Here is a 61,427-nt window from a genome sequence, read left to right on the forward strand (position 1 = left end):
ATACACATATTTATGTTAGACTTATCGTTTAACTTAAATACACATACAGTGTAAAGCCAAATAATGAATTTGAAGACGATTCTTACCTTTTGTGTGTCTGTTTATTGTTTTGATCACTCGCAAGAGGAAGAGGGGAAATACAGTCGTTTATAGGGTGTGATTATAGGTTTCCCTTAATAACTAAAATAATGATGAATTCCATTTTTTGTGAATGTATCGGTGGAACAAAAACCTTTCCTTTAAGCATTCAGGCATTTTCAGGTTGTAAAAATGAGTAAATTGTGTCAGTATGAAAATGCTTTGTTTAAAAATTAAACAGCAAACTAATTAAGGTAGCTAATAGTTATTCAACAATTAATTGTAATGGACAGTTTAATGATAAAAAACAAAACAATTAACAAATTAAAAGGTCAGTTAATTATGAGATAATTAACAGTTTTTTTTCACAATTAATTTAATCTTAATTGTGTTTGGTCCTCTTTTTATACGCCCGTTTGAAAAACGGGACGTATTATGGGAACGCCCCTGGCGGGCGGGCGGCGTCCACAGACTTTGTCCGGAGCATATCTTCTACATGCATGAAAGGATTTTGATGAAACTTGGCACAGTTGTTCACCATCATGAGACGGAGTGTTATGTTTAAAAACCAGGTCCCTAGGTCTAAGGTCAAGGTCACACTTAGAGGTCAAAGGTCAAATTCAAGAATGACCTTGTCCGGAGCATATCTTCTTCATGCATGGAGGAATTTTAATGAAAGTTGGCACAATTGTTCATCATCATGAGACGGAGTGTCATGCGCAAGAACCAGGTCCCTAGGTCTAAGGTCAAGGTCACACTTAGAGGTCAAAGGATACAAGAAAGAAAACTTTGTCCGGAGCATATCTTCTTCATGCATAGAGGGATTTTGATATAACTTGGCACAAATGTTCACCACCACGAGGCGGAGTGTCATGCGCAAGAACCAGGTCCCTAGGTCTAAGGTCAAGGTCACACTTAGAGGTCAAAGGATACAAGAATGAAAACCTTGTCCGGAGCATTTCTTCTTCATGCATAGAGGGATTTTGATATAACTTTGCACAAATGTTCACCACCACGAGGCGGAGTGTCATGCGCAAGAACCAGGTCCCTAGGTCAAAGGTCAAGGTCACACTTAGAGGCCAAAGGTCAGATACAAGAATGACTTTGTCCGAAGCATTTCTTCTTCATGCATGGAGGGATTTTGATGTAACTTGGCACAACTATACACCATCATGAGATGAAGTGTCATGCGCAAGAACCAGGTCCCTAGGTCAAAGGTCAAGGTCACACTTAGAGGCCAAAGGTCAGATACAAGAATGACTTTGTCCGAAGCATTTCTTCTTCATGCATGGAGGGATTTTGATGTAACTTGGCACAATTATACACCATCATGAGACGAAGTGTCATGCGCAGTTCCCTTCTTTATAATTACTTCCCTTTGTTGTTACTATAAATAGCTTTTATTGTAACTTTTTCATTACTAGTCGTAGGGAAAAATCGAGACCACTTTTCTGTAGTACAACATGCCTGCTACATCCAATTATGAGGTGTATTTTGACCAATCTCTACCTGGTAAAGATTTTCGTGTGGACTTACAATTTATTTTTGGATTTTTTTTTTTTTTTTTTTTTTTTTTTAAGATTATCTTCCCTTAGTTATTACTATAAATAACTTATATTGTAACTTTTTTATAACTGACTGTAGGGAAAAAACAAGACCACTTTTCTGTGGTACAACATAGATGTTACTTTCAAATTTTAGGTGTATTGTAAGGTATCTCTACCTGGTAAGGAGTTTTTTTTTGTGGACTTAGAAAAACAAATGACTTACAATGATTACTAAACAACCACAAAATTAAAATTCCATTTGCAAATACAGGTGCTAGAGTAAAAAAAATTGCTGTGACGGTCGTATATTGTGACATTCTGGCACTCTTGTTACACTTTAAAATATCTTAAAATAAGCATTTGATTTAAAGTTTATGACTTTATATATCTTTTAATATATAGAAAAAATCATTATCTGTTTTTAAGGATATTTTGAATGTCCTTCTAATACTAAGATGAAGGGTTTTTTCTTTTATAATATTATGCTGAAGTGTTTTTTATTTGTACATGTTATCATTTAAGATAACTGAATTACGGAAGGGGCCTCCGTGGCCGAGTGGTTAAGGTCGCTGACTTCAAATCACTTGCCCCTCATCGATGTCGGTTCGAGCCTCACTCGGGGCGCTGAATTCTTCATGTGAGGAAGCCATCCAGCTGGTTTACGGAAGGTCGGTGGTTCTACCCAGGTGCCCGCTCGTGATGAAATAATGCACGGAGGGGCACCTGGGGTCTTCCTCCACCATTAAAGCTGGAAAGTCGCCATATGACCTTTCATGTGTCGGTGCGACGTTAAATCCAAAAAAAAAAAAAAAAAAAAAAAAGAATTACGGAAATAATAAAAAATATATATTATACTTTGACACCAGGATGAAGGGGATTTTGTCCTCCTTGTAAAAATGTATAGTGGGGATTTGTCCGCCTATGCAAAAATGATCGAAGGGGGTTTTGTCCTACACTCAATATTGATCTTCATGTGTCTCTCATTAGGGAGAGCGTCGGTCTACGGATCGTGGGGTCGAGAGTTCGATCCTCGGGCGGGGCGTATGTTCTCCGTGACGATTTGATAAAAGACATTGTGTCTGCGATCATTCGTCCTCCACCTCTGATAATTCATGTGGGGAAGTTGGCAGTTACTTGCGGAGAACAGGTTTGTACTGGTACAGAATCCAGGAACACTGGTTAGGTTAACTGCCCGCCGTTACATGACTGAAATACTGTTGAAAAAACTGCGTTAAACACAAAACAAACAAACAAACAAACTGTCAAAGACAACTGATTTATATTGTAATGTTTTAGAATATTGGCTGTTCATAACATTTAAGCTTTTGATGTAACGCACTTAAGATGAAAGAACTAGATAAAATCTACCAGAAAACAGCAAGAAATGTGTCCGTTGACCGTCATTTTTGTGAACAAACTCCCATGTGACGTTTGTATGGACGCCGCCATCTTGGAATGGACGACACGTCATTTTACAACGCAAGTCTATGGGAAAAAACATAAAATCTTTTTTTTTTTATAAATTTTATTTCCACAAATACATACATATATACATGCAATAACACAAAATTTAACAAACTTGCAGTTCAATATGTCATTTCAGTAGTACAATATATCAATTAAGCAGTTTGTCAGCAATATAGTTCTAAAATGTAAATCTATGTACACCTGTCTGCATAAGGGTTTTTTTTTAACAAAAGGGAGAGAATAGAGTAAGGAAGTTGAAAAGATAGGAAATGGAGGGTGATAAGAGTTATGTCCTGTTGGAAAAAAGGTTAAGCTAATTTTTTTCTCATTTATTCTGTAATGTTCCTTAGATTAATGAAAAAAGTAGAGAAGAAAACTAAACAGAAAAAAAAGAAAAATAAAGAAAATTTGTTGTTCTTTCCCATACTGTGATAGGAGTAAGGTTTCTTGATAAATTGATAAATACATTACGGTATAGGATTGGTATGCTCTATAAATCTAGCCCATTTTATAGTATGTTTTGTAAGCTTGTTATTCATCAAAGCTATTTCTTTTTCAACATTAATTTGCGTCTTAAGGTACTGTTTGAATATTTCGATTTGTGGAGTGACATTTCGCAGTTCATTCTGAAAATGAAGTATTTACCTAGAATGATTATAATATTAATTACTTGTATATCATAATTAGGTGTTTTGTTTAATATGCCAAAACATAATTCAATGAAGTTAAATGTATAGGTAATATTCTTTGCATGTAGGAAATTGTTTAAATTTTTCCAAAACTTCTGTACATACTGACATTCCCAAAAGAGGTGTTCATTGGTTTCTACATTCATATTACAAAAATCACAAAGGTTTGATGTTGAAAGATTGTAAGTAAGGAGGTATTTGTTTGTCTGTATAAGTCGCATCAGGGAACGGTATTGGAAGTTTCTCAGTGTGTGTATCTATCATGGTTAGGTGGATTGTATTATATATTTTTTTCCATCCTAGACTGTTAGTTTTAAATTGGTTATTCCATTTAGTTTCTGCTGTAACAGGCTCAGTTTTTATGTTATTAAGCATTATTATAGAGGAATTTATTTACACTTGTGATTTTAATGATCTTTTCTAAAAGTGTCTAAGTTCGAATATTTGTTAACAGATTTTGATCAACCTTCAATTTATATTCCCTTGGGATAGCACTTATTAAAGAGTTATATTTCAAGAAATCTTTATCGTTTAGACCATATATGTTTTTAGATTCATTGAATTTGTAATATTTACCAGTTCTGAAATCAAATAGGTGTTCACTGTATTTTATTTCATGTTCAACCCAGTTTCTCCAAAAAAGTGTCTTGCCTGATATTTTTATGTCAAAGTTATTCCATATAAGATGTGTGCTATCGATATTCTTTTCTTTATTATAGTATTTATTTATTGTGAACCATGAAATCAATATGTCTTTAAAGAAGACATTATTATTACATATATGTTCAATATCATTTTTACTTGTTTGTTTGTTTGTTTAGGTTTAACGCCGTTTTTCGACAGTATTTCAGTTATGTAACGGCGGGCAGTTAACCTAATCAGTGTTCCTGGATTCTGTACCAGTACAAACCTGTTCTCCGCAAGTAACTGTCAATCTCCCCATATGAATGATCAGAGGTTGAGGACGAATGATTTCAGACACAATGTCTTTTATCAAATCGTCACGGAGAACATACACCCCGCCCGAGGATCCAACTTGCGACCCCGCGATCCGTAGACCAACGCTCTCCCTACTGAGCTAAGCGGGCGGGTTTCATTTTTACTAAGATTGCATTCAAATAAAATTGAATTGCCTAACTTATCTAAAATATTATTATAGAACAATTTCCACTGTCCTTTGTTTTTCATTGATGTTAGTCTTTTTACCCAACTTGCTTTTATGGTATAAATGAAACTTCCTATATCAGTTAATTTTAAACCTCCTTTTTCATAACCTTGTATTAGTACATTTCTTTTGATTTTATCAGGTTTATTATCCCATATAAAGTTGAATATTGTTTATATCGTTGATAACAGATTCAGAAGGATTTGGTAAAACAGAGAAAGGATATTCAAGTTTTGGTAATGCAAAGGTTTTAATAACAGTGATTTTTCCCACCAAAGTTAGTTTGCGATGCTGCCATTGTTTTAAACAATTTTTGGAGTCTATTAATTTTGGTTGCAGGTTCAATTCATAGGTTAGTTTAATGTCTGTATGAAAAGTGATTCCTAAGGGTTTTGCTTGTTTTGAGGTCCATATGAAGTTATGGTGCTCGGCATATCTAAATTGTTTATCTTTTAAAGAGCCTACTTTTAAAACTGTTGATTTTGATTTGTTTAATTTCAATCCGGAGGTGTAACTAAACTGACTTAATACTTCTATTAGCCGGTCGAAAGATTTTTTTTTTGCCATTAGTAATATATGTAGCGTCGTCAGCAAATAAACTTTGTTTTACTTCAGTATTTCCAAACAAGATTCCTTCAATATTGCTATCACTATTTATTTTTCTTGAGAGTATTTCCATACAAATTATAAAAATTGACAAAGATAAGGGACAGCCCTGTCGGACTCCGCGTTTAATAGGAAAACTTTCAGACAAGTGTTCGTTATTAATGATTATACTGTTTACATCAAAATAAAATAGTTTTATCCAATTGATTAAAGATTCTCCAAAGTTTAAGTGTTGGAAACATTGAAAAATAAAGTCGTGATTAAGGCTATCGAACGCCTTTTCATAGTCGGCAAAAAAGAGAATACCAGGTAGTTCATTTTGTTCTAAGTGTTCAATTATTTCATAAATAAGTCTAATATTTTCCCCTATGTATCTTCCTTTCATGAATCCAGTTTGTTCAGGGTTAATAATAGATGGAAGTATTTTCTTGATTCTATTTGATATAGCTTTAGTTGCAATTTTGTAGTCAACATTAAGTAAACTTATTGGACGCCAATTTGATAATGAAGTTAAATCTTTTTTTCAGATTTCGGTAAAATGAAATAATTCCTTGTTTTTGTAGTTGTGTAAGCGATCCGCTGTCAAAAGAAAAATTAATTGAGTTCATATAATACATTTTTAAATCTTGCCAGATTTTTTTTTTTTATAAAACTCTGTTGTCAAGCCATCAGATCCCGGGCTTTTATTATTCTTCATTTCTAAAAGTGTTCTTGAACATTCGTACTCAGAGAGTAGTCCATCACATAAACTTGATTCATTGTTTGATAATTTAATTCCTTGATCATCAAAACAATTAATTTCAGTGGACTGTTGATCCTGCTTAGTATATAAACGTTTATAAAAATTAACTTCTTCATTTAAAATTTCATTTTGATTTGTTATTTCAGCTCCATTGCTAATGAGTTTCGATGTGTTCTTTTTTTCTGCGTTTTTTTTTTTCTAGTTTGAAAAAATTTTCGAATTCTTTTCATTTCCTTAAATTTCTATGGCTTTTGCTCTTAATAAAATTCCCCGTTTATTTGTTTCGAAAATTTTGGTTATTTTTTTTTTTATAAAATTTCTTGTGGGTGTATTTCAGTTTTTTTTATTCTATTTTTCATACTATTTCTTAATTTTCGATATTTTTTTAAAAAAAAAATTTCTCTTCTATTTTTTTTTTCTTTTTTTTATATGATGAATTTTATGTTTCATTTTTATGTTTCCTTTGTTTAAAACCCCATAATATTTGGGTTTTGGCTTATTGTTTTCGCTTTTTTCTATTTTTGAGTTTTAATTTTCTTAATTCATTTTTTAAAATAAACTGTTATTCGTTTTAAAAGTACAAGTCCTCTTTCAAGTTTAAAAATTTTATTTTAAAATTAAAATTAAATATTGTTTTAAAGCGGGCTTGATTCCTTTTGGGAAAAAATTTTTTGAAGTTTTAATATTAAAAAAGTCTCCCCTTGTTGGAGGATTATTTTTGGGAAACGCCAGTAATTCAAATTTTTTTTTCTTTTTTGGCGAATGTAAATTTAAAATTAGTTTTGACTTTCATTTCATTAACTTTTGTCATTTTTTGTGAGTATATTGTCGCCCATTTTGTTTTCTTTTTCTATCAAAAACTGTTAAAGTCCCGGAAATTTAGGAATTTTTTATATTGTTTTCTTGATGAATTGCTAAATTTTTGGTAAAAAACTGTGGAATCTCATTATTCGGACCATATACATTAATTATTTAAATTTCATTATTTTTATTTCAAACAACGCAATGTTTTCTTGGGTAATTTTGTGACTTTTATTTTAAATTCTTTATATTAAAAGAATAGTACACCTTTTTTCTTTTTTAAATTTCTCACTAAATTATTGCTTTGTTCCCCCACCATTTGACCTTTTTCATTAGTTTTGATAAGCGAGTCTCGAAAAAGATATTTCATTTTCTTATTTTTAACCTTTGAAAAATTTGGTTCCTTTTTTGTTTACCTTAGACCTCTAAATTTAGGAGCATACTACTATCCATTGAAAGGGGGTGTTTGGGGAGTTTGGGAAAACGATCTCAATTTTTAAAAAAGACAAGATTGTCATTATAAATTGATATTTGTGAGTTATGAAAAGGTATGGGTTGCGTAGTTTTTTCTTTCCAAAAAAGCTTTAAACTTGGGAAGTATGAAAAGTGTACCTCAAAAAAGTATTGTTGCGAAAATGACGAATTGTTTTTTATGTTTTGTTTTAGAAAAATACCCTTTTACATTATTTGAAAAATTATACATATACTCTTTGCATTTTGCTTAAATTTTTAAATTTAATATGAAAAGGGAGATTTTAGTGCTAAAAAGTAGTATTGTGAAGGTTTTTTTATCCAGTGTTTTGCAAAAAAACTTGCAAAAAAAAAAAATTTTTAAAGTTTAATACATTATATAAAATTCGAAAACCAAAAAGAAAAAAAAAAAGAAGATTTCATTTATAAAAGCATTAGCTGGAAAAAAACGATTATCTTCATGAAATTTGTGTAAAAAATTTTCAAAATGACTTTTCGAAAAAAGAAACATTTTATAAATTTTTTTTCATTTTAAAAACCCTTCCCTCTTACGTGTGAATTTATTAGTAAAAAGTACTTAGAAACCCCCTATATTGTTTTATTCGTCAAAGACATTTGAACATCCTACCCAGATATACACAAAAAAGTATTTTTTTATTTTACTTAAAAAAGGGGGTGATAATATTTTTCCCTCTTTTATTGTAGATTAAATAACATTATATGTGCATAACATGCCTTTTTTGGGAAACTTTTATTTGTACTATTAGTGTCATGATACACAATTCAAGAGTAAAAAACACATTTTTGCATAATAAGCTACAAGCTTGACAAGGGGGGAGACAATAAAGGCCACAAGACGTATAACCCAGTTATAAATAAACATTTCATGTCGTTTCATAGTGGCCCCCAAAAATTCAAAAATTCACATCTACCTTCTAAATTAAACCCGTGTAACCTTCAAAGGGTTTCTGATTAAAGATGCTTGAGCAAGTTTGTCCGCTGTTTTCATTTGCCTCATAAAAGGATTGTAAGGATAACAATATTATCTATATAATATATGAGTTAGTACTCAACGCTTTTAACTTATTTAGTGATTTTGTTGAATAGGTTTGCATATACAAAAACAGGGTTTTAAAAGTTTTATTTTTTAGCAGTCAGCATAAATACAAACTATTTTCACTTGATTTCAAAAAATATGTTCAAGACTTACCATAGTTAAACCCTCCAGTTGGGGTTTAATTTTGTTATATGTTTCAAAAATTAGAAAAAGAATAATATTTAAAAGTGGTAGACAAAAAATGGGTTAAAAACCTTTAAAATTGTGAGGGGGGAAGGGGTTAAAATTCCATTGTATGTTTTTTAAAAAATACTGAAATTTAAAACTGTACAGCTTTACTGGTTAGAATTCAATCAGGGGTTTACAGTTTTGAATAATTTTTTTGCCTTCTTAATTGAAAAACCCCAAGACCTTTTTTAAGGGGCATTTTTTGTGAGAAAAGGACGAAACTTCAAAGTGCCCAAATTTAAGGGTTTGTCTTGTCAATTCATTTGATTCCTTTTTTGAAAGTCTCGCAAAACCACACGAAAAAACGACTTCAAATAGGGCAAAATGTGGAAAAAAAAAAAAAAGTTTTATAGTATATATAAGAGTACATAGTTCTCAGACACACTTTCTTTTGAAAAAAAGTTCGCTTGGGGCTCGGTATCACAGCAAAAAGGACCCACCACGATCCCCCCAACGCCCTGCGCTGAGACAAAGCCGATAGTTCAAATTTCTAATTTCATCTGGGCTCATCGCTCCCCAAAAAACCCAGTGCTCATGTGTGACCAGCCCCCTCCCTACTGACCTATGAGGGGGGGGGGCTGTTTTTAAAACTTTTTTTTTCACAATGTTTTTTCATTTTCTTTGTTTTTAGATTTTTAATGTTTTAAATAACTGAAATGTTTCTCTGACCCTTTAATTGTTTAAAAACATTGTTTTCAAATGAACACAAAATCTCCAAATTTTAAACTGAACCTTCTCAAATTTGTCAAAAAAAACTTCAGTTTTCTATTTTCCTGTACTCGTTTGGCCGGGGGTGGGTTTGTTGAAGGATTTATTGTAGGAAAGTTGTGTAACGTTCACTTATAGGTCTTTGAAAAAATTTTTTTTCCATTTGAATCCATCTGCCGTCCCAAAATGGGTTTTCTTGTATTTCACTGATTGAAATGTTTTTATTTTTAAGATGTGAGGTCATCCATGGGGAAGGGTTTGGGGGGGAAAATTTCCCTGTTTCTCAAATTGTTCTTGTCAAGTCTAGACTGAAATGCACTATGACGGGTTCTCGGCTAAAAACCTATTTTTACAATCGGGGGCTGATTAAAAATTCCCTTCGCTCGGGTTAAAAACGGGTAAAGGTTGAGTTTATTCGACAATTTCGGGATTGTTCATGTTTTCGGAACTAGACCCCGGGGGTTTTTCATTTTTTTTTGTATTTTCTGCATTTTCGGCTTTTTTCTGCTTGTTTCTGGTGTTTACCCTCTGTTTTTTCTTTTATCTTTGTTGATTTTTCATTTTTTTCAGTTTTTTCAGAACTGTCTTTTTTTTATTCTTGGCATTTTTTAAAAATCAGTTTTGGTTTTTTCCTCAAAAAATTAAAGAAACGGATGTTATTGATTTGCTGATTGTTCATGGTTTTTCGTTTCATCGGTTTTGCATTGCCTATGTCTTATTTCTTGTTATTCTATAATGTTCTCATTCTGGTTTGACATTTCCTTGCGTTTTGGTCATGTCTTCTTTCGTTTTGTATGTTCTACCTTTCTTTTATAAATTTCCTTTTTTTTTTCAAAGAGTTTTCTTTCTGGACTCAATTTTTTTCCTGTTGTGCTAAAAGTCTTTTTCATTGTTTTTATTTATCTTTAATAGCTTTATCTGTTTTTCATTTTTTGTCGGACTTTTTCAAGTTTTTTGTTGATTTTTAAATTCTGCTGGAAAATTTTAACCATTTATCTTCATCTTTTCTTCATTTGGTTTTTTTTTTTTTTTTCTTTTCCTCTTAATGGGGGGTGTTTTTGTGTGCATTTTGACTGCTAATACTCGTGGCGTTTTTTTTTAAAACCCGGCTTGACTTTTTTAAAATTTAATGTTTCAGGTTATAAATTTATCGGGTAATTTCCTTGTCAATTAAATCAGTATTTACAAGTCATGCAGTTTTTACATTAACACTCAGTGACATTTTTATAATCCATTAATCCAGTTATTGAAAAAATCCAAAAACACTATTATCACTCTTTCCAATTTTTTAAATGGTCCCCATTGAAAACCTTTTCAATGAAATGTTTTTTTAATTTCCATCATTTTTTCCAAACCAATTTTTCATTTTTCATCAAAAGGGTGCCCTACTTCTTTTTTAAAACTTAATCCACTTTTTAGGTTTTTCTAAGTAACTTTTTTAATTTAAACTTTTTGTCAGAGAAGAAAAATCCAAACTTTCTACAAGGGACACAACTCTTCCCCTAAAAAATTTTTGATTTTTAACTTCATTTGCTTTTTTTTTTAAAAATATATATAGTAAACTAGTATAAGTTAATATTTTTTGTTAAAAAAAGCGAACTAGTAAAAATTTGTAAAAACAAATTTGTTTACGGGTAATATATTTATGATTTTCATTTTTCAGTTGCAAAGTTCCCCACCTATTCCCGGGCTAATTTAAAATTTTATCAACTTTACTATTTTAGGAATGTCACAAAAAGTAATTTTTCTCCGGAAACCTTTCCGTCCGGATCGCGTGAGAGTTGTTACCAGTCAAAAGATGCCCATTTCATGGCTAAAATTGGTTATAGGACAAATATTTTGTTTTTTCAAATCATAGGGCCAGGCTGCAAAATGGCCCAAAAAGGGGTTGATTTTTTCCCCAATATGTTATCAATATGTCAAAATAAATTTAAATCCTTATCTGTATGGTTTATTTGTTTTTAGATTTGGATCAAAACAGCTAATCTGTTCAAATATTTGCTTTATTTTCGCCAAAATTGAACATTAATTTTTCCCAAAACCGTTTTTCTCCTGGGGTTGGAAAAAAATTTTTACAATAACACTTACAGCATTTAGTCTCCTGTCCAAAGCCCGCCCTCGTAATGAAAAATGATCCATAATCAATTAGAAGAATGTTGCCTGCAAAGCTTTTAAAAGTAAAAGTCTTTTTGAAATTCTTGTAACAAAAAATTCTTTAAAAAAGATGGTTGGGTTTTGTATGTTTTGGGTTTTGGTTTTATTCTATTTTTTTTTAAATTTTGCAAACGGGGAAAAACAAACACCAATTTTTAACTGTTTAATGGTTTCTTAATTTTCCGAAAAGGTTTCTAGGTGTAAAATTTTTTCTTTTTTTCTTCGGTTTAAAAATCACTTCCCCCTCATGGGGTGGGGTTCAACCTCATAGGGGGGGATTTTCATGTGAAAAAGCCTTTAAGTGGTTACGGAGGTCGGTGGTTCAAACCCCGGTGCCGCTTTTTGATGAATTAATGCCGGGGGGGCCCCTGGGGTTTCCCTCCCCCCAAAAGCTTAAAAGACGCCATTGACCTATAATTGTATCGGTCGACTTAAAAAAACCCAAAAAATACGACAAACTTAAACAGTGGTGGAAGACCTTCTCTCCTGAAGACTTTAATGATCGGCTAAACACCCTTTTATGTGTCGCATACCGTACTCGTTTTTCGTAAATTGATATTGTTGGTTTGAAAAATTTTTTTTACCAAACTTCTTATCATTTTTTTTTGTCAATTTTTGCTAAAATCATGAGCGAAAAATAGTTTAATCTTTTTTCGCGTCACTTTGTTGACTTTAATTTGCGTTGCACAATCTGCAGGTAAAATAGCCCTTTTTAAACAGGCCGACTTCATCTCGGTTGTTTTTTTTTCGGCCTTTGGGATCATTATTTCAACTCATTTGATTTGAAAGATTGTATGCTTAAGCCGGTGAGGGGGGGGGGCAGTGTTGCTTTTCCTTATGCCTAAAAATCAATCAAACCGAGTCTGCAATTTTACTGTTTTCTTTTTTTCGGTGTTCCCAGGGACTACTTTCCAATTTTTTTACTGCAAACAGGGGTGTTAGTGCTGTGTGGCGGGCCCAAAAGCGCCCTGCTTCATCTCTGTTGTTATTTTTTGGTCCTTCGGGTCATTGATTTCAAATCATTAGATTTTAGTTGAAAATTTAAAGCGTGCGGGGGGGGGGCAGTGTGCATTTTCCTTACTGCTCTAAAAACTCTCAAACCGAGTCTGAAAATTTTACTGTTTCATTGTTTTCGGGCTTCCAGAATTAGTTTTCCCAAATTTTTTTTAATTTTTTTAAGAAATAATTTTAGCAAAAGGTTTTGTAACACTTATTTTCCCATGGGGGGAAAACGTCGGGGTAATAATTCCCCGAGGGCGCAGCCCCGGGGAAATTATTTTTCGAGTTTACCGCCGATGTAAAAAGTTTAAAAACGTTTTGGGGTTAAAAATTTTGTTTCTTTTAATTCCCTTTAAACTAAAAAAAGTAGTAAAATTAGTGCCTCTTTCTTTCGCAACAAAAAACATTGGTCCCGCCCGTTAAATTGACGTCATTCTAGCTAAGAGTGTTTTAACAAGGGAAAGAATTGAATAAATCTTTCAATCCCATAAAAAATTTTCTATAGGTATTTGTAGTCTGATTTGCAACTTAAGTCCGTGGATGGGTCGGTCCCCGGTCACGAATTAGTTTTAGAGGGAAATCCCCAAATATCTTGTTTACCCTTAAAAGTACACTTGGTCAACAATTTTTAAATGGCGTATTTTTTGTCAGCATGTATGTGCACATAGTGAAAATTTCGGAATACTTTTCTTTTTAAATTTTTGTTTCCCTAAGCAAATAACATTTTAAATTGCATGATCGAATTTTCACACTTGCTCTTCAGATACTTAGATATGTATTACTATCATTTTTTATTCAAAATTTGTTTGTTTTTAACAGGGTGGATATCATTTTTGCGTTTCAAAAACCCCCCAGGGGGCCCTCCTTTTAATTTGTACGTATAAAAATTGACGGGGGAGATTCCACAAAACTGGTTAATAAATAGTTTTAAGAACATTTTGGACGGGGGTTTTCCCCCCGTCATCAGCAAAATTTAAATATTTTAAAATTACAAAAAAAAAACCTCTGACCCAAAAGAGAGGGTATCTGTATATTGCGAAATTTTGTTTTGAAATAGGTAGGGCAAGAATCGGAATATTTACATTTATAGATTTTTCACATTTAATCGGTGCAGTATTTTTAAATTTTTAATTTCGTTTATGTAAAAAGCAAAATCCCCAAAAAATCATGAGATTTGGTGACATGTGCAAATGCCCAGCAATATTTATTTTGTATTCTTTAAAGTTAAATTTGGGCTTTTTTGCAAAGTATTTACAAAGAAGCCTGTCAAATTTTGAGCAAAACGTGCTTGAAATAAAAATTTAAATTAAAAAAAATCAGTTTCGTTTTCAGTTTCTATCAAGTTGTTAAATAAGAAAGCAAAGGAAGTATGATTCAATATATATTTCAGGGAATGGCTTTTGGGTTCTCAAATTTAAAATGATTGGGTCTTCAGTGGATCAAGGGGCTAGGGGGAATTTTTCACGCCGTACTGTCCGATGGTTATAGGTAAAAGTGTTACTTGGGAAACTTTTTTGAGATACGATTTAAAAATATATTCAACTTTTAAAAGGAAAATTTATCGAATTGGGAAAAAATAAGAATTAAAACCCTTTTTAATTAAAGTAGTATTAATACGTTTTGTTTTTTGGAAAAAAATGAAAAACGATATTCGTTTCTGTTATATATTTTTAGGGACGTTAAACGAAATTTTTATCCCCCCGTTTTGGGGACGAATTTTGCTATTTTCTTAAAAAAAGTAAAATAAATGATTTGACCATAATTTACTTACAGTTTTTAAGGTTACTATTTCCCGAAAAAAAAAAAAAAGTATAAAAAAAAAATGTTGAGGCTAATAAAATGATTTGTTTCATTTAAAGGGAAGCCAATATATTGTGACAAAAAAGGATGATGGAGCCTGTTTCAATTGTACAAGTACTGCTGTAGCAGTATTCCCAAAGGTATTCTAAAACTGTCTTTTTATACAGGTGTTGAAAATAATTTTGTGTTTTTCCAATTCCCAAAATATTTAATTGTTGAGATGACGAGTTTTAGGGCGAAAATATAAAACTAAACACTGTTTTTTCCCTAGGGGGTTTTTTAAATCAAAAATAAAAAAAATGTTCATTTTTTGCATTTAGGGTATCAATGAAGCTGAAGTGAAGCCAAAAAATGTTCTAAAGCTCGCGAAGTACACTACAAAAAATGAAAGCAATGGTTCGATTTTTGTTTGGGGATTAATGCTTCATTAAATAATAGTATATTTTCCCAACTTTGAAAAGAACAAATTTGATGCTGAAAAAAAGACTTGCAAAGTATTGTATGGAATGTAATTAAAGAAATTGGGGCTTTTATTTAAAAATGAGTGTAAAAGTTAATAGCGAAAGGAATTTGTGTCGGTGCTTTACCGGAAAGGGGATGGGTTTTAATATAGTTGGGGATGACCCCATATGCTGACAAAAATGCTTCTTTTCAGGGAGTTAACATGGATCGTGCCAAAAAATGTCTAACTTTTTATAAAAAACGGGGGCGCTTTGTATAACTTAATCATGTAAAGTGTGCGTTGGTTTAGAGTTTTTCTTTAAGCTTAAGCTTTAAAATAACCTGCATTGGTATTGTACGAAATATGTATTGTTTTTTTTTTAGCCTTTTTGGGAAGAGAGCAATATATGGGGAAAGCACAAAACTACGGAAATCCCTGATTTAACGAGGTTAGATGTTTTTTTCTCTTGGTGGGCCATGTAATCACCAAATTTTAATTTTTTTTCCCCGTTTCTAATGAGAATCTTTAGATTGGACGTTTTCAAGCCCAAATTTAACTAAAAAGATAGAAAATTTTTTGTCAAATTCTAATTGTAATGTGTACATATTTTTTCTGACCTATATTAAACATGCTTTTATCTTATTTGACGGAATAGGTGCGATGCAGTTCTTGACAAATGTTGATCGGTTTTTGGAAAATACACTAAATGAAAGAGAAACCGTGGAACTTGTAAAAACAAATCTGTGTAAGTGAATTGTATCATCTGAAAAATTGGAGAACATGATAATCAATGATGGTCAGTATAGACATTGTTTGCGTTAAAAATAATGTATGTATTAATGAAACATAGATAAAAGTATTTTTAATGAAAACAAACACTTTAATTTCCTTAGCATTTGACATATTAAGTCTTCTTCAGAAATTCTACCAACTTTTTACAAGAACGTAAAGACATGATATTTAATATAGACATAGCTTTCCTTAAAATACAGTGTATTATTTACAATATTGTAAAGAAATGATATTAAATATAAACATGAATTGCCTGATAATGTAATGTACGTATTTTACAATTCGTAAAGATATGACATTCAATATAGACATGACTTGCCTAATAATGTAATATAGGTATTTTACAATATCCTAAGGACGTGATATTCAATAAAGACATGACTAGCCATGTAGTTAACAATATCGTAAAGAAATTATATTTAATATAGATATGGTTTGCCTTAAAACGTAATGCATGCTTTTTAAAATATCTCCAATACGTGATATTCAAGACAGACATGAATTGTCTATAATATAATTGATGTATTTAACAATATCGTAGACGTTACTGTCAGTATAGACATGACTAGCTTAATAATGTAGTGTAGTTTTTACAATACTGTTAGGACATGATATTGCCATGTATTTTACAATATCATAAAGAAATGATATTCATTATAGACATAGCTTGTCTTATAATGTAATGTTTGTATCTTCCAATATCGTAAAGAAATGATATTCAATATAGACATGGCTTGCCTTATAATATAATGTATATTTTACAATATCGCAAAAAAATGATATTCAATATAGATATGGCTTGCCTTATAATATAATGTATGTATTTTACAATATCGCAAAGAAATGATATTCAATATAGATATGACTAGCCTTATAATGTAATGTATGTATTTTACAATTTCGTAAAGGAGTGACATGCAATAAAGACATGGATTGCCGTATAATGTAGTATATGTATTTCAAAATATCGTAAAGACGTGATAGTCAATATAGACATGATTTGCCTTATAATGTAGTGTATGTATTTAAAAAATATCGTAAAGACGTGATAGTCAAAAAAGACATAGACATGACTTGCTTTATAAAGTAATGTATGCATTTTGCAATATCATAAAGACATGATATTTAATAGAGACATAGATTGCCTTATAAGTTAATGTATGTATTTTACAATATCGTAAAAATGTTATATATCTTGCCTTATAATGCTTTGAATGTAGTTCAAAATATCGTGAATACATAGTATTCTCTTCTTCAGTATAGACATGCCCGCCTTATAATTTATTATGATAACACAATGTGTTTTTTTTTCTGTTATTTTTCTGTATTTTACAATTATATTTGTTTTGAAATATAATGACGAATTATTCTGTTATACTTTGTTGGTATCGAAAACAATTTTTTATCAATACACTATACAGGTATAAAAACTGTTCTCTCATTAAATATTGCAGATATAAAGAAAGAACCGACTGCTACATGCGAAACGGGGACTCTGTTTCCGAACCGAAGCAAAGACAAGTTGCCTGAATGGATACAGAAAACGCGTAACAGCATTTCCCTCAGCTGTAACGATAGTACGTTCATAGTAGAATTTTCTACTATTTGCCAAATTTCATATCATCGGATAATCTTTTCGTTTTATTTCTAAGTGAAGATGTATCGAGCGGGGCTATTTTTGGAACAGCCTTGATAAAAGCGAAACTTTTAAGTTTCTAAGAATCAAGTTAAACATCATTTATTGGTGACAACATGAAAAGGGTACTGCTAATTAGCTTATTATTAGAACAATAGAACATAGAAAGTAAAACAAACACCCAAACCAGTTTTTATCATCCTAGTATTTCTATTTTTATAGAAGGTATCCATCCACGTATCAAAACTTTGACACATCATTTTAATCTGGCCTAAATAAATAGGAGATGTTAGTTATTTTGATCAAGAACATTGTACGAGGGGTTAGTTATGCAGGTGGAAAGATATATAAGAAGAGAAATAAGCCCTTAAATTACAAATTATTATTTCAGTTTTCTATAACAATAAGGAAAGAGGCAATTAAAGGCCTAGTTCCACTGCTATATGATTGTACCCACGCCCTTAAAACTAATACGCGTATATACTGTGGACAATCAGTGATAATGTACCAGTAGGGTAATTTACAAAGCAGGGTGTTTCCTAAGTCACTTAAACAGAAGATGTAAGAGGTTTTTATTTATGATAAAGAAAACTTGTTAAACATGATCAACTTTCGAATATGAGTGATTTATGTTCTTGTATATTGGAACCATACTTGGTAAACATCTGACCCCTACTGCAACAATGAAGTCAAAATTTGCTTGGCCCACTGTCAAAAACTAGGCCTTTAATATAAGATCTTTTCATCTTGATACACATCTGTGCTTCATTTGTCTAGAAGCCTTCTACGTCAAGATAAGTGATATAATGTGATGAATTCCATATTTTTAGTTTTTTATTTTCGTTATATACCTTCGTTCTCTTTAGATCGTTATTCTTGTGTTGTATGTTGACTTGTTTATATTAACGTGAAGACATTTTTTTAAAAAGTTAAATGTACGCTTTATTTTTGTCTTATTTTCACAGACAGGAATACCAGTTCATTCAGCGGTACTATATACAGAAACGTTTCACAGATCCTTCCGACAAGATTTGGCCGTGAAAGGTACCGTGTTGAATTATATGGGTCTCGATTCCAACTCATTTCCTCATATTTTGTATTAAAGTCATATATTACGCTAAAATTTAATAATTGAAAACATGAACTCTTACTACGAACATAAAGTGTGTGTGTGTGCGCGCGCGCGTGCGCGTGTGCGTGTGCGTATGTTTGTGTGTGTGTGTGTTTGGTGTTTTTGTTGTTATTTAAGATTACTAGATACGACAGTTAATTGTTATTGCAACTCGGTATTATACACAACCATTTCGTATTTCCAGCCAAGATTTTTTCTAGATTTCAATAAGTACTGGTACTAAATCATAAATTATTTTAGTCAAAATTAGCATATCATATCTTTTAATCATGACTACACTCATACCATCATCATGCACAAGCTGATTGAAACAATGTCTGTAGTTCGACAGGCCAAGTCATATGACACATATAATCTTATGAATTGCGTTGTCAAGGTTTAACCCTTACCCATTTTTACCCGTAAAATGGACTGGTTCATCATTCAATTTGGGCATCATCACTTATTACTTAAACACTGAAAATTTACTGACTGAATAGCGACCAGTGCAGACACAATTTTTGTACACTGCAGTTATTATACACATTCATTTCAGATACTCAATTACCACCAAACAAGAATGTGAATGAAAAATTGATTTGTACGTTGATAAAACTGACTTTAACTTTAATCCTTAAATTTTGTATACAGAGACCTACAGCATCAATTAAATACGCCAGTAGTATCCTTTACTTACCATCCAAAAGTTGCGGGTAAATTGAAAAATCCGGTAGAGATAACTCTTCAAACGTATAATGTAAGTTATTTACCTTTCTAACTCATTTAAACACAAGTACACATGTACGTACATTAAAACTAACTATGTACCCTTGTGCAGACTAGTAAACGTTTTAACTGAATTGACAGTAAATTGTCTAAGTTCTTCTAAACGACTTTCTGATTTATTATATAACAAAATATGTACACAAAATTCATTTTGTATATCTTATTAATCTTATTATTTAACAATCAGCAAACCAAGTGTGTCCTGTTAAATAAATAAATACTCAGTGTGTTTATAATATTGTAATATAACGTTTTAACAGTCTTGCGTATTTTTCAGAATGCATTCGACAACCCAATATGTACATTCTGGAAAAGTGGAAAAGGGTATGATAATACTAATTCATAGTGTTTGGCATAACTTAAACGCCTGTAGAAAATCAATGTAGACACTATTTCTAGAGTTGCTTTTAAAGTTAGTTTGGTTCAGTACTGCCTTTGTCACGTAATTATACCATACTGAATCTCACTGGTTTATCTGAGCTAAAAAGGAAAGGATTGCTTAACCATATGTAATTTTTACATGGCAAAAGACTGTCTAGCAACTTTAAACAATCTAATCACTACTGAAAAATATATCATAAGGCAGTTTGAAATGGAAGAACTTCGAAGATTTTTTCAGAGTTAGGAAAATACAGTTCAAATAAATATCCAGAAATGAAACAAATCCGGTTTATATATATATATTTTTTCGTTGCCAAATCAATTCCGATCAAATATTGAAATGTTCATAACTTGATAATTTTTAGGAAGATTTTGAAAATTCTTTCCTAGCAGATAAATTGGGCATTCGATCAAAGTTGCCTTTCCCTTTAATTAACTTAACTTTTAACTGTAAATTTGAGTTGATCAGACTGAAATATAGAATGTAAAGATTCCACGTAACTTTTACAAAATTACAAGTACGAAATTGATACCTGACGTACCCTAAAGATCCCACGCTCATTACTCTAGTTTTAATTCATTTTCACTGATCCGCTACACTTTTATTTTTTGGTTTTTGAAAACACATCAGGTCTAATGCTGTATTCCTATGTTTGATGATTTATTTTCTGCGTGATCAGCGGTCCGATTCAAATGAGGCGAAAATCGAAAAGCTAGTAAAATCGTCTAGAAGCGAGCTTTAATTTTAAGAACATCTTATCCAAAATTACTCGTTTAACAGACAATCGTCGAAGGAATGTGCATGAACGTGTTAGATTTTTAAATAATAAATCAATGCCGGTTTCTTTAAATAAATGAATAATATATTTCTTTATATTTTTATTACCCCTATTTTACGTTAAGTTTACAGATTTTGCCATAGAAACAGCATTACACGTGCGAAATGTATCCTAGGTTTTGAGACAAAAAATAAAATAAAACTAAACTTTTGCATTGACAAAAGACCTCAGTTTCTTCTCTTGTATTTCAGCACATAAATTTTCAATTTTTAGTTTAACATAATAAATCACCGATACTTTTACCAGTCTGATGATTGCATAACTTTCACACGAAAATAATATCCTTTTTTATTATCTAAAACAAAGAGCACAAGGGTACTGGTCCAGTAAGGGTTGCTGGCTACATGAATATCACAGACAGGATAACGTCGTCGTATGTAAATGTGATCATCTCACAAATTTTGCGGTGCTGATGAGCCTCTCACCTTACACAGTATGTATCATTTTCTTTTATGAGCCTTTCACCTTACACAGTATGTATCCTTTTATGAGCCTTTCACCTTACACAGTATGTATCCTTTTATGAGCCTCTCACCTTACACAGCATGTATCCTTTTATGAGCCTCTCACCTTACACAGTATGTATTCTTTTATGAGCCTCTCACCTTACACAGTAAGTATTCTTTTATGAGCCTCTCACCTTACACAGTATATATCCTTTTATGAGCCTCTCACCTTACACAGTATGTATCCTTTTCTTTTATGAGCTTTTCACCTTACACAATATGTATCCTTTTATGAGCCTTTCACCTTACACAGTACGTATTCTTTTATGAGCCTTTCACCTTACACAGTACGTATCCTTTTATGAGCCTCTCACCTTACACAGTACGTATCCTTTTATGAGCCTTTCACCTTACACAGTATGTATCCTTTTATGAGCCTCTCACCTTACACAGTACGTATTCTTTTATGAGCCTCTCACCTTACACAGTATGTATCCTTTTATGAGCCTCTCACCTTACACAGTACGTATTCTTTTATGAGCCTCTCACCTTACACAGTACGTATCCTTTTATGAGCCTCTCACCTTACACAGTACGTATTCTTTTTTGAGCCTTTCATCTTACACAGTACCTATCATTTTATGAGCTCTCAAATTATACCGATTTCAGCCTTTTTATAAGCGTTTTTGTTTCATCTCGATACTTGATACATTTCATTAGCTGTATCAACTGAACCCAAGTTAATATTGTTCTAATGTTCTATTCCCTCCTTCCCGAATGATGATAAAGCCTACACATTTAAATTTTCCTATTCTTAATCAGCATTTTGTATGATAAAATGTTAATAAAAGGAGCAAAAATGAGCATAGAATTAGCAATATCGTTTACTGTACCACTCCGCTCAGTGTCGTCAGGAAGAGCGTCAGTTGCATCAAGAAAGTGATCTTTTACAAGCTGTATGTTATAAGTATTATTTCTAATGAGTAACAAACGCTTGTTTCTTTTATTGTCAACAAATGTTAAAGTCTCTAAGATGCATGTAGTATAGAAATTCGTATTAGTTTCCTACCACGGTATTTAATGACCCACCTTTAAAATGTTACTTAAATGTGACTCTAATTAAAGAAATATTTAATCAACGAATTGTCGACGTTATTTGCAATTAGAGTACAAATCAAGTGACAAACATATAGCTATATTTATACCGTGTAATTCTACAATTTTGAATGTGTTTTAGGCAATCGAACACCAGGTGGCATTGAACATAATAACCAAAATGGGTCTGATAACCTCGTTGGTTTTCATTCTTCTGACAGTTGTTGTCTACTGTGTCTTTTGGAGGTAAGAAATTCAGAATAATACACGGATTAACAGGAAAGTGGGGCTTTATTTGATACTGTATATAATTTCAATATCTTATGAATTATTAGTTATTGGGCGATTAGTTGTACAGATAGTGTACATATATTCTACATTTGCTTCTTTCATATTGATGAAAAGTATTCTTACTAGTATTCAAGTATCCTTCTACATTGTCGACTGGCTACTTTTACAGCGTGTATGAAAAAAAATAAAGGTAAATTTCCCAGACGTATGGAACAATGTAAACACAGCAAGAGACATACAGCGGAAAAAAGGACAGCCATAAACGGGCTTCAAAAGTCGTATTACAATTACATTTGAATCATATGGAAGATATAAAATGGGGATGGGGCAGAGAAAGGGATTGGGATATTGGAGAAGGCTAAAATGAAAACATAAATATTCCATGTGGAAAGCCACGTTCCAAAACGCAGCGTCCAAAGACCACAAACTGCATCAGTGTAAGCATGGATTCGCACAAGCACAAAACCAACAAACAAGCACCAACGCACATGCACACGCACGCACATGCATATAGACAAAGCAAAAGCAAAACAAACAAGCAAGTAGGACACAATGAACAAAACAAAGGAATACAGTGGGGCATTTCCCGTGGACGGCCTGTGGCAAAAAGACCAGTTGGAAGCTCCCACTCATAGACAATTTACTTCATAGACATTTAATACTAAACGGGCAATTAAGCTGAAAACAGGGGCACCGTTTGGCACCGTAACTCTCCGCTTAGAAAGGCTCTAACATAAGTGACACCATATCAGATTGGGTCAATCTGAGGTCTACGTGCACCATTTTACTCATTAATTTGTATGAAGCTAGAGTACCAAAAGCCTTACTTTTTACATCGTCCTTACAAAGGTCCTAGCATCATAGGTGATCAGATGCAATCGACTCTGAATATGTTAGATATTGGATATGAATGTAAGATGTGTTCAATTTTGTTCGCTTCAATTTAATTTGTTTCGGTGTTTAGCAAAATACACGGTTCATTATGAGTGTTTGTATGCTCCTGCTTCTGTTTCAAGTCTTTAATCTCCACACCCACATATACAGGAGATATTCGAAAGTGGCATTTCTTGGTAAACAGTTATAATGCCTGTCACACTATAAGCATATTAAAGATTTTCATGAAGATCATAATTCAAAAGCAGAAAACATACCTTTAACCCGGATGTTTGTTTTTAAAACAATAACGATCGTGGAAGTCTTTAAGACGCTAATAGCTAGTTTCACATGAAATATTACTTCAACATCCCAGAATGAATCTTGCAATAAACAAAATAAAACTTGAGTAAACAAAATTCTTCTGTAGTAATTGAACATGCTGTCTTCATGACCAGAAGTAAAATGCATTGTCTGTACGAGACTATCAAGGTTAGGCAATTGCATGAAACTTTGTAGCTTGTAGCGTTCTGTTTTTGAAAACGTATACATTTTCTTTTCCTTTCCGGACTGTTAGCACTTTCTGAATTACATTTTAATACTTGCAAAAGTGACAAGACTGGATCAAAAGCTGTCGGAAAATTTAGTTTTCGTTGAAGGTATTTAAGATTACCTATAAATTTGACCTTTCCACATCATTAAAATACTAACCTTTGTCTCGCAATTTATTTATTAGCAACCTATTTTTTGACAGAAAAAGAAAATGTTCTCATTATATAACGAATTATTTGTACTACTAACTGCCAATCTGTTTCAGACACGTGAAATCTGTCCAATCGATCATCATAATGAACTTGTCCTGCATGTTGTTTTTGGCAAATCTGTTATTTTTAACAGCGATTGACAGGACAGGTAACAAGGTAGGTAATTTGTATTCCAAATAGTTTTCCATATGTTTGTTTAATTCTTAGTACGATATATGTTTGTGCATGTGCGTTTCTTCTGTTTACAAATGTGTCTAATGCTGCATACCTTGATCCATATTATGCAACATTGTGTAAAGTATTTTGATATTTTTGAGTATGTGAATTGCTACGTAACTTAAGAATTATTTGTTGTTCCAATTAATATACGTATAGTTGTCAGTTTCTTAGGTAGAGATATTTTGTTTCAAAACGCTGGTACCTGTCTGTATAAGATGACAGATTAAAAGGTTCTACGGATAAGGAAGATACACAATCGTATACTTTGTAGTGAATCTTACGAATATTATGCTCATTGTGTGTGCTTGTCTACGATATAGTGACACACACGGCGTTAGCAGAAACGCAAAAAGCGGGGCAACGGCGATATTTACATAATTATATATGTCGATGTCCGTCTGTGTCACAGTGACGCACAGAGCATTGAAAAAAGTGCAGGAAGTGAGTCATTCATATTTCAAGAAGTGCATACAGAAATGTACTTTGAAAAGAATACGATCTCGGTATTTTTTTTATCTCGCCATGTTTCGAGCGTTTAACGCTTAAACCAAGGACTGTAAAATATAGTTCTTTTGACTTCATTTATAGTTCTTTTATCAAGGAAGGAATTCGTCAATCGATGGCAAGAGTCGTTGTTCGCGTCACTTAAATTTTCTGATTGAGAAAAAGGCTTAATGAGCGGACACTTCGAGGTCATCGCGACCACGTCGTTTCTTATTAGGTACAGATACTTAACCGAATTTGTACTGTATCAAGACGTAACACTAAGAAGAACCTACTGTACTGGTGGAGAATAAGATTATAGAAACTCGTCTAAAACACATTGCGTCATCACATTAAAAAAAACAAACGATCTATTATAAAACAATTTTAAATAGGTGTAGAAGAGTATATATGTTCTCATCTGGTCAACTATACTAATACAAGACTGAAGTACAGGTAAGATATACAATAAATCGATGAAGATATTCCAAATATTTAGTATTCTAATCACACTACAAATGAGCCTAAGTAAAGTCATTTTGTATTAATCATTTTGTTATTTTCTGCTGTTGGAAAAGAGCGCATTTATAGCAGCAAATTTATCTACAAAATATTCATAGACACTGGCGTGATATGAAAAATAAAACAATAGCACAAAAGTAACGGATTCTAATGATAAAACAGAAGAAAGCGCTCAGTCTCAGCAAAACCACCCATGTAATGTAATACTTTTACAAAATTTATAAACTTTATATTCATATTAAAATAAAGAGCGTAATTCATTTTATGCAGAAACGATCACCTTGTAAGTTTACAAATAGATAAGATGTCAATATAATATATTTTCAGATTGTTTGTACCACAATAGCAGCTCTTCTTCATTTCCTGTATCTATCAGTGTTTGCCATCATGCTTGCACAAGGTCTTGAACTGGCGTACATAGTCTTGAAACCTGTCCATACGCACACCCCAGGATTGCGCCTTCTATTTGCCTTTTACGGTAAATGGCGTGCCTGTCAAATATATTTTTAGATCTGGCATAAGGACATAATTATAATGAATAAAATTGGATGTCTCTGGTTACAGAAACAGATGTGAATATCCGGTCCGAGGGTAACTGTTCTGGCAGTAATGGCTCTTTGCTGAGTTTCCGATAAAGCAGTTACACTAGAGCTTGATATTTCCGTCTGCATCTACAACCAGCGGTAGATTATTTTCTTGCATACCGTATTTTACTTATTATGGATAAAAACACGCTGAAGTAACTTCTTTGTAGCACTCTTTCTTATAGCAGCATATATACAAAGGGATATAGAAATGACGTCACGACGTTTCAAAAACGTGCAAAACAATGATTCGCTTTATCATTTGTAGCGTAACGTTTTGATTTTATTTCCGTAAAATTACTTTTTTGAATCCAGAAATCTTAAAGCAACATATCATTGTATTTGATTTTTTTTGTATTTTACATAAACATAATGAAAGCCATTAACATTAAGAGACATCTTGCAAAGGGATGTTAGATGGGTTTTGCCAACATGCGTAAATTCGTCGGAAAGGCCAGTGCGATGTGTAAGAAATATGCGTAATTAGTGTAGTGGCGATCGAAGGATATTTCAAAACGTATTTCTCTTTTTGTAATATTGGTAGGTTGTTGTAGGTATTTCTTGAAATAAACCATGAATGATATTAACTTGTTTCAATAAATGATTTTTGAGGTCAGTATATATCGATCAGTGTTTCAGTAACAGGGGATTTAAATATGTTTATATGAATGTATTTAATAATTCCTACCGTTTGATGGAAATATATACAAATGTAATCTACTGAATATCAACCTTAAGTTTATATTGTGTTTCTTTTCACAGATTTTATTTTACCTATATGTGTGTACCAGATATTTTAGGTGGTCATATATAAACAATGAAATATTTTTTTCCATATTGACATCGTGCGTGACGTCATTTGTTACATTAATTGCACGTGTGTCGTCGCAATTAAAAGTTCAGTAACATTGGTATTTCAAGTTTTATTCAGTCTAAAGAACAAACTTTATATCAGTTATATAGTAAGCTAAGTGTAGATGTGTATGTTATGAAAATGTTAGTATATATGCATCGAGAAATATGCACTTGGTCTTTCGCGAAATAATATTGCGCTCCTAGAGTCGCGAAATATTTCAACTGTAGAATTCATGCACGTTTCTAAAAAAATGAAACAAACCCTGTAATTTTAAGTTAAATAAAATATAAGCAAGTATCAGACTGAAGCTAAATTATCACTCATTAATCAAGATGCATTGAAAGACGCCGTGAATCATCGTTACGAACATTATATTTTTTTCAGGTATAAGCGTCATTATTGTTGCAGTCACTATGGGAGTTGTAAAGCTTGAGGGATATGGAAATGATGAAGTGTAAGTAGTGTTCTGCTTAGTATTCTTAATTATATGTGATACTCTCTTGAGTTTATTGGTTCACTATGGGAGTTGTAAAGCTTGAGGGATATGGAAATGTGAAAGTGTACGTGGTGTTTTGCTTAGTAATTCTTAATAAGGTGTGACAATCTCTTGAGTTTATTGGTTCACTGTGGGAGTTGTAAAGCTTGAGGGATATGGAAATGAGAAAGTGTACGTAGTGTTCTGCTTAGTAATTCTTAATAAGGTGTGATAATCTCTTGTGCTTATTGGTTCACTATGGAAGTTGTAAAGTTTGAGGGATATGGAAATGAGAAAGTGTACGTAGTGTTTTGCTTAGTAATTCTTAATAAGGTGTGACAATCTCTTGAGTTTATTGATTCACTATGGAAGTTGTAAAGCTTGAGAGATATGGAAATGAGAAAGTGTACGCAGTGTTCTGCTTAGTAATTCTTAATAAGGTGTGATAATCTCTTGTGCATATTGGTTCACTATGGAAGTTGTAAAGTTTGAGGGATATGGAAATGAGAAAGTGTACGTAGTGTTTCGCTTAGTAATTCTTAATAAGGTGTGACAATCTCTTGAGTTTATTGATTCACTATGGAAGTTGTAAAGCTTGAGGGATATGGAAATGAGAAAGTGTACGCAGTGTTCTGCTTAGTAATTCTTAATAAGGTGTGATAATCTCTTGTGCATATTGGTTCACTATGGGAGTTGTAAAGCTTGAGGGATATGGAAATGAGAAAGTGTACGTAGTGTTCTGCTTAGTATTCTTAATTATGTGTGATACTCTCTTGAGTTTATTGGTTCACTATGGGAGCTGTAAAGCTTGAGGGATATGGAAATGAGAAAGTGTACGCAGTGTTTTCTGCTTAATATTCTTAATTATGTGTGATACTCTCTTGAGTTTATTGATTCACTATGGGAGTTGTAAAGCTGGAGGGATATGGAAATGAGAAAGTGTACGTAGTGTTTTCTGTTTAATATTCTTAATTATTTGTGATACTCTCTTGAGTTTATTGATTCACTATGGGAGTTGTAAAGCTTGAGGGATATGGAAATGAGAAAGTGTACTAGTGTTCTGCTTAGTATTCTTAATTAGGTGTGACAATCTCTTGAGTTTATTGATTCACTATGGGAGTTGTAAAGCTGGAGGGATACTAGTATGGAAATGAGAAAGTGCACGTAGTGTTCTGCTTAGTATTCTTCATTATGTGTGATACTCTCTTGAGTTTATTGACTCACTATGGGAGTTGTAAAGCTTGAGGGATATGGAAATGAGAAAGTGTACGTAGTGTTCTGCTTAGTATTCTTAATTAGATGTGATAATCTCTTGCGTTTATTGACTCACCATGGGAGTTGTAAAGCTTGAGAGATATGGAAATGAGAAACTGTACGTAGTGTTCTGCTAAATATTCTTAATTATGTTTGATAATCTCTTGCGTTTATTGGTTCACTATGGACGTTTTTAAGCTTGAGGGATATGGAAATGAGAAAGTGTACGTAGTGTTCTGCTTAATATTCTTAATTATGTGTGATATTCTCTTGAGTTTATTTTTACATTTGTAAGCGGAAATTTCAACTTAATGTACAAATATTTTGCATAGTTATAATAGGATCGATGGTATTCATCAAATTTGTGTGGCGTCTAAGTATTAACAAAACCTCAATAAACATGGGAATAAAAAGCCTTTCGATCGCTTGTGCTTAAATATTTCAACATAATAAATGCAGGAACATGTTTTATGTATTTAACTTTTGCAGGTGCTGGCTTTCGGTAAAGACCGGACTTATCTGGACATTCCTCATCCCTGTTATGTTGGTCATTTTGGTAATGTATTATACAAATTTATCTTGTTTATTTATATATTTCATTCGTATCCAGAATGCTTATTATTACTTTACTTGTCTAGCTACATGTATTTACCTCTAAAATATTTGGAGGTGTAAAACCCGATTGCAACTTTTTCTGTAAGTTTGTGAAATACATGAGCGTTATTAAAGAAACAACCATATATTTGAAATATATTGAGCAATTGTTGAAAGAACGCACACACGCACGCACGCACGCACGCACATTTTGTTTGATCCTTCTTTCATTCTTTAAATTTGTCAAATGCAATGTTGTGTATGTATGAAATTATAGTCTCTGTAACCATAAAGTCGGCTGTAAAAGGCGGCTGTAAGAGCAGTAAATGTCCTAACATTGATTTACCGCAATGGACGCTTCACATGAGAAACGTCCGGTATATTTCCAACCTCCGCTCAGGAATATTGTCAAACAATCTACTGTACCGATAAGGGGAGATAACACTGTGTTGGAGTTTGGTATATTTCACGTTTCTATGCTTTGTCGTTCTATCGCCTCCATCGCAGAGATAGAATGACAGGATACTTTAAAAATATATAATATCGTTCTTTCGTTGTAGCGGTGAAAAAAGAACGGCACAACAACACATTAGAAAATGTCGTTTTTGAGAGGGTGAAAAAACGATACTTAGCTGCGTTTTCGTTGGTTCGTTCTGTCGTCACCACCACAAACACTGAACGAACAGACAGTTGTATGGCACCGTTTGCTATTTTTGAATTTACTAACACATGAACTACTTTATTTCAGATAAACCTCATCATTATGGTGGTTGTAATAAGAATTATGTGTGGAACAGCATATATGTCAAAGAAAACGAGTACAGAAAAAGTCAAGTGAGTGCTGCCTGGTACTACATGTACATTTTTAAAACTCCATTCTGTTACATGAAGACATGAATTATCCCGCGTTAATCCCTTACTTACTGGTACATCCCTATCCAGGGCCTTTACGATTAACCTGACTACAAAAGTGCCATGTAAATAATATAACATTGGCCGCTTGGTGAAAAAAGAGATGCTATTATACATGTACATTGGTCAAGCTAGGGGCAAAGGGCTATGGCTCTCTCTTTTTTATGACTAATTTTATTGTTATTTTAGATTGATGTACATTGTGCAAATATTTATAACTGATATCTGACTTTTAAAAAGGGGACGGTAGCCCGCTTAGCTCAGTAGGTAGAGCGCAGATCTACGAATCGTGAGGTCGTGAGTTTCATTCCCGGACAAGGCTTATGTTCTCTGTGACAATTGATAAAAGAAATTGTGTCTGAAAGCATTCGTCCTCCACCTTTGATGTCCCAGGATGTTATTTGCAAAGAACAGATTAGTACCAGTTCAAAACCTGGTTTGGCTTACTGCCTGCCGTTACAAAACTGAGATACTGTTGAAAAACGGGACTAAATCTAAAGCAAACAAAATGAAACAGGACACAAAGGATTTTCTTTTTATCAGTTGCAAGTTATTCTGTGATACCAACGAAAAATTAAATCTATATCGATAAAATATATACTCAGAATGGGATTAAATTCTTTGTAGATCTGGTGTTTTGAGTATTTTTGTCATGATGCCCATCATGGGACTTACATGGATGTTCGGAATATTTTCGATGGACGAAGAAACAGTGATCTTCCAGTACCTATTTGCAGTTTTCAATAGCTTACAGGTTGTTTAACTCCTGTTTTATAATCCATTCAAAGTCATTGTGTCATCTGTTACAATATTTGATTTTTTTTGCGTAAAACAAACAGAAGATTAAAGATTTAACAACTGGTGTACAATTTAAGACAAAACTTTTCGTGATATTTTAGTCTGTACTTATGTTAACAATTACCATACACCCCGGAAACGTCTATGGTCAAAACCCAATTCGTAATGTAAAATTATATCGATAATTGTTTGTAAGTAGACAAAAGAACTATTCGAACCCATTAATCAAACCAAAGGGTCACGAGATGCTTGTATGCAGCTATAAGGATTCAATATCTTTGTACCATATTTTCTGTTCATATCAACATATTTGTACATGTTGGGAGAGAATTCAACCTCTGCCACGAACAGACTCAATGTCAAGCCAAGCCGGCTATTATTTTTCTTGGTTGCGTTATATGCTTCGAAAGGATCTTCCAATAGAATTATTTACTCCCAAATTTTATTTCAGTATTAGTTAAGTATAGATTTCAACGAACTTCTTTAATTAATTTCAGGGATTTTTCATCTTCATTTTTCACTGCGTCATGAACAAAAAGGCAAGATGTTTATATTAATATATTACGCTTTCCTATTTGATTGTGCGATGACTACTAGAATACTCCATGAAGCTTTTCTGCTAAATCTTATAAAGTCGGACGGAGGAAGTGGAATTTTATCTTTTCGCTTGCTTTGTCATGCCCTTAAAAGTTAGGCTCTTGGTGCTCTGACCTCGGACAACATTTTGAGTGCATTGGTGTAACCATAACTTAGACTGACACCATTTAAATGTTTTACTTTATACAATCTGGTATTTTGTTACTAGTGTTAGAGCCTTTCACATCGGGGAGGTGTTATTATGCTTACACTGTCTTGTTTAACTTGTTAACAATATGGTATATGCGAGATTGCCATGCCTAAATGCGTTTAAACCCCCCAATTTCCTTTATATTTGTGTTTCGTATATTGTCTTATTTGTTGTTGGTATTTCTGTACTTTCACCAATCGCTCCTCTGCATTTACGTCCTTTTACTATGAGTAAAGTTAGTTGCCCAACATACTTTTTGCCACCGGCCGTCCGTAGGCTGTGCCCACTGTGTTGTTTTTTCCTGCTTGTTTGCTCTCCCTCTCTCTCTCTCTGTATGTGAATGTGTGCGCCCGTCTTTGCGCTTCTATGGTTTCCACCTTGCTTTTTTCCGCTTCCCTAAACACTATTTTAGTTTTTGTATATATTTCAAATGTATTTGTTGTTGGATTTTTGATGCTACCCGTCTGCTACAGTTTCTCTTTGTTGTTGGTCTCCCCTGCGATGCATGGCTCTCTGGCTGTGTTTGGGATGTTCTGTGGTTCCGCGAAATCTACATTTACGTTTTTTGTAGTGAATTATCATCTGGGTTCTGCAGCATTCTGTCCATGTATACACGTGCTAGTTCTGTTGACAGTTCTCTGCTATCTGAAGTTATGACCTCTATGATCCTCCCGGGAAGTTCTAATTTTTGACGGTTGAAAGGACCTCGGACATTTTACTATTCAAATTGCCTATCCAATTAAGGAAAAAGTGACATAGGGCTAGACTTCTGAAATTGCATAGTAACGATAGTTGAAGAGCATTTCTTGATAAATGCGACTTCATTTTAAATTTATGAACAAAAAAGAAGACTTTGTAGACAATGCTCATTCTCTTTCCTATTAAAGTATGAACATAAATCATTTTTACGTTTTAAACATCTTTCCCCCCATTGACGCAACAAAATAGTTCACATGCCTTTGTAAATAATTATTATTATACGTATGCTGCAAAAATGGTACTTGGTCACAGGGGGGAAAGTATTTAAAATTGAAAAAAAACTACGTACAGGGTGTACACCAGGCAAATGAATTTTACATAAATATTTGACACTTATTGCATGTGTTTCCTAAACCTTACATATCTACAGCTTTATTCATATTTATAAAAATTTCAAGCATAGAAAACACTAAATTAAATAAATAGCGGACATAGAAAGTCAAGCTAGAAAGCAGACTGATCCTTATAAGTATATCTTATGAATTTTTCAATCAGATCTGTTACCTCTTGACAGTCGTAAGTCCGTCGATTGAGTGTCATCAGGATCGAGACAAATGCGTCTGTCGTAAGTCAAGAACCAAGCAGGTGGCTTATATTGGAAATATTACATATATATGTGTCTTCAACGTAAACATGACAAAGAGATACAGACGAACTTCTGTGGGAATAGTGCCACTTTGGTACAAATTGTTTACCTTTTGTAGGACACAATTGAAACGAACCTAGAATGCATTTTAAGAACAACATTTGCTTTTATTCGATCCAGCAACCTATAATCTAACAGAACTACACCTGACACCATCTCCTTAACTGACCCAGTTGCTTACAGAACTAACAGTGACACCCATAGAACTAATACTGACCCGCCCAGAACTAACACTGACACCCCCAGAATAAACATCAATTCGCCCACACGTCTGAAACTTATTTCGAGGCCAACTGAAATACTAGTTAGAACTTCAAAGAACTAACACAGACACCCCAAGAATATCTACATAAATGTTAATATTAGCTAGTGAAGTTCTGTTCCACTGATATAAAATGCTAAAAGTAAGTCATCCCTGAACCCACAGTGGAAAAGGCAGTCTCCTGCACCCCTCCGCTTCAACTTAAAAAGGCAACTACGCCAATGTATGGCCAGCTGCACCACTGCATGTACTCAATAATAATCCTCCACATAATGCCCGGTCAGTATTGTACATGTGTAAACAGAGTATAGCAATAGATGTATAGAAAACAAACAATAGGCTATGATCAATGCATCAGTTATCACTGGCACTCGGGTGGAAATAACTGAAGTACAGTTATGGGGCCAAAAGTTTTGTTCCACTTTTATTTTTTCCTTTTCGTTTATTCTTAAAAATGTCAATAAAACTGATAATCTGCATGGTATAAGTTTATTTATTGTGTTAAAATATTTTATAGTAGACATACCTTAAATGCAAATGCTTATTTTAACTAAAAATACACATTTTAAATTTTTCAAAAATATGACCCTTAGTTACAAACTGTTCGAATTTCAAGAAAACAAATATGAAATAAAACTAGGTTTTGTGACAGTTTGATAGGAATATAACTTATTTATCAGTATTTGAAGCCATTGTATAAAACTATCAGCTATTGAAGTCATGAAATAGCATTGAACTTAGGGCAAAATCCCTAGCATAATGTCCGATGTCCTTTTCTAAAATAATTATAACTATACTTGAAAAAAATCACCAATTTACCAATGCACCAATAGAAATAACACTAATAAAAGTTGTTCTGTGCATGTTTTAAAAGCTTTTTAAAGTCTTTCATTTTCTAGTTCGATAGGGTTCTCTATTGTTTACCATGCATATTTTTTACAGAAACCTGGTCAAGCCCTAGCTTCTGGCTTTTATATCCCAGCCTGGAAGTTAAACCATTTACATTGCCTCGTGGTAAAATTTTCACTCGTAGAAAATGGTCATGGAGTGCAATGCATTTCGAAATCTTTCAGGGATATATTAAAAAGTTAACCCTTATCATGCTGGAAACGATTGATTCTGCCACCTTTGTGACCAGTGTAGATCATGATCAGCCTGCACATCCATGCAGTCTGATCATGAACTGCACTGTTCGCCATTCAGTCAGTATCTTTTTGACAACCCCTTTTAACAGTTAATGGCACTGTCCAAATTGAAAGATTGACAAGTTCATAATAGAAATTTAGCAGAGTAGGTGTTAATGCAGATACAGCTCTCAGATACTGTTCGACACCAATACCTTAAATATTGGTCCCAATCTCACCGCCCATAAGATTAATTCAGACAGACAGATGTTTTAGTATTACATAGTTAATTTCGCTTAATTATCTAACAAAAGATCTATGTTATGTAAAGAATACATGTACTGTATTCACATTTTAACGATTATCATATTTGGGCATATTGTGACAATCATATTGCTTATAATAATATTATCTGCATCATATTAGATTCAGGTTGAAAGCGGAAAGATGCGGGCCAGGTGGCTTTCGTCTAAAACAGGAACTAACTCAATTGTGTTAAACAGTTAGAAGATTACGAGAGGCAACGTATATATTTGAATTAAAATCAATATAACATATGTGAAATGCAGGATCCTTAACAAAAATATATACAGTTTAATGTTATTAATTATTAAGAGATATTCAGTTATGAAGATATCTGACTTATTAGAAAAAAATCATTGATTTAATACGTAATTATATTCATATTTAAGTCTTTAACGAGATCCAGTCATTCAAAAGTATTTTAACATATAATATTGTGAATCAACTCAATTTTGTCCTTTTTCTAATTGCAGGTATTTCTACTACACTTGACAGTTCATTCTGCTTGTGCTGCGAGACGATAGCAGATGCTGTGTGATCAAGCTGATATTCACAAAACGATAATTAGAGAAATGATGTTGACTTTACATCCCACGAGATCTATACCGAACAACATTTGCGTCTTATTGGCCTACGTAGAGTGCGCATGCGCAAAATTTACTTCCGTTGCTTAGGATCTCGCGATGTGCAAATCCATCTATTAGACAATGCTGTCGACTTTAGAGTTTTGTCTTTTTAAGCCTGTTCCTTATTAGGAGTTTACCGATTCCTAAATACACTTATCAAATCCTTTCACGTAAAAACTTACTTGATATTTTGTAAAATACTTTAAAATTACAGACGGTAGAGTTTCGAAATTTTATATGTTTCATAGTTATGAGTTAATAACGAAATTTCGAAGTTATTTATTTCAAGTCATGAGTGAGTGACATCATTATTTCATTTTTGCAATGAAGTTCTTTCTTTTTGTTTTTAGATTCAATACATTTTGTGTATGAATGTTTTGAGGTTTTTTTTAAGTAGATGGTTGCAAAATTTAAAATTATCTGACGCCGTAATTCGATTTTGTTGGAATTTCGTAATGTTCTCAACAACAGATTTACCAAAAAACTATGCATGATTTCCAAAACGTATAAATTACGTATTCTTTTTAGGCAAGAGCAAAATGTCAAACGCTTCGTTAAAAGATCTATTAAATATTATGTACGCATATTGGACTATACATTTGTATATATATTGATATATTCAAGTGTGGTCGTATATTTTTAAGGCTGGTATACTTATATCTTAATCTGATGACAATATATTGCTGATATCAATCCTAAAATCATTCAAGAGGGTTTTTTTTTTTTGTTTTCTTTCAAAATACTGCTACGTACGTTTTTAAGGGAGACAAAATACGTCACATGTTTTTGACAAAACAATGGCTTCAAAAAGACTTATTTTGCCTAAATTGTTAAAATGCATCATTTCATTAAATTCGTTAACCGGCCAGTTTTGTGTAGAGAACTTACGGAATAGACAATTAAGGTGAAATGTGATTGATTATGATTTTACCTTCATAGAATTGTACAGTGAAACGTTTTATAGGTTCATGCATATAAGATAAAAAGTCAAATCAGTGGAAACGCTCCAGATGAAGCTTCAAGAATATTTACACACTTTTTCCCTGAATTTAATTTGACAGGTTTTCTGTATAATCGTACTGATCGTAGAAAATATGTCGATTGCTTTTACATGTAAGTATGATTTTGCATATTTTGGATTAAAGGATTTAAGCAGTACCGAATAAATAATTCAATGTAGCGGCGATTCATGCCGTAGTCTGACAGTGTAAAGTAAAAAGAAAAATGAGCCGCACCATGAGAAAACCAACATAGTGCATTTGCGACCAGCATGGATCCAGACCAGCCTGCGCATCCGCGCAGTCTGGTCAGGATCCATGCTGTTCGCTAACGGTTTCTTTAATTGCAATAGGCTTTGAAAGCGAACATCATGGATCTTGACCAGACTGCGCGGATGCGCCGGCTGGTCTGGATCCGTGCTGGTCGCAAACGCACTATGTTGGTTTTCTCATGGTGCGGCTCAAATGAAGCAAGAGAGGCGCCGTAATGACATTTATTTTTCACTGCAACTGAAATATATATAATATCTTAAATGGCACATTTGAACCCTTATTGCAGTATGATTCACAATGACCTTTCCGGTGAAGATTTAAGCAACTTATAACAGTAATTAGATCTGTATCTACAAAGTGCGGGACTTGTCAAACAATGTACAATATAACAATAGCAGCTGGGTGTTCTGCTACTTTGCAGACTGCACCCACTTTCCTATGACATTGCCCTTTAATGAATACGCCTATAACCTTTATCAGTAAGGTCATTGTGGATCTCTGCTTCTATAAAACAGCAATAAATGGTTCCGATATTTCTTATTTTATTTCTTAAATCATTTTAAAGACTATGGAAGGTACTAGACACTAACGGTACCCTCCCTTTGGTTTAAACATATTTATTTATCAAGATAAACATTACATATAACATACATACATATAACTTCCATACAATACAAATATCAAGACAAGTGGATTGAATTGAAAGCTGCTAGAGCTTATAGTAATTCTCTCTACCCTCCCTTTACCTCCCTCTCCCGAAAATCTAAATATATGCGTTTGAGAGTGCAAATATAGCAGCTTTTAGTTGTGACTATGAATTTCATTATTTAAAATAGTGTTTCGATAATGAAACAAGAAATCCTTGTTCTCTTTAAATTTCCAAGCTGCATTCGAAGTAATGATATAAATCAAAGATGCGTCTTCTTTGATATTCCATTGTTGAGAGAAAGATGTAGGTGTTTTCGATCAATATTTTGCTTAGAAAAAAGCTATTTGTATTTAAATTTCGTATCAGTCTCGGAAAATATTTTGTAATCGAATAAAATGGTGTATGTTTAAACTGAAAATTGAGATATTGAAAATAATACACGAGTTTTCACAGGCAAGAATATTATTATTAAGGACATGTTTAAACCAGGTATTAATAATTTTTGTGCCCTCCCCCCACCAATGAGTGGTGGGAGCATATAGATTTGGTCTTGTCCGTGCGTGCGTCCGTCCTTCCGTCCGTCCGTCCGTCCGAAGTTTGTGACGCACCTAGCTCGAAAAAGTGTTTGATATAAATTGATGAAACCTTGCATGAATCTTTATCATGGTATGAACTTGCGCATCTGTTATTTTTCATCTTATTTTACAGAGTTATGGCCCCCCTTAAATAGTCAACTGCACATTTTCACCTTGTGACGCTAATAGCTTAAAAAGTATTTGATATAAATTAATGAAAACTTGCAGTCTTTATCATGATATAAACTTACGCACCTTTTATTTTTCGTCTGGTTTCATCCCCTATTTTTAAAGTAGTAAAAAATGTACATTTTCACCTAATGACGTGCCTAGCTCAAAAAGTATTTGATGTAAATTCATGAAACCATGCATGAGTCTTTATCATGATGTGACCTTGCTTCTTGAGAATCTTAGCGCTTATTACAGAGTTATGACCCTTGAAATAGCCAAACTAGTGGAATTTTTGTTTGTGATGCTCATAGCTTAAAAAGTATATGGTGTAGAATAATGAATCCTTGATATAAAATGTTTGTTGAGGCTATACCACCTCAAGACTGCAAACATTTGAAATATTGTCCTTTATTTGTGACAAATGTACCAGTGGGGGCACACCCTGTGTCCTACAGACACATTCTAGTTGTTAATCAATTTACTATTTGGTATTATAATGCCAAAACTTTCTTTATTATTCGTATGCTTACATAGGCTATGATGTTCACTTTTGTAAATATACTGTATAGCTTTAATTGTTGTAGATGTTAGAAGGTGTGGCCATTTTAAAAGTTTTTTATTATTCATTTATTGTGCCGTGTAATGTAAATGCCTAGAAAAGTCCTTAGAGTGGATTTTAGACAATTGTCAAAGGTATTTTTTTCAAATTTGTAGACATTAAAATATAATGAATAACTTTAATTGTTGTAGAATGTTAGAATGTGTGACCCTTTTAAAAGATTTTTATTATTCATTTATTGTGCCGTGTAATGTAAATGCCTAGAAAGTTTCTTAGAGTGGATTTTAGAAAATTGTCTAAGGTGTTTTGTCAAATTTGTAGACATTAAAATATAATGAATAACTTTAATTGTTGTAGAATGTTAGAATGTGTGACCCTTTTAAAAGATTTTTATTATTCATTTATTGTGCCGTGTAATGTAAATGCCTAGAAAGTTTCTTAGAGTGGATTTTAGAAAATTGTCTAAGGTGTTTTGTCAAATTTGTAGACATTAAAATATAATGAATAACTTTAATTGTTGTAGAATGTTAGAATGTGTGACCCTTTTAAAAGATTTTTATTATTCATTTATTGTGCCGTGTAATGTAAATGCCTAGAAAGTTTCTTAGAGTGGATTTTAGAAAATTGTCTAAGGTGTTTTGTCAAATTTGTAGACATTAAAATATAATGAATAACTTTAATTGTTGTAGAATGTTAGAATGTGTGACCATTTTAAAAGATTTGTATTATTCATTTATTGTGGCGTACAGTGTAAATGCCTAGAAAGTTTCTTAGAGTGGATTTTAGACAGTTGTCAAAGGTGTTTTGTCAAATTTGTAGACATTAAAATATAATGATATTTCGTTCATTTTACCTGTATTTGTGGTGAAGTGTTTGATACTTTTGGTGGCAGATTTTATGTCATTGACCTGGTTGTTTGAAACTTTAACCGCATGTTAAACAAACCGCCGCTTAAATTTTGATTCAAGTCTTTGTTTGAAACATTTTTTGTGATGTTTTGATTTAACTGTGAAGACTGTTTAATGTTCAAAATCGTACATTTGTTTTATTTTGACTTCTAAAATGTTGAAATATAACCTTAAAAGTTATTTTTCCGTTGTATTAATTACCTGTTAAAATTTCAGACAACTGTGTCCAGATTGGGTTGTAGTAGTACATTTTTATTTCAACTTTTATAAGTACATTGTACTGTGTTAGTAAAATATTAACAGTGAATTAATGTCAGTATTTTTAAACGTAACCCTTTAGAAAGTTTTAGCTTTGATAATGAGATAAAATCTGTAAAAAGATCCTTTGGAAGCAAAGAATTCAAACAGGAAGAACTCGGTTTGACTGAGTCTGTTCATGAGATAAAGCCGCCGAAAGTTTTAGTACTGGAGGAAGATGAATATATTTCACTAGCAAATGCGTCAAAGAGAAAATCTGACATTCCTGTTGCCAAGTCTGTCATTATGTTGAAAGAAACAAACATTTTACGTAATGAATTAAAACGTTCTGGTAATAGTGATAACAGACAGCTTGCATCTATATGCACAATGAATTTCATTTGCTGTTATTATACATATAACCGTTTCATTTTTTATATAAAATATGATATTTAATTCATTTCCCCCAAGTTTATAGTTATGTTATGTTCTTTGAAATATAGTATTTAATTCATCTCCTACATGTTTAAAGTTATGTAATGTTCTTTGAAATATAGCATTTAATTCATCTCCTACATGTTTAAAGTTATGAAATGTTCTTTGAAATATAATATTTAATTCATCTCCTACATGTTTATAGTTGTGTTTTGTCCTCTAGCTTGTCTGATCCCAGCAGTCTGAATATTTCTAACTTTCTGCCAGTTGGAATTATTATCAGAAACGCAACCAGCATCAATTAATACTATTAATTTAATTGCGAGTTCTGGATTGTTTTGAAGGACAAAGACTAAATTATTAACGACTTGCCAGCCTAGTTAATTCTCTTAAATGGTTCCTATCCGATTTTAGTTTTTACACAAAGATGAAAATTGATCAGTCTGTATCTATATGCTGATTGCATTTCCTCAACGTAGCTAGATGAATTTTCAAGACTCGAAACTAATAACATTGGCCAAGTGATTAAGAGCAACTACTTCTGGTCTGCTCACCTACACTTGTTGAACGGGTGCATATGGGTCGAATGATTAAAGAAGCTGAGTTCAAATCACTCACTCATTGCTGCTGTGGTTTCAAAACATTGCTTGAGCTATAGAATTATTTCGTAAATGGAAGCGAGGTGGCTGACTTACTGAATGATGCCTATTCTATTCTGCTCAGGTGCAAGCCCGAGCTCGGAACAATGCTCGGAAGGTCAGACTATGCCTTCATTTTCTATCAAAATACTGAAAACACGACACATGATCTAAAGTTTTTTCAGTATGTCTTTTATTCCAATACCATCGCAACCAAACCACAGCAGGCATCATAGTCTCCTTGTATCAGATTCTGACATTTGAGGAAGAAGTCCTGATCGAGCGTGAAGGGCCAGTGGTTCTACCCAGCCATACACCCAGCCTGAAGTATTGCCAGACACGCTCTTTAGCTTGACGGGCTTCATGGATATCGGTTTGACTTAAATTGCTACTGATTGTATCACAGACTGAGACTGATTCGGAAAAGAATTTCATATATTCAGATGTTTCCTGTCAGTATTGACTTCTGTTTTATGCTGGGGTTTCTGGATGTTCAAACTTTCCCAAAGTACTTGTAAATTTCATAAAGTGAACATTTTTACTTCATTATTCAGCAATTATACTATGTGCAAAATCCAGAAGGCAAAGGATTCCATCCGAACATAATATATAACTGTCATACCCCAAAACGGTACAGTAATTTTATGTTTGTTTAAGTCATTTGGACATTAATTTGTTACATAATATATACAGAACAAAATTTTAAAGGCCACTCAATTAACATTGAAGCCAAAATTTAAATTCAGTCTTTACTTTCCTTTGAATTCCGTCCATTAAAACTAATGCTAGCTGTAACCATGGCGGTCTTTTCATTAAAGAAATAATATATAGCAGAGGCATGTTTCAATATATTTAGACACGACGTAGAGGTTATACGAATGCGGAATACCTTCTCAAGGGTGTAGCCAGAGTAAATTATTCTACGTGTTGTATAACCGATTGGGGGTGTTTAAATGTATCACAAAATGGTTCTGCTCCACATTTCGAGTCTAATATGTCTTTAATGTAAAGTAGATGTTAAAGGGAGGCACTATTTCATTGCACACGTGTGAGATTATTTTTTTTTAACCGTTTAATCTGATTCTGACAAAATGATTTGTTTATATATATAGGGAATAGTGACCTCTCTATTTTGTGACCAAGTTTTTGACGAATCGGAGAATTGAACAATTGTAGTTTGCGTCACCCAATAAACATAGTGTAAAATTACATGTTTGCGCAGTAAGTTTAGCAAGAAGATTATTTAAGTTCCTATTATATCTGGTTGTAATATTTCTTGGCAAATAACAATAATTGGAATAGTCTTTGCAGGCGGTCAATCAAGGATCATCTGTATTAAATTATTAAACAAAAATTTAGCTGGCTACTTTATTTGACTGTTTTGTAGAGCCGTTTTGCTATGCAGTTCACCTAACAAGTGTTCCCGGACTTTGCACCAGTACTAACCAGTTCTCTACAAATAACTCACAACTTTTCAACACGAATCACAGGGGGTTAAGATTTCAGTTCCATAACTCTGTCATCCTTCAAGGGATTTGATGTTACTTAGCACAAATGCACAAATGTTCCCCGTTATGAGATGACGTGTCATGCACAACAACAGGACCCCTAGTTCAAAGATCAAGGTCACACTTGGATTTCAAATGTCAGTAGGTTTTCTTTCCTTCAGGTCCATAAATTTGACATGTATTAAAAAGGATTTTAACATTACTTTGCACAAACGTTCTCCATGATCAGACGACGTGTCATGCATAACATCGAAATCCCTAGCTTAAAAGTCAAGGTCACATTCTGAGGTCAAATATTACTAAATTGTTCCTGCCCAGTCGCTGTCATCCATCAAGGGATTTTAATATTACTTTACATAAATGTTTCCTATATTAAGACCATGTGTCTTGCGCAACACTCAGATCCCTAGCTCAAAGGTCAAGGTCACTCTTGGAGGTAAATGTTCGATCCATAACTCCATCATCCTTCAAAGATAGTAATATCGCTTGGCACAAATGTTTCCCATAATGAGACGACTTGTCATGCGCAATACCCAGATCTCTATCACACAGGTCAAGGTCACTTTTGGGGTGAAAAGTCAATAGGTTTTAATTTCTGTCCGGTTTTTAGCTCTACCATCGATTAAGTGATTTTGATATAACTTGGCACAAATGTTCCCTGAATGAGATATGTCGCGCGCAACTCCCAGATCGTAGCTCATTGGTCAAGGTCATACTCAGATTTCAAAGGTCAAAGGTAAGTACGTTTATTCCTGTCTTGTCCATTATTCGTCATCCATCAATAGATATTATAGTATAGATGCACCACATCGACTAGAAAATATCATTCTTGCGTATGAGGAGAGGAAGGGATTGACAGAACGATACTTTCTGATTTGTCGTTAGATATTCTGTTCACAACGACAGAATGAAGATTCAAACATGCAATAAGAATAACAGAACTTTGAATAACTCTAACAATAAACAAACGAAACTTTGAATAACACGTACAAACAAACAGTCAGAATAACGGAACTTTGAATAACACTAACAATAAACACATACAATTATAATAACGGAACATTGAATAACACTTACAGACAAACAGTCTGAATAACGGAACTTTGAATAACACTAACAAATATACAATAAGAATAACAGAACTTTGAATAACACTAAGAATAAACATATACAATAAGAATAACGGAACATTGAATAACACTACCTTGCATACAATAAGAATAACGAACATTGAATAACACTAACAAACATACTATAAGAATAACGGAACATTGAATAACACTACCTTGCATACAATAAGAATAACGGAACATTGAATAACAATAACAAACATACAATAGAAATAACAGAACTTTGAATAACACTTTATAAACACATACAATAAGAATAAAGGAACATTGAATAACAATAACAAACAAACAGTCAGAATAACGGAACTTTGAATAACACTAACAGAATAAGAATAACACTATCAAGCATACAGTAAGAATAACGGAACATTGAATAACACTAACAAACACACAATAAAAATAACGGAACTTTGAATAACACTAACAATAAAAACAAATTTATTGACTGTGAAGGAAGAATCCAGGTGTCCCTCCGTTTCGTGCATTATTTCATCTGACCGTACGTAAGCCCACTGGATGGCTTCCTCATATGAAGAATTCAACGCTCAGGGCGAGGAGAGAGTGATTAGAATTCAGCAACCTTAACCACTCGGCCATAATGAAGCTTCGAAGAACAACAGAATCATAATAATCAGGATTTTGCAAGGCCGTGTTTGAGCAATAAGCCTGTTTTGACTGCGGCGTGCACATCCGCCATTATCAAAATTCAGTAGGCGCGAAAGCTTAATTATCGCCATTGTTGTTTCGCTTGGTTGTGAAAATTTAATCAGCGATCGAGCTAGATTTTACAAAAAAGCCAGTGGATAATTCTAAAAAAAAATATTGTAACATATAGCGGATGTTTGTTTGTTTCAGTGTAAGCTTGAAATATCTTCTCGAGTTAACACCAGATGCAATATTTTCACGAGTAGCATAGTCACGAGTGAAAATGTAAGATATGGTGTTCATGCATGAAAGAAATTTTGATCTTACATGTAAAACAAACATATTTTCTTTTTATTTCATGTTTTAATTACATGTACCCATTTGTAGTTTCTTACGAGTAAAAAATATATTGGATATTTTTTCACTTTGAAAATACCAGATATATTTCGCTCTAATATTTCAGTAATTCACTGAAAAACATGTAATAAAAAAGTATATATATATTTTTAAATATTAATGTCGTAATTAAGTTTGAAAATAAGAATTCAGAACATAAAATTTGTATGAATAAATAGTTTTGTTTGTTTTAATTGGATTTAACATCGCACCGACACAATTATATGGCGATATTCCAGCTTTGATGGTGGAGGAAGACCCCAGGTGCTCCTCCAGGCATTATTTCATCATGAGCGGGCACCTGGGTAGAACCACCGACCTTCCGTAAGCCAGTTGAATGGCTTCCTCACATGAAGAATTCAACGCCCTGTGTGAGGCTCCAACCTGCATCGGTGAGGAGCGTGTAAATAATAGTTAAAGGATAGAAATGTGTACATTATCATATATACATCATGGTCGAGGTATAAACTGAAGGGTTTTCACAGGGGCTTTAACCGTTGTGCAAACCCCAATATTATTAGTATACGTATATATGAGATCATGACTGAGTTTTTTATCTCGAGGAAAGTTTTTATTCTTAAACATATTTATTCACATTTGAACCCCAGACAAATGTCCTCCTTCTGTGTTTATTTATTTAATGCATAGCATGCATTAAACTTTTAACGATTAACTGACCGAAATATCGCGGGAGCTGTCTAATGTTATAACCGAAACATTTTTGTAGCCAAGGAGGGAGGCAGATTTGTCAATGAATCTGATATTTCAACTATATAAAGTCTACATTTTTATGTCGGTTGAATTTTTTGTTTTTCTTGCTTGGGAATATAATATATACAGGGACAAATTGTGACATAATTTATGTAAGTATGGGTCAGTTATTAAAAAAAAAATATATATATATATGTAGGTAAGAAAACAAGTCGTGTGCTTATTTCAAACAACGTTGCAACTATGTAAAGATTTCGATTTTTAGATATTACACTGGGCGTGTTTAAAATAAACGGAAAGCGAAGGCGTGACGAGCGAAACAAGATGGTCCGAAAGGTCAGCGTAATTTTCGAGATTAAATATTTTATTGATTTTTTAGTTTCCGCACTCTTATCCCTGAGGGATTCATTCATTTTAGGATACAAATGAGCCGCACCATGAGAAAACCAACATAGTGCGTTTGAGACCAGCATGGATCCAGACCAGCCTGCGCATCCGCGCAGTCTGGTCAGGATCCATGCTGTTCGCTAACGGTTTCTCTAACTGCAATAGGCTTTGAAAGCGAACAGCATGGATCCTGACCAGACTGCGCGGATGTTGGTGCGGCTCAAGTCATTTTGAAGTACAACGAATACGGTTTTATTTCAGCAGATGCTCCTTTAACTATTCATAGAATGGTTAGCGTTTTATTTGTGGCACTAGTGGTGACAGTCTTGTCGTCGGCATTTGTCGCCGGTGATTACGACTGTATGTGTAATTACAACGTCGAGAAGGAGGTTTTTCCGTCGGCAAGTGTGAATGGACAACCGCTCGGTTATCTGTACGAGTTTGACTGTAAGCCAATGGTCACAACACAAGATGCAGGAAATACTTGGTACAAAATCCAATTTGAGAAAAAGGTATAATAATTTAAATATTTCACTAACTAGTACATTTCAGATTATAAAATCTACAAGGGATGTCTAAAAGTAATTTCTTCATAAATCATCAAAGATAGAACACTGTTGTATATTGTAGATTTATATTCCAAAGTCATTATCCCTTTTGACAAAAAACAAGTAACTACTGGTCATCTTTCAACAAAATAGTCGGTGGTCTAGTGGTAACACGCTTGACTTTCAATCCAGAGGTCCGGGGTTCGAATCCCGGTCCAGGCACTGGACATTTCTGAGATGCTCTTGAGTGTCTCCCACCTAACTAGAGGCCTGTACTGGTTCTTCCCAGGAAAGACGGCTTCACGTGTATCGGTGTTATACACCGGACACGTTAAAGAACCAGACTTTTCGCAAAGAGCTAAGCTAAATTAGCCGGACACGTCTGTATCTAAAAAGTTCTCTCTGTCTGTTCTGGGGGCTTTATCTCACTCTGTCCCTCTGGTCAGATCGCTCTGTGTCTGAACTAGTAGAGGATGAATTTCGCGCCCTGTGTGGCTGCGTTTGCTATCTGTAAGACGCTTTGAACGTGTTTATCATGAAAAGGGCGCTATATAAATCTGGTATAATTAATAATAATATAATTAATCTTGCAGCACTATTTCGTGTATTTTTGAACACTCTTGTAAAGATCCACTTTATCACTTTTTAAATTATTTGTTTGCGCAACAGTAACTGAGGACATCAAAATCCGTCTACTAGCGACAGGCTTCAAAACTTTATAAGCATGTTTAACATGAAGAGCTCTAGGATAGTTAATTCCCCTCTAAGTGACGCAGTCGCCAATAGAGAATGTTTCCGGTAATGAACCCGTGGTGACGATTGATAATGTCCGTATTATTACGTACTTCCGTTAGGCCATTCGGCATGCATCGGACGTAAAAGTAGCTCAACATTCACATAGCTTTCCGTAAAACCGAAAAATGCCGAAATCACATACGGAGAAATCGTATGTTGCCGATTGTCCTTACGGGTCCACTACCTTGACGGGGAACACAGTATGAGATTTATATTCGGGAAAACAGTCATTCAGAACTGAGAGAGCAATACTTGTACCTAAAGGTTATTATATTTGTATAGAGAAATATGCATGAGTTCTGCAGCGGGAATATTGCGCGACTTTTGTAGCGCAATATTATTCCGCGAAAAAAACAAACAAAAAACATGTGCATATTTCTCGATGCAAATTTAATAATTATGGTGGTTGCTTTCTACCCCCGCTAGAATGACGGAACGAAACAACGCCAAATGTGAAAATATCGTTCCGGCGTTCTGGCGCGTTCGGGTAGAGCACGTGCAAGGTATAATACCCCAGTCACACATACGGCGCGGAAAGCTACGTCTAGCCACGGATAAAAACGTAGTAATCCGTATCGACCCGTATTGAAACGTACCTGAGACGTACCTTAATGTAGTAAGCCGTATCAGTTCGTACCAATTCGTACGGCTCAGGTACGGATCGATACGGGTTACTACGTTTCTATCCGTAGCTCGACGTAGCTATTTGCGCCGTATGTGTGACTGTGGTATAAGAAAGTATGGTATCGTTATTGATTTTATGGTTATAATTTTTATTCAGCTAGGTTTCGTACAGAAAGACAATCAAGTACGGGTGCAGGTTTGCCCTGGTCAGCCTCCTGCTATGGATCTAAGTAAGTCATCTTTGAAAAATGTTTCGAACAGAGTGCGCATTTGTGTAATCAATAATACGTCCTCATGACTAGTTGATTGATTCATTCTTCATAGTGGTTTGACTGATTTAGTTCCGCACTCTACGTCCTCATAGCAATTTAATTTATTAAGTTCCACTCTCTACTTGATTCGTCCCATTTTTTGTCCATTTCCCTGTAATGACATTTGACTGATTAAATTCAGTACTGTTTCACCTAATAACGATAAGTCTTACTAAGTTCTTTCCTAAAAGTTACTGTGATTTGAATGATGCAGTTTCTCTATTTCCACACAATGATTTGACAAATTAAATTCGTCCTATGAATGACATGAATATTTGTTCTCGCAGACAAAGTCTTTCCAGCATACTTTTAACACATTTAGAGTAATTCATACCTTACTGAGCACTACAAAAAAAATCTGCATTTATACCTCAAATATAAGTGAAATAAATTGTTGATATGTGATGCAGTTTTTTAAAATCTGAATCCATGGTTCAAAGTTTCACTACTTTTTGACTGATGTCCCCTTGGCTCATTTAAAATGAACAAAATATTCAAAATGAAATCGAGACTAATGTTGTATTTTCACTTTAAAGTACCAGACACAACAAAAGCACCCATTGTAACGAGTACCACACAAAAACCCACAACGTCGCCACCATCAACAACTACAACCAGACCTACAACCTCTACAACAACAACGACGCCTACGACTACAACTACACCAACAACCACAAGAAGACCTACAACTACACCAACGACTACAACCAGACCTACTACTTCAACTACAACTACACCCACAACTACAACTACGCCCACAACAATAACCACGCCTACAACTACACCAACGACTACAACCACGCCTACAACTACACCCACAACAACAACGACGCCTACAACTACACCCACAACAACAACCACGCCTACAACTACACCCACAACTACAACCACGCCTAAAACTACACCCACAACAACAACCACGCCTACAACTACAACTACACCCACAACAACAACCACGCCTACAACTACAACCACGCCTACAACTACGCCCACGACTACACCATTCAAGTACTCTAGTAATTACTGGACAACGGCAGGTAACAATATTATTTATTTACCTCTATATAACCTATGCAAACATATCTATATGAGGTATGAAATTCAGAAACTGCTGTTTTGGTCGCTGATTTAAAACACTTGCTCATCACCTCTGTTTGCCGGAGATTGTGGCCGTGTGCTTATTAATATTCCATGTGCTATCAGAAAGTAGGTGGTTCTATCCATCAAATCATCTTGCCGGAGGGGCAAATGAAATTAGCGTCCGTCATTGAAGCTTGACTCAAATGGCATATGACCAAAATTGTATAGGCAACAAATACATGTACCTGTTACAATACACTAAACAAAAGTTATAACCGGTCACGTAAGTGCATTTCTCAGAGTCATGATTTGTTATATGTCAGTTAGAATTTAAATTCAGGTGTTCCTATAAAATGTCATAGAAAATAAGCATTAAATCATATCATGGTGGACTGATTTTGCAAGCCCTCGAAATCAAAAGGCGCAAAATCTGTCAAATTGTTAAAGTGCGGTGTTTAGTTTTGCAATTTGAAAAATGTTAGATGAAAGATGAATGTTAGATGAAAAATTCATAAACTTCTTTTCTTATTACAATTCGCCGACCATCATTTTTAAAGATATTTCTTGTTTGGAATAATGTAGTTTAATGCAGTTTACGTTTTCTTAAAGATATTTTAATTTTTAGCTAAATTGGTCCCTATCCCCATTTGTAACAAAATAGCAGGAGACCTTACGATATTGTTACACATCGAGTTTGATAAAAATCCATTACATTTTAGTGGTTAATGCGAAGAAAGGCATATCTACTTTTAGCTATAGTGGTCCCTAATAGGGTCCAAGTTCCTATATAAATAAATTTGGAAGAGGACCTTATAATGATGCTCTTGACCAAGTATGACAAAGATCCACCAAGCTGTTCATGAGACGCTGTATAAAGGCATTTCTAGATTTAGCTCTAGCAGCCCCTAAAAGGGGTCAAATGATCCAGCTGAACAAAGTTGGCTGCGGGCCTAATAAAGATGCTACAAATCAAGTTTGATTAGAATACATGAGAAAAAATCAATTAAAGGATTTTTTTATTTATTATTTTTATTTATTTCTAAAATAGGCCAACTGATCCCGCTTTAACAAATGCATATTCGCTATTCATGAATATTTGGACAATGACGTCACACCTATAAAAAAGTGAAGGTCAAGCAAAACATACAATTGTAATTATTTCAATATTTCTGTTTCATAAGCAAAGTTTGACCGTTGTAATATCACATACTTTAGATAAACTGTATGCAGAGTACCTTCATTTCAGTGTAATGAGATTCAGTCATTATATATCATATATATAATGAAACAGATTTCAACTGAGTTCATTTGCATACCATTCTAAAGAAAAATATTCATATATAATAAATCAGTTAAATAATCTATAACAAATATATCAAAGCAAATAAGTATTCATTTTAATATGCAATCTGAATAAGTCACAAAAGCAAGAAACCTTTTCATATTCAGACGACAACTGTAACAAGGAAAATCTTTTAAAAAGCACTTCTCTACATAAAAGACTCTTATCACACCCTTATGCATATGATACGCAGACCGTATTCAGCTCTTTCTTTAATTTGATATATTTTGGTATTTGAACAGGTTTTTATCATATTTATTAAACTTACTTATCATTTTGAGATATATTAATATTCTTGCTAAATATACTGAGCCAAAGTTAGCTTTAAAACTGTGAACAGCGTCGTTTAGGATAAACGCTTTGCTACATTTCACTCAGCGTAGCACAATCAACAGAGTGAAAGAAATTGACACTCTCGTCCAATCAGGCAGAGCGTTGCATAAATCTTCCATTTTGATAAATTATCTATAATGCATTATCAAGTAGTTTGATTTGCCAACTGAAGTCACGTGGCATAGGAAACGAAAACGAATTTAGACGGCGTCGCCGAAAAATATGATCACACTGGTACGAAGCAGAACCAGTGCGAAATTACTGTATGATCTAAACTAGTGCAAAAGCAGAATATAATGCAAACCAGCACATCTGCACAACTGCTGTACACAAAATGTTGTTACGTTGTAAAGGAATTAAATATATAGCACTACAATATTCACACATTCAATAAGTCGTTTATTATTTTCATATGTCAATAGCTAATGTGAGCGGAACACCCTATCAGTATGTAGGAATATCGTACAACCTGTTAACTGGCTACCCTAACACACAACCCGACCCAGGATTTATGATAAAGCGACGCATCTTTCAGGTAGGTAAATAGATTTTCTATTATTTTTCTCTTCATTTACCATGATTCGAAAGAAAACACATTTAGTGTTCTGTGTCAAATAGCAGGCCTACATGGCATGATCCATATATTAACGTCCTACAAGCTGTGTTCAAAAATTATGAAGAAGTCTTCCTGAATTTTTGTCAAAGGTATAAGCGCTAAGTTACTTTGGTTCCTTGCAACCACCTTGGATTGGAACCAGGAAGAAAATGCCACAGTACTCATTACTTTATCACGTGACTATCTTTTCTGCATCACGTTTTATTTAGGACAATCTGCGTAAATCCCAAGTATTCTTGAACACTTCTGTTTATCTCTGTTTAGATTGTGTGCTCTAAATGGAATATGATAGGGTTATTATAATATATAGCTCGATCTGGGCTACTGTATTCGGATTGAGTGGATTTTGCCAGGTCGGACCTCACGATGCGCGCAAGCGCCGAGTGTAATCTGTCCTTGCAAAATCCACGAGAAAAATCCATGACAGCCTAATACAACATTCCAGATCTAGCTACTGTTGTAATGACACTTTTATTATATACCTCAGCCTTTTTTGTTATATAATGTTTGTCGATGTTAAAATAGAGATGAGTGAAGTTTTTGTGTGAGCTTTTTATAGAACTGTATTAAATGAAGGTAGTCCGGCATCATACAATGCAAAAGGTATAATACGGATTTTTTTCTGTCTGTTCATATTTACTTGTGAAATACAAGCTGTATTTTTTTGACAGAATTTATATAGGTATATAATAAAATGTATTATTGTTTGATTTACAGTTAACCGGAAACCCGACTTCCGTAAAGGAAGCTGTCTATGAGAAACAGTCACATTGTATACAGCAAAGGAAACCGATGCTTATTTATGGGTCCAAAGCCTATCAAAATGAACTCAAAGAGTACATAAAAGCAAGTCGTAAGTTCTGAAATACAGTAAAACATGTATATGAAGACCAACAGGTAAACTGATATTGTTTATAAGTAAACGAGGATCTTTGAAAGCTGATTTCAGTAAAATCTGTATTAACTACCAAACCAAAGGAGCTACCAAGTCTGGCTGTTTAAGGCAGCTTGATGCGTAAGACAAGTTGAAGTTAAAACAAAAAGTAAATTTGGGTAGTTAGCTGACTGGCTGCTTAAGGGGCAGCAATCACAGGTGACAGTAAAGGCAAAGTCAGTAGTATAAATTAATATGTGTTGGTCTTTATTTAGAGGATGTCTTTAGTTGACATTTATTTGTCTTTATTATTTTATATTATAGGTTGCTAAATTTGTTTTCAAATTTCATTACTATAATTTGTACTCAATGCTCTTGCTTTTTTATCTTGCTGCTTTTATTCTACCTCATTAATTAATAAGAATTAAAATATTTGAACCTGATCAAACGTTTCGTAAATTTACCTGCATCTTCTGTTCTTTACAAAGTAATTGCTATCAACATTTCGTTTCAGCGGAACATAATGCTCACGTGACAGACTCGGCGTTTATTTTTAACTCGAAATTTCATTCGCTGCGACAGTCCTTGGATAGAAACAGCGGAAGCTATATATACTTGCATGCGCTGACAACCTGTAAACTCGGGAGCGTGAGGTATACCACAGAAAATGCTGCTTCAGGACATTTCACGGTGTCCCGAGAGTTTGCTAAGGACGTGTGTTCGTTACCGGAAGGTTTTAACAGCCTTAGCAATCCGAAGTATATGCAGTTCTTGGACAAATGGGGAACTGTAAGTTATTCACATACACTATTGGTAAAATCAATGTTATTTTTCAATATTTTCCGAGCGTAGTTTCAGTAGTTTTTATTAATCTTTGAAAATGCATACTAAATAGTTCATGCACAGGTCAGGCTCTAATACGTTATATTATTCTAGGGCAGTTTTTATGATACCGGTATTCCAAATAAATGAAACCATGATAAAACGAATTATCTTTACCCTATTTTTTCTTTGCTTTATTCACATTTCACAAAACCTAAATTCCTTATTAAGACTAAAGATCTAAAGATAAACTTGTGTACATCGTGACAACGTTATCTGTTGCACATTATCTGTATCAATATCCGATCAAAGTTACCTGTATCATCGAACGGTGTCTGTTACAGATTGTGTCCTACATGCATATAAGTTAACGGTATCTGTTACATTTTATGGCCTACCTTCATCAACGAACGGTATCTGTTACAACCTTACCGTATACCGTGTTACTTTCAATGATGTTGTTATAGCAGAAACAGTATTTAAGACATCATGTGTACATACGGCAAAATTTACAGATTTTGTGGTCGTTTTACATTAATATCGTTTTGACTACCACATTGTCAACTATTGTTGTCCACAGTTAAGACAGCTCGAAGCGATGTAACAGATAGTACCTTCTTTTTGAAGAGTATTCAATTCCTACCATAAACCTACCTTGACTGCAATTTTCAGGGGGGGGGGGGGGGGCGTAGGTTCAAGCCCCCCTGGGACCAATTTTTTTAGCGATTTCTTGCTGTTCAAAGCGAATTTTCCTCTGAAACAGAACGGGTAGAGTTAGACATCTTTAAAAATACCGAGTTACATGCGGTAAAAGTTCTCTATTTTGCCTTCATTCTTTAGATTACATATTGTGGAAGAAATGTAGGTAGGTTTTACTTCAGCCCCAAGGTTATTTTTGAATGAAGTGAGCAAAATTCAAAACAGACCCGCAGGATTCGACCTTAATTTTTCAATGTTGGAGTTAGAATTCTGTCTCATTAAACCGTTTACTTGAGGCACCCTAGAAAAAATGATATTGACAGTTTTATTTTAAGTTTTATAATTGTTTACCAATAGTTTGATGTTTCTTTTATAAAAAAAATAATGGTATAATGAATTCTCTGCAGATGTTTTGGATAAAGGCCATCACTTTGAAATTTGTCTCTACTTGAGCTTGAGGAAATACCATAAATTACAAAAAAATATAAAAAACGGCACGGTAAAAGTTGTTTAAAAATTGCAACACAGTGCGAAACACGATCAACTTTAAGAATATACCAAGTGCCATTTTTTAAACATTACATTGTTTCCAAAGTTCGCAACAACAAATAAATCTACACATTGTATACATATATGTTTCTTATGAGAGAAACATTTTGAAAAGAGCACGTGTGTCTTCCCTTACCTATTATCTTTTTTTAGAGCATAGTGACAAGTGTTGATTTGGGAACGAAGAAAATTGATAGCTATCAGACATCTCCCATTAAGGTGTACCAACACGTTCGACAAACGGTTTGTTTATTCTGTATTTATAATTGCGACAAAGAATTGCAGACTTAAAAAATTGTGCATGCCATAGAATGTTAAACTACATTAAAACCCTAAAACCCTAAAACAAAGTACATTCACAATGCTACGTCATTGGTGATATTTGACCTGTTTTATTTGTATGTCATTGAAATAAAAAGGGCAGATAACACATGAGAAATTGAAGTTTGTTGGTAGTCAACATGATTGCGATTAATTTTTAAAGATTTGTTTTTACAAGACGTAGATCTACCTATAGTTAAGTTTTATGTTTTGAAGGATGGAAATTTAATCGAACAAGGCGGTGCATACATGAATTTCACATCGTCAGCTACAATCAACACCCACGATTATACGAACAGCAAAGCATCCAATGCTACAGCAGTTTTGGGGACATTTGGATATCCTCACCATGCAATGATTGGCACCCCATCAAACCAAATTCCGATTGCGGCAGAACTGGTTCCCATTATAGACGCATTAGATCCAAAATACTGGAATCCAGTAAGTTACGTTACAAACAGGTTGATTCTGGTCTTAAAGAAATTAAGTAATATTCATAAGATACACATAAAAGTTAAATCTGACATAACGCATGCCTTATTAAAATTTCATAAAATTTGAATTATATTATTGTATTTTTGTTTAATTTACTGTCATGCTTTATTTTTCAAAAATGCCGTGAAATGCTTATAAATTTTTAGATTGTTTTCTTAAACGAGCGAATTTCATTTAGGAGGCAACAGGGATACTGGTAATGGACATTTTACATTTTAAAAAGGTATACATGTTGGTATGAAAGGACAACAACGTAAATTTGTTTTGTTTCATACATTTCGGACAGTTTCTCATGTTTCTTTTTAAAAATGATGTAGTCGTAAAATAGATAACTTTAAATAATGACATTGTAAAGTTGTTTTTCAATGGTAGTTAACATTTATTATAGTTCTCAAAAATACTGTCGTTGCTGGTAAAATAGGAAGTTTTGCATCAGAAAATTTGTAAAGTGGACTTTACCTTTCTCAGATACTTGATGAACTGGTGGCTGAAGGAATATGTAGTTCCTCTATATATGACTCCGGTGTAGGAAGATATGGCTTCAGTCTAAAAATAGCTCTCAACCAATATCCGGGTTACCTAGATACAAAGACCCATCATGTTGCAACAAGTCCTCCACTCCTTGGTAGGAATTGTTCTTGTTATTTTCGAAAATGTCAGGTAATTATTTAAACATTTAGGCACGGTGTCCTTTAAGGAAACACAACTTTTGTCATATCAAAATACAAGATTGCTAATATCAAACTGCAACTGCCTCGTACTTTTTCTTTGAAATTATAAAAAAGCAGTACATTCTGTTGTTGTTTTTTTTCGATTTGAATTCTTTTATATAACTAAGCTATACAGCTATGTTGCAGAACGTCACCGGTCCGACTTAGCTGACGATAATGCTTTAGTGTCCGAAATATAGTAATTATGTTTGATTTGAGCACAAATTAAAAGCCAGAATGGAATTAAAGCAACATTAAACTTTGTTTCAATCATTTGTTTTTGTATTTTGTATTCAGACCGTCATACGATACACGTGCCAATCACGTGGCCTATAGGTACCTATGGGCTGATAAAAGCGACCAGCGGCTGTCCAGCCGATAATGCACATTGGTCGGAAGGCTACAGGAAACAGGATACGGAGGACACAAAGGCACAAAACATTTTTTCACCTGGCATTCAGACCTATTTATCTGGTATTTAGATTTCATTAAAATTTATAAATCGGTCTGACCCTTAACAAATGACCTACCTAAAATGAGGTGATCGGAGTTGTAAATCTGATTACGAATGCTGTCTTGCTGGTTACGCGGGTTCGACACTGCCACATAATGCACCATGTTCGCTTGTTCCCGGTCTTAACTTGTGCGTATTAAGAAATACAGAAGCCAGTAATTTTAGATCGAGGCATTTTACTGCGTGACTCTCAACAGCAATCGCGGTCGGTGGTCGGACAATCGAAGTAGACCTATTGAAAAACGGCGTTAAACCCAAAACAAACAAACAAAGACCTATGTGTTTCTTTAACTTGAACATGAGTAAGCGACAGCATACTAGATGAATAAATATACATGGGGTCTAACGCTGAATAAAATAAGTTAAATTCTCTGTCCAGACAAAACAGCTACTGGCTAGGAAGATACTGTAGTTACGTTCATTTTATAATGATACCTCACCTTTACGAATGCACGGTACTATTGTGTTTGAAGTATGTATTATGTCAAAGTTATATCACCTTGAATTGACATTTTTCTCCATGCATTATTTTTTGTTGAAAAATGATATTTTTTTCGAAAGATTTTGTTTAAGATTTAAATCTAAATGTACTTCTAATATGTTAAAATTTCAGATCATAGTTCTATATAAGATCAACATATAACCTATATCATGTAGAATTATTGAAACATATCTATAACATGACTGATCAATATTTATCTGAGCTGCTGGATTTGACCTTTTACCTGCTAAATTTCTAAAGTGGACTGGTCTATTATTCAATTTGGGCTATATCAATTATTATTCGAAGGGGTGTTTACTGAAAATTTACTGATTGCAGACTATGATCAGCCTGCAGGGGTGTGCAGCCTGATATTAGTCTGCACTGGTCGCAAAGGCATCACTACCTGCCGCCAGGAGGCTAAAGGTCAAAATTATGGTATAAAACACAGCGCGTGTTCTACTATACGGTTTGATTAACGATGCAGTTTGTATACATGTTTTACAGATCGCATAAACGTTTTATATAGATATCGTCTATAACACACAGACCCATTGAATATTTGTTTAAATTTAGTAACACATAATAACAATTTCTAAATATTTTAAGACTTTTCATTAAACTGGATATGTGCCACTTTAAAAACACGACTACAGAAATGTGACCCCTTTAACATGCTCGCTGTTGAGTTCATTTTGAATTTTATATTTCACTATTCATGTATCTATTTTGTAAAGACTGGACTTAAATCTGTGTATGTACCGCAATAAATTATGTGTTATTTTACAGGTGAGTTCCATGAAAGTGATATACTGACTAGATACTGTATGAAGACTAGCACACACAGCATGTCTGGAATACAGTACGACCAGTCTTGGCCCAAAGGCACATACTGTATTCTGAAGAAAAGCTTTTGCCCATCTGGTAAGCCAAGAACAAACTTTTTCGGTAGAAATATTTTTGATACACGTACATACATCTTTATATCGATGGATTAGACAGAAAGTTCAAGTAACCCTTAGCATGCTGTACTCGATTGATTCTGCCTTTGCGACATGTGCAGATCATGATCAGCCTGCGCATCCATGCAGTCTGATCAAGATCTGCACTGTTTCACCATTCACTCAGTATCTTTTTGGTAAGCACCCCTTGTGACAATTAATGGTACTGACTAAATTGAAAGATGGAAAAGTTCATTATAGAAATTTAGCAGGGTAAGTGTTAAATGTTCACTTTCGTCCCATGTTATGAATTTGTCAGAGCAGATGCTTCCAGCGTTGTTTTAATGCAGAATGTGGTTAAACATGAATAAATCGTAAATTTTTTTAGTAAGTTTGCTTTAAAATAATCTTCTTCCATTTATATATCAAACGGATGAAACTGGAGTGTTAAGGGGTCCGTTTCTTCACAAATGTATTTATTTAGCCTAGAGTGTTGCCCTTTGTGCAAAACTTCTGCACAATTTAACAGGAGTAAAGTAGGAGATGTTTCTATTTGAGTGTATCTCACAATGATTATCGGGATCAAGTAATCATTGAAACACTTCACGTTCAAATGGCTACCACCTTCATTTGCACTGAATTATTCAGGTTGATTTCTAAATAATAATTAAAAAACATAACCCAACGCATTTTCAGTTGGGTCGTTTCACAACCTTTTTTTTATAGCTATATTAATCATTTTAGACAGTGAGAGGGTGTAACTTTTTAATATATTGTTTGTCCAACTTGCTATTAATATGGACGGTTTTTTGTTCTTGTCTTTTAAAAATGCAAGTTTTTTCGGGTGTTTTTGGTTGTCTTGTGTTGGGGATTTTATAGGGGTATTTTGATGGACCGTACCTTTTATACGTATGTTGACAGGATTTGGAAGTGGATATATATTCTGGGACGATGAGAATGTAAATAACAAAAATACTAAAGGTGGAACTCTACCAGACGGAACTTACGATACAAACACAAAGACGTACTATTGTTGTAGGTAGGCCCATACACAAATTATCTTTATACACTCAATAAAACCTGTAAGGCAACATGCTAATTATAGTTTGGTAATGCATGTATTATAACAAAAAGGTTGTACATTTTGAAATCAATTCCACGTTTACAACAATATGTTGGTGACTCATTTCAACATTTTTAAAAAATCAAAACATTCTTCTGTGTAATAATTCTATTCATTTGAAGACCTCAAGTAAGGTACTACACGTAATCATAATAGATTGTTCTTTTATTATTTTGGCGGACCATATTTAATATATTGCAATACACTGTGCCGTCTCCAATGTATGTTCACTTTTGTTAATGTTTGTAACACACTGAGAAAGAACTATCAGTTTTGTGACAACGTTTGCCAATGGTCACATTTTCAGTTAGATTTCGTCCCAAACATTTAAATCTTATTAAATATATATTCGACCAATTGTAAAACATCAAACTTAACAAATTTTAGTAAAATTGTTTCCAGGAGCGATGGATCACCGAGTACAAAGATTCTTTTACCAACAGACCGCCCATTTATATTGGTGCGATATAAAAGAACCTGCCAGTCAGTGCACGGCATGAATGTACACGAACTTTTCGTTCAATGGCACGATGAAGATGTGAACAATTCTGACAGGTATTATGGGGTGCATCCAATGGACGATGGAGGAAGCAAAAACCACAGGCTGCATTACTGTTTCTATCAGTCAGCAAGCGGAGGTGCTGCACTTGTTGGTTGAAAATGTATACTTTATGCTTATTGTGACAGCTTCATAAATAAAACTAGTTGTATGCTTTTGATTTTGTCGGGTCTATGCCTTACGTCGCACTGACACAATTAAAGGTAATATGGCGAATGTCCAGCTTTGATGGTGGAGAAAGACCCCCAGGTGTCCCTCCATGCATTATGTCATGGGCAGCACCTGAGTAGAACCACCGACATTCCGTAAGCCAGCTGGATGGCTCTTTCACATAAAGATTTCAACGCACCCAGTGAGGCTCGAATCAACATTGGTGGGGTGGAGGGGGGGGGGGGGTGCAAATGATTTGATTTCAGCGACCTTAACCATTCAGGCACGGAGGCCCTGCTAGTTGTATGCAGTGCTATTGATTAACTCTATTTTATCAATACCAATACTGGTTTACAAGTATTTCAAACAAGAGCGGTTAAAAGATACAAATTTAAAAGATAAAGGTAAAGGTTCTTGTTTAAACGTGGGTAGTCGACGAACGTCTCCACCTGGAATTAATTCAACAACTTATTTCCAACCGAGCCCACGACAGGTGTCATACTTACCTCCCCAGCATCCAGTCTAGGCCGATACTGCTGGAAACAGTACCAATTTAAGTAAATCACCCAGCATTGAACATAAGTCGGGATATCGGCAACGACTGGGAATCGAACTCGGACCGCTGGCTTTGTAGTCCAATCTGCTAACCACTGCGCCACTGACTCCCTTAAATTTAGATAACAGATAGCCGAAATGTGGTTGCGTAATCGTGGATTTAAAAAGTTTCTTTAGGCAAAACTAAACGTCAAAGAAAGATCATAATTAGGGGAAATAATTCCAATTTTATTTTTGAAATACCATTATTGTGTATTTGTAAAAGTTGTTTTGGTCAGTATACGTGATGCTGATCTGAGCATCATATCAAACATTGAGTATTAGACTGAACGAGTTTGACTTAGCGAGTGAGCGAGCGTGGTTGTGAGTGCTGTCTTTTTGGAACACATTATCATATATTCTTTAAATAGTCATTCGATGACCATGTTTATTTATCAAACCTTTTAAAAGTGATAATTGTAATAGAAATGTATAAACGGTATTAACAAAAATATTTCAGGAAAATGCAGTCAGTGTAATATAGGTGCGTAAAAGTCACCAAAGGTACAATTTGTGAAAGGTTTGTTCTAAATGGCTTGAAACCAAATGATCATACATGTAAAAGTTCTTCGAAGCATATTGCAAGTGTCTTAAATGACAAAGAGAACAGGTTAAATTGGCACTTCCTGTTGTTCACAAAATTAAGCGGTTTAGGGGATGACGGCAGACAAGAACGAAATATTTTTCTTTGCTTATGTTCTATCCATGCTAAAACAAACTAGATAAATCCAGTTTTGACCAGTCTGTAGCCGTTTTGAAGCTAGTTTTAAATCCAGATTGGCTTGCCATGTCTCTGATGCGTCGTTTCTCGCAGTACTCTTCATAAAAACACGTCGTTTTCCATTGGTCACGTGATGTCACTTTTCAAATTTTAATACATAAATGAAAATGTCCCCTTTATAGTTAGCAACACTTTTAAATGTCGAAATTTAAAAGAAAACAAAGCTAGGCTTACATTATATAAAACGTTGTTTATATTATTCGGATATTCATATGTTATATAAATCATTACTTCTTTATTTGCTCGGTTTAATGTAACACTGACACAATAATACGAGAAATGGCGACTTTCCAGTTTTTGCTGATGGACGAACACCCCAGTTGTCCCTCCGGGCTTTATTTCCGGCACGAATGGGCACTGGCAACAACCATCGACTTTCTGTAGGCCAGCAGCATGTGCTTTCATAACATGAAATAATTCTACACCCAAAGCGAGGCTTCGAACCCACAACGGTGTGGGGCTAATGATTCGAAGTCAGGAACCTTTGCCATTCGACCACCACATTAAGCAAATGTTATAATCAGGTTACAAACTGTATCTTTAAATCAGTTCGCCAGATTAACAAAGTAAATACTCGTTTCTTTTTTAAAATACCTCATATTGCTAGAGCAATGTGCATTTAATTACACAATTGCAAAATACCTTGCAATCAAACATAAAGTGATTTTCTTTCTGTGTAAATTACACGTTAAATGTCTACATCCACAAACGCCTTCAAAAAAAAGAAATCAGTATTATAATAAAAAAAACCATCAAAATTACACTCAGATTAC

At 33.8% G+C, this 61,427-nt stretch overlaps 3 protein-coding genes across 4 annotated transcripts; all 3 read left to right on the top strand.

Moving 5' to 3' along the window:
* The first annotated feature begins 21,946 nt into the window (after positions 1-21,946).
* On the top strand, positions 21,947-28,261 carry LOC128547148 (putative adhesion G protein-coupled receptor E4P). Its single transcript, XM_053518898.1, has 5 exons — positions 21,947-22,286; positions 24,022-24,124; positions 25,520-25,670; positions 27,017-27,086; positions 28,189-28,261. Exons 1-5 carry the CDS (start codon positions 22,222-22,224, stop codon positions 28,259-28,261), a joined length of 462 nt encoding a protein of 153 aa, XP_053374873.1. The 5' UTR covers positions 21,947-22,221.
* A 283-nt stretch (positions 28,262-28,544) lies between these two features.
* On the top strand, positions 28,545-31,262 carry LOC123533868 (adhesion G-protein coupled receptor D1-like). The gene is made up of 5 exons (XM_045315810.2): positions 28,545-28,585; positions 28,851-28,917; positions 29,704-29,789; positions 30,495-30,621; positions 31,163-31,262. Exons 1-5 carry the CDS (start codon positions 28,545-28,547, stop codon positions 31,220-31,222), a joined length of 381 nt encoding a protein of 126 aa, XP_045171745.2. The 3' UTR covers positions 31,223-31,262.
* A 13,759-nt stretch (positions 31,263-45,021) lies between these two features.
* Positions 45,022-59,279, top strand: LOC123534795 (uncharacterized). 2 transcript variants are annotated; one of them, XM_045317219.2, is made up of 14 exons: positions 45,022-45,157; positions 45,654-45,904; positions 47,517-47,589; positions 48,207-48,707; positions 50,848-50,960; positions 51,759-51,894; positions 52,430-52,704; positions 54,139-54,228; positions 54,523-54,747; positions 55,270-55,426; positions 55,809-55,985; positions 57,296-57,430; positions 58,369-58,486; positions 58,973-59,279. In XM_045317219.2, the coding sequence occupies exons 2-14, from the start codon at positions 45,680-45,682 to the stop codon at positions 59,226-59,228; spliced, it is 2,481 nt and encodes an 826-aa protein (XP_045173154.2). In that variant the 5' UTR covers positions 45,022-45,157; positions 45,654-45,679; the 3' UTR covers positions 59,229-59,279. The 2 variants fall into 2 exon arrangements, with proteins under 2 accessions (XP_045173154.2, XP_045173153.2); XM_045317218.2 differs by having other exon boundaries at positions 45,033-45,157; positions 45,657-45,904.
* The last annotated feature ends 2,148 nt before the right edge of the window (positions 59,280-61,427 follow it).

Source organism: Mercenaria mercenaria, chromosome 12, assembly GCF_021730395.1.
Source record: "Mercenaria mercenaria strain notata chromosome 12, MADL_Memer_1, whole genome shotgun sequence".
Classification (NCBI taxonomy): Eukaryota; Metazoa; Mollusca; class Bivalvia; order Venerida; family Veneridae; genus Mercenaria; species Mercenaria mercenaria.

What these genes read in the sequence shown, in the direction of transcription:
- LOC123534795 (XM_045317219.2), top strand. Translation starts at nt 45,680, where the DNA reads ATGGTTAGCGTTTTATTTGTGGCACTAGTGGTGACAGTCTTGTCGTCG. An exon ending in ACCAACACGTTCGACAAACG is followed by an intron (nt 54,229 to 54,522) that starts GTTTGTTTATTC and finishes TATGTTTTGAAG; the next exon opens with GATGGAAATTTAATCGAACA. An exon ending in ATCCAAAATACTGGAATCCA is followed by an intron (nt 54,748 to 55,269) that starts GTAAGTTACGTT and finishes TACCTTTCTCAG; the next exon opens with ATACTTGATGAACTGGTGGC.
- LOC123533868 (XM_045315810.2), top strand. Translation starts at nt 28,545, where the DNA reads ATGGACGTTTTTAAGCTTGAGGGATATGGAAATGAGAAAGT. An exon ending in GGATATGGAAATGAGAAAGT is followed by an intron (nt 28,586 to 28,850) that starts GTACGTAGTGTT and finishes TAACTTTTGCAG; the next exon opens with GTGCTGGCTTTCGGTAAAGA. An exon ending in CAGTTTTCAATAGCTTACAG is followed by an intron (nt 30,622 to 31,162) that starts GTTGTTTAACTC and finishes AATTAATTTCAG; the next exon opens with GGATTTTTCATCTTCATTTT.
- LOC128547148 (XM_053518898.1), top strand. Translation starts at nt 22,222, where the DNA reads ATGGGTCTGATAACCTCGTTGGTTTTCATTCTTCTGACAGTTGTTGTC. An exon ending in TTGACAGGACAGGTAACAAG is followed by an intron (nt 24,125 to 25,519) that starts GTAGGTAATTTG and finishes ATATATTTTCAG; the next exon opens with ATTGTTTGTACCACAATAGC. An exon ending in CCTTCTATTTGCCTTTTACG is followed by an intron (nt 25,671 to 27,016) that starts GTAAATGGCGTG and finishes TATTTTTTTCAG; the next exon opens with GTATAAGCGTCATTATTGTT.